The following is a 72,089-nucleotide window of genomic DNA, read 5'->3' as shown; positions in this document are numbered from 1 at the left end:
CAAGCATGTCCTTCATGCTTTGGAGTAGTCAAGAAAATGGAGAGATGGGAAGAATTGAGGTCCCCGTGGAGCATACTGACTTTGTACAAAAATAATGGGCAAAGTCAGAGAGGTGAGATTTGATGAGGACAGAGACGTCAGGTCAGTGAGATGAAGGCTATAATTGAATACGGTGAGGTGGTAGCAGAGGTAATTAGGGCTCAGTAAGCTGCAAAGGGCACAAATTAAATGAGGATAAAACAGAAGTTAAAGCACAAAGACAGTCAGCGTGCTGGGTTTCTTTGCCAACGGCAATCTGGCTGATGAAGATCAATTAATTGAATTCAAAGAGCTGGGATGAGCCAGGCCTCCTGGGAAAACAGAGTTTGGGTTGTAAAGAGGAAGAATAGAGCTAGTGAGAGAACACCGGGTGGTACTAAACAAAAGCAATTTGGGCTCAAAAGAAGATAAGAGGGAGCTGCCATGAAAGGATAAATTAGGAGACAGTACTGGCAGTTCAGGGAGGAAAACACTGAGAGATTTAAAGTTTGAAGAAAGGATCAGAGAGCAGGAAAACCAAAATGAAGAAAGGAGAGGAGAGCACTACCAGAAGTGGGAAGAATGAGGAACATAAATAAATTTGTGGTGTTGTCATGCTGCTAGACTGGAGAGATGGGTAGTCAGAGACCCTTATCAAACCAGCACCTCTCCTCTAGTCAGTGGCCAACACACCCTCCTGCTGAGCAATCGCTGGAGCAGCAAGTACCCCATTCAACACTGTTATTTCACCTGCTTTCTTCCTCCCTTTGTGCTGAAGCCATGATGAAAGATACGGAGTCATCGTTCCTGTTAAACCACAGAAATTATCAACTGAAAAGCATCACTGATGATTTTCAGGATTTCCCTCATCTTTACTTAATCCTACTGGGGGAGGTCTGGCTTTGTGGTCAGAAATTTGGATGCATTGAGGCAGTTCCCAACCCTTCCCAGGCACCGGGTGTTCTCAGAAAACAAGATGCAGGACTCTTACACCGCCTCATGCTGGAGAGGCTCTTAAGTTGATGCTGGGGAGATCAAACCATACTGTACCTGCTGGACAGCATGGTTTGACTCCCAAAGCAAGCCTGACTGGCTCTTTTGCACCTTGAGAAGGCATCAGGCTTTAAGGGGGCTCAACCTCCATCTTCCCCATCAAAAACTCCCAGATGTCTTTGAAGCCCAAGTTCTGCGCTTTGTCAGAGCACACACTGGAAGGAGGTAAACTTCAGGTGGATCTTGGGTGTGATGGACCAGGAGCAGAAACTAAAGAGGTTGTAATCCTGGAGTGGTGGGTCCATTCCTCCCAACTAGATCTCAACCCAGCAACCTTCAGTGACTTCTGGGGCTCAACTGACTCTTGATCCCTCAGGGTCTGTAGGAAATGTCTCTCCTTCCTTCCCCTTGAAGGCTTGGATGTGGGTCTGCTTCCTGACTCGACTCAGATTTTCCTAGTCTCCATCCCTTCTACAACCCCTTTGTGCATTTCCCAGTCTCTACACACTATGTCTTCACGTCAAGGGGGCTTTCCCCAATTAAGTGAGCTCTGCTGCTGGCTGAGAAGGAGCAGCTCCTCCTCCAGTCAAAGCATACTGGCCTGGACAAGGTGATGAGGCTGTCCTTTTCCCTGCTGCTGCACAGATCTGCACACTTTACCTTCTACACCTAACAACAAATAAACGCAGGATTAATCCCCAAACTTCTTGAACTCCTGTTAATTAGATTTGAAACCTGGAGGGACAACACAGTGGTGAGATTTTTCATAATTCTGATTCAAATAAAGACAAAAATAGGTATTTAGAAAGATATGTTTCCATGGATATTTACACGCTTCCCTGCACTGTTCAACCAAGAGGTACAGCAAATGGAATTGATCGTAAATCCGCCAAAGACTAATGGTGGATATAGGCCAAACACAGAAGTGAATTAACCAAGAGTGAAATCTGCCAAAGGCAATGGAGATCATTCCTTTCATTTTAAGGTTCTTGAGAGGACACACAGTAGGTTTGTTTTAAAACCATCTATGTAAGATTACCAGCCACCTCCCCACTGTGGAACTGTAGATAACGCTGATAAAAAAAATAAATTGCCACTTGAACTGTTTATATCCCAGCCAATGCACAATAAGGATGGAGATAAGGACAAATGAACCTGTCTCTGTTATTTTGAGAAAGAGAACGTTGAGTATTACACATTTGCCTTCTGTGCAGACTAGTTACCGCTATACCTGATCACCTCCATAAAGTGCTCTTAGATATGCTGGTTGAGAGCCTTATTATCTGTAACACTACCTGATGTTTGTGTTGTCATTATTATTATTTAAATTTTTAGCCAAATGGGCTGATCTATAACATAAAACAACACATAAATGAACTGTTCATTTATTATACCAATCCTGGTAACATGAAAATAGTCAAGAGAGATGAAGCTCCCACTAGGCCAGAAGATGTATGCATATAGAGCACACAAACCTTGCTCAAAGTTCCCAAAACCAGGAATTATTTTATCTCTTTTTTTTTTTTCTGTTTCTACTTTGCAGGCTGGGAACTCTGGCATAGAAAGGATTAAGCATTAAACTATTATTTTATCAACTTCAAAGCCTCCTCAGCAAAGATCAAATTAGGTAGAAATCCGAGGTTGAATATGGCTAAGATCTGACCTGAGAAACATGCCAAACCAAAACAGACATCGCTGCTGTTCTTTTGGCTGAGAGCGCATCCCCCTGTTATCATTTCTGACTCAGCAATTACAGAATGATAATCAAAACTGGCAGGGCTGGCATTTGCTGCCTCCCCTAGAGAGTAAGAACCAGAGCTTTTCCTTGGACTCCCAGCACAGACTCATCCCCTATAGTCCCAGCTTGACTCAACACCGAAGGCCTTTGCAACTTTGGCTGCTTTCTGTCCACTATATAGTGGAAAAATGCATAGGTTGCATATTTTTCTGTTTTTCCTCCTCAACAACCAGCTTGGTTTTCCAGTATGCTTTGATTAGACTGGTCCAAGTCATGCAATCCGTCCTATTTGTATTCCCAAACCAAAAGACAGAAGTGCTCTGATTGGAGTCCATATTTTCTGTTTGATTGCTTTTCATTTCACACTTCTTTGTTTTAATTACATTTTAAGATTAAATACAGGGATTGTAGTTAGTTGCACTCAATGGATATTGTACAGATTTAAGGGCCATAGGAAATGGAAAGGAAAAAAGACAACTAATATGTCATTGTTTACTGAAGTTCCTATAACATGTGCAGTCAAGTGCTGAGTGAGTTTTAATAGAAATCTGACTTGATTGTGATTAAAGGAAGAACTTGCTGAATGAATTCCTCAGCTCAAAAGTATGGGCTTTAAATTTTTTTACATGTAGTGAGCCTAAAAAAGCTGATTCTGCAAAGCTTTCTTGAGCTCACTGATTGCAACCAATTACAAGATGGATGGCCTGGATTTAAAAGTATCAGAACGTTGCAGCAGCTGGCCAAGTATGTCTTGTACAGCTCAACAAGGAGATGGTAGGAAGGAAAGGGACACATTATGCATTTTATGATTCCTTTCATTAAGGCAGTAAAATTCCTGCTTGGCTAGACTCTAAGCTCATTTTTAAAAATTAATAAATAGCAAAAACAAAGCTAGCACTTAGTTGCTTTAATATCATTTAATTAATATAATAATGAACTATTTAAAAGCTGTTCCTTTTCCTTACTCTCATTCTCAACAGCACTGAGAAGGATTTGCACACAATCAATATGGTACCAACAGTCTTCCAGCTCCCTTTTTGTTTCCCCTCTGGTATGGCTTCAGGAGGGATGCTGCCCAGAACACCCAGTAACATTGCAAATGGTGCTTTCATGGCTGAACTGGTGAGGAGCAGAGGGGCTCACAGTACGTGGAATGGCTGAGGGAATTGCTAATGTTATCCTGCATCTTGCACAGCTCTTACATTAGAGGTCATAGGTAATCTTTGCAATGCTACTAGAAAAGCCCAGTATCTGCACCTAGTTGAACAGATCTCAAGCCTCCAGAGGATGACATGGTGATACTCATGAGGAACACTGCTGACTCCCAGCTCAGAGTGAGTGATGGGAATAAAGAATGCCACTGCTGAAAGTAGCACTCTCCACATCTCAGCCTTAAAAAACAGACACAGAGAAAATGATATATCTGACATTTTTTCATCCCTTACTAGCAATCATAGAGCCAAGGCAATCTGTCTATATACACTTCTACTAAAGAGTTAAGTTTCTTAAAATTACCTTCTACTTGCTTCTTCTTCCACCTGAAAACTGTTTCCCGGCACTAAACCAAGTAGGAAATCACAATTCCACTTTACAAATGGCAAAATAGAAGGACCTTTCAACCTCTCACACAAAGATCTTTCACAGATGAAGTCTTCCACAACACTTAATCAGATCTAATGCACGTTGTGACTCATAGCTAATTAAGTGATATGGGCATTAGTAAATAATGGTAAATCTAACAACAACAAAAAAGAAATGAGAGAGTTGGTAGAACATCCTATTGAAAGAATAGACATCAGTTTTGCAAAGTCTGAAATGTTTCAAGGTCATTGATGGATTATTTTAGCCCTCCACCCTTAGATTTTCAACAGGGCATATGCACAAGGAAACTTCTCCAAACTTACCTCACTGCAGGAAGGTACATAGTACTGAACTCCAGCGAGGAACGTTCTTCTGTAGGTTCTGTGCTATGCATTGAAAACACAAACAGTGCTTAAACAAATGGACTCAAGTTAATTAAATCAATAGCCCAAGCAAATTACTTTTTCAATTGTAAGTTTTATTAAGCATTATTTTCCTTTACTGGGAGTCTATTACCAAGGTAAGGAACTAGATAAAGTAGCGAGCTAAACACAAAGCACAGAGCCTTCTGGGAATTTCTGTTTCTATTTGCCCAATACGCCAGTACTAAGCCTGTTACTTGATTAAGTACTTTATACAATGTCCTCTCCTGGTTTCCTAAACTGATATAAAACAAGATCTCTAATGAGATGCATTACACTTAGACTTTTATTTATACAAGAAGTGGAAAAAGAAAAGAATAGAAAATAAAACAAACAAACGCCACCAGAGTTAGAGCATTAATGGTTGGCTTTATGAAGACCATGTAGCTACATGAGTACAGCATGTTAACTTATCTTGGTGAAGTGATAGAGTTTTCCCCTCTTTCCTGCTGTCTTGAGCAAGAGGTATAAATTAAACTCATATTCCCTATAGGTCCCTCTCAAGATGGTCATAGAGAGCTGCCCCAGGGAGGAAGAGGAGACCACCATTTCAGATGTGACTGACAAACTTAGAAGTGCAGACCCCATACTTTTGGGGAAAAGTGGGCCTACCAGGACTAAGACTTTGGATGTCTATAGTGAAGGTCTTTAAAGCTGAGCTTGTCACTGTGGTGGTTTTGCACACTTAATGGACACATTTCATCTCACCCTTTCTGGATATCTGCTTCACGATGGACACCACTGAGGATGAAGGGCGTGTTAAGTACAAGAAGATCCATCAAGTGTGCAAGTGTTGCAGCCACTCAGAGACCTAGAGGCCAAAGAAGCCCAGGGACAGAACTGAGATGCAGGAATACTGAGGCTGATAGGAGAGGAAACCCCATTTCATTCTTTACAGCAGATCAGTCATAGCATAATGATCACAGGGACTTAAGCAGCATAGTAAGCATCAAGGAGATATACATTAATGAATGAATAACCAGCTTGGTTCAGACATTCATCATGATTCCCATCATGCTTAAATCCATCAACAGGATAGACATTGCTTCTTCTCTTGTAGCATTTGGTACATATGTGGATTGCATGTTCTTGTACTGATGAAATATAGCTCCTCGCCCCAGTTGTGCACCCTTCAGGATATAGCGGAGGTTTACACAAAGAGAGGGATTGAGAATACATAGCTGTGGAGGACGGGAAGGAGAATTAAAACAGTCAGTACTAGCCCTTCTGCAAGGCATTTGGTGGCCAGACAAATTTAAGGAGAAAGGATTTCTTGAGGGTGGTGAATATTTCCTTTGAAATTACCTACTCGTGTTACCTTCTACAAATTTATGAGTCATACATGACTTTTCAGAAGATAAAACAGACAAAGTTGATTACTTTGACAGATGTCTGCTGTCTTGATTTAAAGTAAGGAGTCACACAATTTTTTCTCTCACACTTCTCAGTCCCAAATCCTGCTTAAGAGTTTTAGCTTTGTAATCCACCAGTGTGGGTACAAGGAGTAAGCATTCATTTCAGGAGTTCTTCAGTCTCCAAGCAATCACCTTGCAAGGTACTGCAAAGGTGTCCGCTGCTCAAGGAAAGAGCAGGGGCCAGGGAAGCTGCCCAAATGCAAGGCTGACACTGGATGGGACTGGCTGACAATTCAGTCCCCATTCCCTCTGCCAACCAGCCCCAGCAGTCTTGACCACAAGAATGATGAGCTGAAATGACCATCCTGTCAGCGTCATCTCCTATTGCAATATCACATGCATTTAGGTCACTTGCTAAATGTTGTCAGTGCTATGTTCCTTTATTGTGGATCCTCTGGAATGCAGGAGGTGGGAAAAACTGAACTCCTGTGGAAAAACCTCTTCCTGGCTAAGACATTGGTGGCAGCAGTACCACTGTCTTTGGCAGCACCAGGACCATCCTCTGTCATGAGAGCCACAAGAGTCTACGAAGAGTTCTGGGAAGACTGGATAGCATAAGGGTTTGCTGGAACCCCTGAGTAATGCAAGAAACATGGTTTTCCAGAAGTGGGGAATAGAAGGATGAAAATGAATTTGAAATAGATCTCTGAATTTAATATACCAGGGGTAAGGGCAAAAGTGAAATACAAATGTGCTGAGCTGCAACCCTAAGGAAATTAAGGGATCGGGGTGGGGGGAGATGGATTTGGTAACCAGGAAGGAAGCTCAAGGTCACAAGAGACTTTGTTGAGAGAAGTAATGAATCTAAACTGCCTGTATAACTGCCTGGGCTTGAGCACTAAGGAAAAATATAACAGACACATTAGCATTTAAGAAAGGGACCCAAAAATCATAACATTCCTCTTGTACAAAAATTTCCAGACTCCCTAGTAAAATTCTTTCCTGGAACAGGAGGCAGGTAGCAGTGGAAACAGGGAGTTTTCTTGAATAACTATGACAATGTAAGAGATAATTTCTTCCCCAGCTGCAGAAAAATAACTCCACAATGTGGGAAAGGAAACTGGTCAGCCATCCAGAGATACTCACCCATCCTTATTTCTTCTCTGTGCTCTTCTGTATTTTCTAAGCGGCAGTATATGAAATGGCTCATGTAAATAAAGTGCAAGCACTTAACTGAAATAGTCTCCAAGTCTAGTTAGTGTCATTCGTGATATGCAGCAGTGAGTTTGGCAGAAACTCAGGTCATTAACAAAATTTAACCCCCCTACTACAGAATGCCTTTGGGCATTTGGGCTTTCTGCAGTCATCACCATCCAGTGCTGGCTGTCTGCCTGTCAATAATTAAAATGCAATCTAAGAAATAATGGGAAATTACTACTTCTGGATGCTTTCCTGATAGCTGAGCACCAGTTTCCTTGTTCTAAGCTGTAGGGAGCTTTCATGAAGTTGCTACCCTTGAGAGATCAAATGGCAAAGTCTGGAAGAAGAGCTGCAGACAGAGAGAGGAGCCACAGCTCTGCTCACAAGACAGTCCTATTCTGGTGGACGGTTTTTTCTTCCTACCTGACGGTCTCCAAAGCTTTCCACAAAACTTTGTGACCCATTTCTCTGGCTAATTGGTTGCTCAGGGCCAAGTGTACCCAGATTTGTATGTACTGTTGCTCCAAGGAGCAGTGCTTGATTGGAGTACTCAGGTAACTGAAGGTAACAACCTCAATAGCTACAACTCAAACATAGCCCAAGTTACAGGCTTGTAGCTGGTATTGAGTACAGCATAACATTGACTAAGGGGATTTACACCGAGCCTCTTGAGAAATGGGAAAGGAGTTTTTCTGACTCCCAGGAGAGGGAGGGACTCCCTCTTCATCCCACCTGGATGAAGTGATTTCCCTCCAGGGAAGAGGGAGAGGGCAGAGGCTGAGGAGTTCAGGGGGAATCTCAGCAGCAGCCAAGCATGCAGAAGGGATTGAGTTTAGTCTTCATTAATGTGCAGACTTCCTTCAAGTAAGGACCAGGGAAAGCCCTTGCTCACAGCATCTTTCTATTATGTTAAATGACACCTCTTCCTTTTCATCTGTATTTACACTGCTCTAATGTCAGGCTGTCACAGAGACAAACGGTGCACATTTTGTGCTTAACTTTTCTTCATAAATCCTGCCATACAGCCCTTATTATTGTCTGTGCTTGAATTCTATCGGGTCTATCAGTGTGTCCCCAGTTATGACCTGCCCAGGGGACCAGAAAATTCAAGGTACGCAACACTCTCACTCCCACCCACTTCCTAGTACTCCTTATGCGTTTGGTCCTTCCATTGAATCTGGGATTTGTGGCAGTTTTTTTTCTCTAAATTGCCTCTCATTTCAGTTTTCTCTGTCCCATTTTCCATTCTCTCCAATTTGCTGTCTCAGAAATTTTGTACTGAGTTGCAAACTGTCACTGTTCTCTGGGTCAGGTGCACAACTGTGTGTCCCCTCCGTCCCTGGGAGGACTCAGCACTTACCTGCCTCTCTTGTTAATCTCTGGCACCCAAATTTGGTGCTATCAGGCACCATAAACACTTTGGTAAATTTGTTTACAGGAAGGAGGAACACCAACATGCCTTGTTTGGGCTGTTCCTACTCTAAGACGCCTTGTCCTGCTGCTGCTGCAGTACCACTGTCCTGCATGTAATGATTTCTCAGGTTTCAGTAGGTCTAAGCACTTTAAAATTCTGTATTAAACTCCTAGTACAGACTTACTTAACACATGATTAAGGAACTAAAAGGAAACTGCTGCAACAAGCATTTTTTTCCACTAAAGCCTCTATATAGAAAAAATTGATAAAATGTCAAGTTTTTCCTTTAACCAATTTATCTTCCCCACACAGTTAATAGTAAGATCTTCTTGAATAACTAATCCATAGCCCTAAAGCAGAGCAATCATTTATTTTAGCATTTGCATTTAAACAAAATGATATTAAGATTCAGCAAGACATGATATGTAATCCAATAACCTAAGGTAATGTAATTCTAGTCCATGTAGCAATCATTCCCATAAATAATCTGACCATAAATGACCAGCACAATTTATAGCAAGTTTTATTGTATTTACCGTTATGATATGACTAAAGTCTGTAATGAAAAGTATAAATGCTCTTGGCTTTAAGAACTGATTAGCTGAACCTCGAGCATTCACTGGCGAAAATTTAATTTGCTTTTTCATCAGCTTTGTTATACCATGAAAGCTTCTGTTTTTTTACCAAAATGCCAATGTGTATCTTTGACAGCTATTTGAGGGGATTTGCTACCAAAGTTTATTTAATAGTGAAATGTAATCCCTGGTAAATCAAACGGGACTATCTCTACTTTTACAGGTTGTCAAATCAGTATCCCAATTCCCAGAGAGCCATTCAATCCTATCTAGTCTTTAACTACAACTAAATGTCACCACTGAAGACCTCCAGGTCTGGACTCTTCCTGCAGAAAGGGCTTTTTATCAGTGTGACAGGTCTGCCTAGGCATGACTTGCTTTACTGACCCCAGCCTGATGAGTGCACCAGACTTTTTTATGCAAATCAAGAGTATGGGTACTGATTTCAGCACCATGATCTATGCTTGGTGCTGAAGCACCACTTAGCTTGGTGAAGCTAAGAGAATAAACCACTAAAAAAACTATATAGATATAAGAAAGCCATAGGGTGCTGGCGGTAAAGAGGGTATATGGTCTGCTTTGCTCTTTCGTTACACATTTACCCTATGCAACCTTTATTGGTGTGCCAAACACAAGCTTGGGTGAATTTTTGATCTGTCCTTGTATGGTTACTCTCATGTTCTTATGAATTGTTCATTCAGTAAAATTAATAGTATAAACTATTTCCCCCGCACCCTTCAGACTGATAGAATAGTTTTCCTCATATTATCTGGATGAGTTAACAAAATAAAAAGGTATATATAGGGTATTTTTTCTCTTTCAGAAAGCACTTCTGTACATAAGGCAGCCCTTTCCATATGAAGGGGTGGAATGGTTGGGTAAGCTCTCCATAGACCTTCACCCAGTACAGGACAGCATGAAATCTGCAAGACATTGATAATTTTTAGAAAGTTTTTAAGCATTTTCCAGAAAATTATTTTCATCAGAAGAATGACATTGGCTAAGTAGGTTTCAGATCAAGCATCAATATATGTGACAGGTTTCAATCTTCTGCATTAGTCACCAGGAGGGAAAGACATCAAACTCTTCTTTCCCTGGAAACACAAACCTTGCCTACATAACTCTGTAAGTGTGCGCTGGAACCCTTTGCAATAATTAGGAAAATTAGCATGTCAGTAATATGCTGACTGCTGAAGGCAACTGACCTTGCCTGCCCCAAGGGAACCCAAAACAAGCCTGTTATCATATACCCATGCCTGAGCTGGGCATTGTTGAGAGACAAGGTGAGGAAGACAGAAATCACAGTCCTGTCCTTAAACTGTCTGTCCAAGAAAATTTCTCTCTAATAATTAATATTTGGAAAAGTTATACCAACTTATCGTGATAGTCTTATAGTTGGGCTTGTCAAGCAGCCTCAATGACAGGAATGTTACCTGTGAATACTGCAGGAGCTGCTACCTACATTGAATAGATGATAGCTGCATCACATGCCTAGGGAGCTGAAAAAAAACTGGTACATGCTGCCTACATCAGCTCAATAGGCCAGACAGGCCCAACTCTAATGTCAACCTGTCAACTAAATGTAGCCTTTTTCCTTATGACTATTTTTTTAATGAATTGTTTCAATGTGGTGGGCACCATGACAACCCAGGGTAATACATTTCACAAGTTAAGTATTCATCAAATTCATTCAGCCTTCAGGTTCGCATTTTCTACCTCTGAGTTCCTCGCTGTCCCAGGTTGTTGAATTATGGAGAGGACCCACAATCACTCATGAAAGGGGCAGGCTGCTGCTGGTCTCGTTCTGTAGGATGGAGAAGCCCCAGAGCTGTCTCAAGGCTACCCAGGGGACTAATGGCAGTCAGATCTCTGCTGATATTAGAGGGCTGTCACAGATCTCGCTCCTAAACCTTAACCTCTTCAAATAATAAACTACTTTCTTTCTGCTTCATTGGGTATTTCTTCCAGCCTCAGATTCTGTACCTCAGGGCAATAATTCCTCATAAAACTTCCTGTTGAAATTGCATTTGTTCCTGCACTTTGAATTTTATTCCTTGTCTATCAAGCTATCTTTTGCCTACCCGACTTATTTGAGTTGTGCTTTACATCTGTAACTGCTTTGCAATTAATCTGCACTGCAACAATTTACCATCCCTGTTGCTTTGCTCTTTTTATTGCTTACACCTTTCAATCATCTCCCCACCTGATCTGCTATTATTTGCCTGTAAAAATGCCTGTCCAATTGTTGATGTGACAGTATAACAGCCATAATTTTCCAGGGAGCTGAGAACACAGCTCCCCATTCAGTTCCTGGGAACTGCCGTGATTTAGTGAGTCTGAAAAGAATCTAAGAGTCCGTCTACATCACACCATGACAGACAGAGCAGAAATGACAGAGCAAATGATGACCACTCGGGCTCCAAAACAGCACAGCCCTACCTCTGAGTACATTAGCTTTGCTAAAAGACAGGAATTATCATTTGGAGTTTATCACTGTGCTAAGAGCAAGGAATTGCTTTTAGGATCTAAGCTAGTATCTCTGTGTGACTCAACGGCCAGCATGATGTGTGTCTGCAGCAGATAACTCCACATTAACCTGCTGAGATTTGCACTGAAATCAACTACAAGGTGTAGACTCAACCAAAGGCAGGATAGATCAAGCGATGGTCTTCTAGTGTGGCTTTGCACTAGGAAAGGGTGCAGAGGGTTAAGGAGACGTGGCCATTTTTGACAGCTCAGGCAAAAATGAAGCACAGGAACTCCCAGTCCTAGATACTTGTTTCCCTGGGCCACTAATTGCAATTTGCCAGCGTTAAGTGAAGGGGGCTGCTGCCACACAAACCTGCTCTGTAGAGGTGTCCCCCAATGTGGCATTCAGCTCACAGCCCTGGGGAGGTCAGGCCGTGGGGGCAAGATACCTTCCTTGCATTGGTGAAAATCTCAACAGATGCTTCAGGCAAGCGTAAAATCCTGTACCTGAGGATGAACAACCCCATGCACCCTCCTCGGGGGGCTGACTGCCTGGAAAACAGCTTGGCAGAAAAGGCCCAAGGGGTCCTGGTGGACACCAAGTTGACCGTAAGCTAGTTCAATAGCAACATGTCCTTGTAGCTAAGAAAGTAAATTGTATCCTGAGCTGCATTTTCAGGGGCATTGCCAGCAGATGGTACAGTGCTAAATATGGGTAATATTGATCTGAAATGTTGCTTGAATAGGGTAGAAACGTGCTGGACCACTCAGTGGCCACTCAAATAGCCTTCCTCCACTACAACCTGTATGAACGCTCCCCTGTAAAAGTGCCTGCCCCACTGTCTACCCCCTCTCTAAACCTACCGCAGAGTGAGTCAGGTACTGTCTATAGCAGACCTTTGCAGAAGCAAGGCTTCCCAGGACTGGCAGGAAAAGATGTATTTTTGCAAAGAACAGGTATTTGCCATTCCTGTCACTGTGAACAAGCCAAAGGTCAGTTCTCACCTCTGCCCATCTCCCCAGCATAACAGTCTCTCTCCCTAAGATGTGACCCAGACAGCTTCCTCCACTTCAGAATGCAGTAGCTGCACCACAGCTGCCCTTCGGTCATGCATTTCTCAGGTTCATAGATTTGTAATGCCAGAAGGGAACATTATGATCAGTGAGTATGACAGCACCATAACACAGGGCATAACATTTCACCTGGTAATTCCTGCATAACTTCTGCTTGAACTGAGTAAAGCTTGCCAAGAGAAACCCAGCAGGAATGGAGAATCCACAAAATCATTAGATGTAGTATTACCAGGGCTGTCACCCTGTAAAAAGTTACTTTGCCTTGTTACCCTGAATATGTCCAGCATGAAGTTCCAGGCATGGAATCTTACTATGTCTTTACTTGCTCACTTCACCAACCCTCTGCCTTCAGTAATTTTTTTGCTACATAGGTGCTTACAGTCTGAGAGCGAGACTCATCTTTATTTCTGAGTAGCTTTCCTCTTGTAAGTATGCTTTTTTCCTAAACTCAGATCATTTTCAAAAATTATTTGTAGTTATTGCAGTAATAATTACTGCATCATGCCTTTATTCAGACCCCAGGATCATTTCTGACCAGTGGGGATACTATTGCAGCAAACAGAGGTAATATCACTTTCCTCCTTCTACTCCATTTTCCCCTGGTTATACATCTGAGGCTCCCATTAGCTCTCTCAGCCACAGGATTATATCGGACAACCATCATATGCTGTTTATTGACCATGACCGCCCATCCCCTCTGAAAGTCAATGCCTTCCAGGAGGCAGCCCCACATCCTGTAAGTGCTGTGCACCTCTCCGCTTCCCAGAAGCATATGCTGGCATTTGGTCACATTAAAAGCACTTTTTATTTAAATCATTCCAGTTTACAAAACGATGTATAACTGCCCTTTCCTTACCAGTAGTCATCACTGCCAGCTATTGCTCCAAACTGCAAGCCCTGCTAGTAATGGGCTGATCTTCTTTTCCTAGAGGTCATTAATACACACATAGCACTGAGCTACACCCTATGTATAACTGCTCACTGAGATCTCCTGGTAAATCAGCTTGTTAAGATATTTTGTATGGATTAATATGCCATTTTTTGTGAGGCATAATAAAAAGTTTAATCGTCGCTTAATAACACTGGGCTCATGTCTGAAGACTCACATGGCACCTCTCCCCAAAGACCTTGGTCCAAATTCATGCCATCCTGCAGAGCAGGCACACCAAGGATTATTTTGGTCCACAGACATTTCAAGAGATATATTCCTCTCTTCCAGGAGGCCTGAGCTATGCTATGAACATCAATACAATTTTAATCTTAAGCCAAAGAGAGTAACAGTACACAGCTACGTGTGGGTGCCCGTACGCACCTCCATACACATCGATAAACACACGAGGCATATGCATTTGCCAGATGTGTGGGTATGTAATCCTCACCCGTGTCTCTGTGCAGATGTATTACACCAACACATCATGAGTAGAGCAGCACGCTGATTAGGACTTGCGGTGATAGATAACCAAAACGTGTCACTTGGACTGTGAACAGCACACAGCACTTCAGCAGATGGGTACAAGATATCCTACATTACTAGAGGAATGGTCAGTACCAGGACAGGTGTAACGGAGGAGATTTTAGCAATCTGTACTATAAATATGCACTCAAATCTCCAGCCCTCTCCAGTATGACTATACTGACAACTTGTCAATATTTGCTATAATACCCCATATTTTCAGGGCGCATCAGGGTCGTAATTCATATTAAGGAGATGTTCATATGCAGTTTCACAAAGGTCACTCACATTATAGATGTGGCTGTTCCGAGCTACAGCTTCCAATAACCCCCATTTGGTTTTTGGCTTCTTTCTGAAGTTTGAAAGCCAAAGTCTGCCCTTGGCAAGGTACAACTCTATTGACTGCAATGGGGTGCTATCAAATCAGATCTGTGTCTGAGCCTCAACTTTATATTCTGTGGTATCACCCTTCTTGGCAGGGTCAGGTGAAAATCTCAAAAGCCCATTGATGGCTCGGCTGTATGAGGTCCCATGAGTTACAAGTTGAAATTTTGTGGACTTTAACAGAGGTTAATAATTTTGATGCTTTGGAATATCAGCTCTTTCCAGCTGCCTTTTGTTTTGTTTGAGGTTCTGTTTCAGCTGAAGCTGTTACAGTGCTGGTGAATAGTTGGGGGGGTAGAAAGGGGGGAGAGAGAAAAAATGGCTGATCTATTTATTTTGATGACTCCACTTGATGCATCTGGATAGAAAGATACAGAGAATTATTGTGTGATTATGTATTCTTTGGCATTAATCTCAGTAGCTGAAATGAAATGTTGGGCTATTATGAAGCGTGAATGAGCTTCTAATGTGATAAGGAAGGTTAAGATTTGAGCAGTGGCTTGGTTTTCTTGTTGTTCATCTTCAGTGTGCCAGATGGTGTGTCACTGGGCTTTTATTGGTTCTTTATCAATTTTATTAGCCATATGATTTGATTGATCTTATTTTGCCTGAGAAAAAATCAATTAGAAAAATATAATTTACAAGAGCAGCTCCCTACCTTAAAGAAATAGAAGGGCCTAACAAGTATAGAAAAGTGTCAAAGATCAGAGTGCTTAGAGGGGCTCCAAGACACGTACCTACATGACCAGGTATGCGTCAGGTGATGAGGCCACCGGGAGAGGGAGGAAGAAGGACATACTTCATCAGATTGGAGGAGACTGGTTTCTCCTGGAGATGCAGCTGAGACCAGGCATCAAGGTAGAAGAATCCTGGAGAAATAGCACCACAGCACGTGCACTGCTGTGCACACTCCTTTGCTCAGGCAGGAGGCACTCTGCCACACACACAAAGCTCGTGGCCTTTGGAAGCATCAACAAGGAAGAAAGAAGCATGTCCAGGCTTGGGTTTACCTCAACAGCATTTCTAGAAGGGCTCTCTTTCACATGAGGAAATATGAGGTGTCTGGAGAAGGCCATTTTCAAGGTTGCTGCCATCCCTAGGGCAGTCTGCTGCTGGGACAGTAGCTATAACACCCAGCACCGTCACCTCTTGCCAGTAACTACACAGAGATGTCTACATGTGAGCTCCCATTACATCTCATAGAGTGCCAGCCCACACAGTTAGTGAAATCTAGAAAGTATCCATCTCATCCTACATTTATGCAGCACCAAACAGCTCTCTGCATTCTGCTGGCTCCATCAACTGGACCCTCATGGATTAAAACAGGAGCTCAGGCACCTGACTAGCATACAGCCACCTCGATCTGAGAGTCTAACTACACCTAAAAATTTAGGATTTACTGAATCCCACCAGCGGTTTCTGAAATGAGGACTAGAATATATCTTTTTTTCCAAAGATAAATCCTTTTTCCATTCTGTAACGGAGTATAGTTGAGGTAAATTTTTATAACACCATAGACGTCCCAAATCAGGGGATATAAACACCTCTCAGACTGATGGCCATGGCTTTTCTGCGGTAGAAAATGGGCACAAACAGGTACCAAGACCACTGTGCTGCAACACAACCCTAAAGCCAACATGGGGATTTATAAACTGCTATATAAACCTCACTTGGTGCCAGAAGCAAACAAGTGCTCAGCTCTGTGGTTTTACGCCTCACACCCTGCCAGAGCAGTGCCTCCAAGCTGGAGGTTTAGGGATGGAATAGCTTCTTCCAGATCCTAAGAGGCAGGATTTTTTCAACAGCACTTGTGAGAGCACATATCCTATTCACAGCCACACGCTCCTACAGCATCCAGGCCTTTTTGAAACACCACCTAACAGCTTCCTGATAAGAAAGAGTGTTTCATAGTCAAGGTTAAAGCAGGAAATCAAAACCCAGCACTGCCCCCCTCCCCACAGTCCAAATGGAGCAGGGAGAGAGACAAATAAAACCCTCAGTCAAGAGGAGGGAGGAAATGCTGATGAAAAGAGAGTGTGAGTGAACATTATGAATCCCATTACACTTCTATCTCACGGAGCAGATTGCTGCAGGCAGGAATTTCTGACATACAGTCTAACTTGCTGTAAAGTCTTATCTCATATAAAATTGCAGTAATCATAATGCCAAGGAATGAGACAATGATAAATGAAAAAGCTTTCAGAAGTTAATGTTCACAACACAATGCCAGCAAAACACACAATCTATTTAATTAGTAAAATGCCATGAGATACTGTTCAATTCTCCATTCAGAGGGACTGTGAGTAAATATGCAAGAGTATTATAATACAATGAGATGGCTACATTAAAGATTGAAATATATGTGGCTGGTGAGATGCAGACACTGCACATTAAAATAAACACATTGCATCATAAATTTAACACACTTGACATCATAATGGGCAATGAAAACGATGTCACCTATGAAAACAGCTGCAGCTCCTTTAGAATCAGCAGCACTAACTGCCGCAGACTCGCATTGACTTTCCCAGTCCCTGGTCTTGTTACTTAGGTAGCCCGAGGCCACCAGAAAAGCCAGTAGTCTAAGAACCACCAACGGGTCTTTGTTTGGATGGGGCAATCAATCATTCATCCATGCTGTGGTGTCAATTCTCTAGCCACAGCTCATTTCTACATTTTCTTGGCTCTTTGCTTTGCTCCGCCCCTCACTTTAGACAGCAAATTCCACGTTCTAAACTAGATATAATCTCAGCAGCCTCAGCCTTTCCTAAATACTCTTCCACCTTCTTCGCCTCATGCTTGGGTACTAACATATGCCTTCATCTGCTCCTGGTAGAGGTATAACTCTGGTTGCAATCTCCACCAGATATTCCAAGCTTCTACTTCTTTGGCCACAGACCCTTTCTAGCATCCCCTGGGCCATCTCCATTGCTAAAAATATTCTTAAAATGGGATTCACGCTTCTCAAGAAGCCCTGGAATGTGGTCTTAGCCATAATGAGCTTCTCCAAACTACAAAGATGCCAACAGGCAACATTTATTCTGGGTAAGCTCACCTGTGCCACATGGAAATCCTGGCTGCTTTGTTGTGCTGGGCCCAATTGACTGTGAAGGGTTCATCACAGCGTTGATGAGGTTCCCTGGAAACAGATGCATTAGGATGAGTGGGTGATGAAAAGGTCACGATGACAGACTTCAATGAAGCAGCCATTGTCATCAATTCAGGTCCCTATGCATATTTTAGACCTTTCTGTTGCATTTTTCATACGTGGCATGGAATATTTAATATTCATAGGACCCCATGTGGTCCTGAGAATGTCTACCCAGCAGACCATATATTCTGCTCTATAAGCAGTAACTTTGATTTAACATTGCTAGTGTCTCTTCCTAAATCAGTTTTGATGCCTCCAATTCCATACCATCATACGTCTGTTTCAGCAAGTGATGCTATGATTCAGAGTAAGCAATCTGGCTCATCAGATAATCTATTCCCTCACCTCAGTAATTATTTTTAATGGGTGTTTTATGCTTTTATGAGTAAAGCAGCTTAAAAGCACAGCACAGCATATTTCAGTGTGTGGTACATATCTACTACTTTTAGGATGAGCATTTGAGTTGATATATCTTTCTCACCTCTAGGATTGACTGACACATCCCAAAATGTCACTTCATTAGGAGACAAACAGAAATAATCCAACCAGAACAATTTTTATTGATAAAGTAGAGCAGTGAAATATCAGGGTCACTTATCATTTTGTATGTGGGGAACAGGCAATGAAATCTTTATCGGAAAATTCTCTCTGACAGGAATGCACTTAATCTTGTCAGAGATAACACAGCCACAGTAATATATTACTTGATATTTATAATAGCTACAGTAGATAGCCCTACCCAAACATGCTGCTTCAGCAGTTCACAAGGCTTAAACGACTTCACGTCAAATGCCTTTGAAGATTTCATTTCTCCTTACTTTTTGCCAGGAAAATCCAGTATCTAAGCATTTCTTATGTGCATATTGCAAATTCCCAGCCTTAAGACAGAGCGCAGTGCTCTTGATCACACAGGTTTTGCTAGAACTCTTGCAGCTTCAGCAGCTTCTTCTGCATGACATGATGTGCTACAGTATTAAAATGGTGGATGGGATTCCTTTAGCAGCCAAAATGCTGCCAGAAATGCTCATACCACTTGTCTCTAAAGAAGATTTATACACTATTTTTTAAGTAACTTAAGCCTTTGAAAACCAAACTGCTTTTGAAGGTTGTTTAGAAGAAGTATTTCAAATTGTGATTTTGATTTTCACAACTGAGGTGCAGCATCCCCCCTCCAAGCAGGAGCTCAGCCAGCGTGCAACCACACCATGCAATGCTGGGCTAAGGCCAGGCAAAATTTTCCAGACAACTCCCCTATTCAGGACAGAAATCTCCAGTTTTGGAGGACTAAAAGTTTTCGTGAGTTTATTTGAATCATTTTGAGGAGGAAAAATAAGGCAGTTTGAGGGCTCCAAAGCATTTTATTCCATTATTTTTAAATTGTTCATGTTTTGGTGTGTTTAAATTAAACATTTTTCATTAATATATATATATTTATTTGGAAACGAACACATGGAAATGATGTTTTGTCCTGCCCAGAACAAATGAAAGAAGGCTCATGGCAACAGTGGAGTTACACAGCCAGTTCTTCCTGAGTCTCTGCGAAATCAGGTACTTGACCTAACCCTCTGCCTACAAAAGTCTTCCCAGCATCACTGGCTTCCTGCACAGACAGACCCGGCTGGGACATCATGTGTGGCAGCTGGAGCTGAAAGAGTCATTGATTTCATCTGCACTGAAAAGTACTCCAAGCTCCACTTGGTTTTAGTGCTGCTTTTGTGCAGGAATCTTTTAGACCTGATACCCATTATCTCCACACATAAAAACGAATCCTGCAGCCTTGAATTCCAAATGCCGATATTCCACTTTTAAGACATCACATTTTTGGACCAAGTCACTGGCTTGCTGTAAAAGATGTACAGATACAAATCCATCACTCACAGCTGAGACACCTCATTATTGCTCCAGTTCAACAAACTGGATTTTGAGGTATGGGACACTCAGGCTATTTGTCTTTGGCACATTGAATTTTATGGAACAGCAAAAGTCTTGACCAGAAAGGAAAAGGGTCCCAAGTTGCACTCTTGACACATGTGGAAGCATCTAAAAGCCTGCAAGCCCTGTAATCCAAGCCAGCCAGTTAAGGCAGGGGAAAATGAAGGTTTGGGGGCTTTGCTACAGAAATCCTGAGTCTCGATGTCACGTCTCATGCTGCATCTCAATTCTTCCAGCTGTAAACTAGGAACACCAGCATTGCTGGGCTTGTATGATGTTGTGGGGTTTAGCTCACTAATAGCTGCAAGATGATCTGAACAGGGAAAAATGCTAATTCAAGATTCAGAAAGCACCAAAACTGTTTTACCAAAACCAAATGTGAGAAGATGGAGAGGAGAAGCTGTTATAAGAGAAAACCTACAGAGTCTTCATAAACATTTAAAGAACATAGACACAGAAACTTTTGTGTATGAAGCCACAGCTCCAGCAGGAAATAACTGGGGTCAAACTGTTGAAGTCAGTGAATGTCATCCCATGGACAGCAATAAGCTTTGGGTGAGGCTGTTAAGGAGGAAGCACGGGAGTACATGAGCATGATGTGCTTCTCACTGGAAAACACCACTTACAACTCTAACTTCAGATATTAAAAAGGATTATTTTTTTTTTTAACAGGTATTATTTGCCTTCCCACTGCAGCAGGAATTCATTGCAAGGGAAGCTGGTCACCTAGCAGGGTCACCAAACTTTTTCTGAACATCAGACAGGCAAACAAACTCAGCCAAAAACAGTTTCTTATAAAGAAAACCTATTCCAAATCTTTAAATGTCATGTTAAAATGAGTTTGGAAAACAACAGTCATGACAGGTTGGTGATATTAAAATTACTGTTTAATGATGAGAAAAAGCAGGGCTGAAACAGCATGTACTTTAGACAAAGAGCTCCCTCTAGCTCATCAGATAGCATTCAGTAGCACAAAATGATTTCTTGCACCACAGAGCAGCACTGAGCGTACGCAAGTTGTACGACACAGAAAGTATTGCAGTGTAGTGTATCTGCAGTATGGAAGTCTACTTCTCATCACCCCACGGGTTAGAGGACAGCAATAAATATGAACAAGTCAGTCATTACTTCTAGCTTCCTGAAATGTCACTTCCGAGGTCATCTCCTTAATGTTAAATCCAATTAACATTTAAGAAATTAAAAGAGGTTTTGCCAGTTTCTTTTAACTCTCTCAGCGTCACCTCCCAGCTCTCAGTATTGCCACATCGATCTGTGTCATGCAGCCAGTGTTTTCTCTCCCAGTTCACCAGGAGGAGATGGCTAAGCAGAAATTATTCAGTCACCTCCAAAATGCAGGGAGGCGAAGCAGGACCTCTTCAAATGCATCTGGCAGCACTAGCCAAAGGATGGTTCCCATTTTTAGAAAGCAAACGTGGAGAATCAGCATTCCCCCAGTTACCCATACACTGGACACACATTAACCATGATACTGAGATGCATACTGGCTGGGAGAAAGGGACAAGTGCTCCTCCAGCAAAATAGACCTCTGGGGACCTAACAAGGCTAGTGCCTACACTCAGTGCAGCCATGTTAATTAGCATCATTCTTCATACCCCAAAATGTTGATTCCATCTACTCAAAGTCCCTCTGAATGCTGATAAACTCAGGGTTGACTCCTGGTCTGTGAGCCAGCCTAGAGACCAACCTGCTGCCTTGTCCCCAACAGAGATGGAGCACAGGTCTTCAAGCAGCTTGACTGCCCTACCACCCCTTCCTGATCCTGCACAGACTGAACACAGGTCTGACTTACTGTCTCTGTTTCTTGAACACCCATGTGCCCAGCAGCAACATCCCTGCACCGTGTGTTAGGCAGCAGCAACCATCCCACCCTGCCCCACTTTCCTCTCCCCATCCTCAGGTACCAGGGAGGTACCAAAGAGTGGTCTCAATGGCTGTTGGAGGGGCAGGTGAGGTGGGAGAGGAGATGAAAATGGTCTGATTTCTGGAGGGCAAAGAAGGTTACATACCTGGAGACAGAGATCATGGAGATGGGGTCACATTCCTCAAACCTAGCACTTGCAAAGGTTAGATCACGCTGCTGCAAATAACAAGGACCCATGTCGTGCTTTAATCTTCTGCCAAAGACCTCTGCACAGGTTCTGAGGAAAATAAAGAACAGGTGCCCTGTATTGCTTATTAGGCAGTAGAGAAACTGTTTTCTCAGTCAGCTGTATCTGTCTGGGGTTGATGTCTGAACAGAGAGTGGGTCTGGATCTCTCCCAGAGATGGATAGAGCTGTGATAGACTGGGAAGGATCCTGCATCAGGAGCAGACAGCCACCTTCTGCATCAGGGAGTGCAGACAGCACCATGTGAGGCCATGGGGGGCCTGTAACACTACAAATCTACACCTAAACAGTGCCAGGTACTTCAATCTTTGCCAATTTTCACCCGTTGTTGAGTTTCCTCAAATACAAACACTGTTTCTCAGAAGTCGTCATGGTTGTTCTTCTTGATTTATGAACCATGAAGGAAGAACTGATAAAGAAAGGGAACGGAAGTAGGATTTAGAGTAAAACAACGTCTTGAGACAGATCTGTGTCTTCCTCCCCCCAAGCCCCTCACCAGACTCAATTCAGTACTTCTCTTCATTAGGGCAACAGCTAACTACATAATTAGAATCACCTTAAGACTTTAGCTTATAGCTTTATATAACTTTCTCTGAGAAATAAGTCTACTTACCTTGAAGTGAAGAAAGGCAGGGATGGAAAAATTAAATCTATCAATCATCTCAAGCTGTACCAAGACACTTATATGCAGTTAAAGCTCATCCTCTGGATGAATGTGCACAGTGTTCAGACCCAAGCTTGCGTGTTTCCTTGCCTCAAAACAAAATCCTTGTTAATTACCTATTTCTAGTCACAGAGAGCTCTACGTTCAGAATAGCAGTTGGACTTCAGAGATTAACTGGAAAGAGGTTTCCTTCATCTTAACTTAATTAATGTGCATCCTTATCAGGCTTTAGAAAATTGCTGAGAAATCACAAGCACTGTACAAAAAAGTTTCTCGAAGTATAAAGGTCTAGTATTGCCTTTCTGGTAGGAAAAGAGATTAAATTTGCCTTCCTATATACTCTCTATTAGACTAATAAACTGCAACTATCTGATTTTCTCTTAAAGGCCAAAAGGCAAGAATTCAAATAGAAATGTCTTCTATCGCTATGTTCTGTACATAAAGTAATGTATAGATGCAATAAGAAAGTTAATTGGTTTCATGTTGCTTGGAGTACACACGGAAGAAAATTAAAAGAACCCAATTGCTATCTCTAATTAGAATTTCTGAGGAACAACATTGTAGAGATGGATTGTCAGCTTCCTCAGGCATTTCCTACTCATGCCAGTCAAATTTATGCACCCCCTTTCCAATGAATACCTTAATTGCTTTCCCATAACTAACAAACTAGTGCTGGCTGCTGGTTTATTTTCATTCACAGAGTCACAGGGATGCTAACACCTCCCTACCAATGAGCAGGTGGCCAATTGGGTAAATCACTGTGCTGCAGTGATGTCCAAACAGTGCTACTGTGTAATTCTATTATGAATTTAAACCCGTCACAATCATCACGTATGGGGCCAGGGTACTTCTGGTTAGAGGAGAAAAGAAGTAGGTGAAAAATAACAAAAAACTTTTGCAAACAACACAGCTGTTATAAAACATTCAGCTACACAAAAATATCTCTATTTTACTCTTGGGGTCCTTTGGCAAGTTGGGCTAGGTTTGGTTACCAAATACAGTCTGCTTTTACTGCATTGAATCCAAACAGGAGGCTGCCAAGTCAAGCCCAGCATACACTGGGCAGAAGAGACAGCTGAAGAACAGGGTGGGATGATGTGAAATCTTGCCCCTGCCAGGCTGTAGTTGACATACACCTTCCTGCTCATCTCCAGTCACATAAAAAAAATTAAGTTTCTTCATTATATCATGATAAGAAGCTTCAACTTCAAATTATCATCCAGCATCATTTCCAACCGTGTCCTGGGCTGCATCAAAAGCAGCATGGCCAGCAGGTCGAGGGCGGTGATTCTGCCCCTGCTCTGGTCAGACCCTACCTGCAGTGCTGCATCCCACCAACATAAGAAGGACGAGGTTGGAATGAGTCTAGAGGAGGGTCATGGAAGATGATCAGAGGGCTGGAGCACCCCTGCTATGAAGACAGCCTGAGAGAGTTGGGGTTCTTCAGCCTGGAGAAGAGAAGGCTCCAGGGAGACCTTACAGTGGCATTTCAATACTTAAAGGGGCCCTATGGGAAAGATGGGGACAAACTTTTTAGTAAGGCCTGTTGCAATGGGACAAGGGATAATGGTTTTAAACTAAAAGAGGGTAGATTTTTCAATTTAACTCACAGCTGAACATTATATTCTGTATTTGATCTCCAATGGGACAGTGAGCACTGGACAGTGCTAGGTTGGAATCATTACAGATAGTTGGGGATCCTGCTAAGACTGATGAGAGACAAAATTTGGCTGTATATAGAGCACATAAAAATGGCAAAATCTGTCCATCAGATTCCCAATTATTAACATTGCCTGAAAGCTCTCCTCTGCTGATTCCCACTCCTGAAATGGAGAAAGTAAATCAAGTCCTGGCTCTTGGGCTGCCTCCACATTTCCATCAAGTTAAATTTCAGCAAAGAGCACTATAGGTGAGTGACAGATCTTGTTACCATCTTCAAAATCCTTGAAAAAGCACCCCTATTAATACCTGACCATTTCCCTATTCTGAAAAGTATAACTAAGGTATACTTTCAAAAGAAACTGTCACAGTATACAGGGATTCATAATTCAGCTCAGGGAAAGCTGTAGCAGAATTAAGCGGTAAGATACATTAAATTGAAATGACCTTGAAAAAAACTGGTTGGCAATATACCAGAAATACTTTACCTACAGAAAAATCAGAGTAATGAAGGAATTTGCTGCCCAACAGTAATGACTTTGCACCTTGTAGACTAACCACGGTGGTGCAATTTAACTTTGCTTATACAAATGTTAGCTAAAGAGTAAAAGGTTTGCATCAGTTAAAACTCCATGCAACGAGCTTGCAAGAAGATTGGATTTTCTTAAGTTATTAAGTGTAATAGCAGAATCTTAACACTACAAGAAGGATTTAAAACTGACTAGAAAGAAGGAGTTGACAGGTTAATGGACATTGTTCAAGACAGCCGTAGTGGACAGCAGTTGGGAAATTTTTCACGCAAACTCTTTTTGTGAAAATTAAGAAAACCAAATGTTTCCAAATTCTTACTCAAGTTAAGCACGGCAACAAATAGGCAAAACTGAATCAGCTTTTTAAATGCATTTGAACTTTCAGCATCTTCCCTAGAGAAAATTATAGAGCAATAAAAATGCTTTACCTAGTGATCAGGGATAAATCAGCATATCTTCTCCCACATTATGAACCTGGACAGCAACTCAGGTTCTTATTTAGGACTATCAGAAGTACCATGGTAATCAGCAGGACAAGATGCAATGCTATGACAAACCTATCTCCAAAAGAAGACAGATACAGAACTTCTCCCAGCAGGTACACGTACCTGTGGAGTAGAGGCACGCAGAGAAAACATCAAGTGCTCCTGGGCTTTATGCTAAATGTCAGCACAACCCTCCTCCCTGTCCCTCTGTGCCCCACAATTCTTTGTGTTCAAATGTCAACACAATCCAGAGTAATGCAGCCATTTCAATGAATTAACACTATTTTTGGATCCCTGACGAAGCTCTTACAGTTATGACTAATGTATTAAAACAGCTTGACTAACAGAATTGCACTGCACTCCCAAGTAAGAGGATAAACTGAAGACACCTTCCCCCGTACCAGTGAGTGACAGGAGATCCTGTTTGCAACCATTGCTGCTGCTCTTCTATTTCTAGCCTGGTAAAAACAAGAGTTGCTTGATCATGGCTGCTACCTTCTCCCCAGTGTGTGCTTTCTATGGGTGACTCCTTTCCAAGCGCCCCAGAGCTCCACCTCACTGCCAGAAACATCTATTGTCAAGACCCTTCCCAGCCAAGGAGGTAAGAGACCCTGAAAGCATGCTGGAGCCTCACAAACTTTGCTTTAAAGCTGCCAACAAATAGCCAAATAAATGACCATTATTTCATGGGTGATTGTTCCTGAATATTGGTCTGCTACAACCACTGACATCCCATAGCCATAGTACACATTCAAAAGACACTACTACAGCACAAGAGATATCTACATGGTGGATTTCCAGATGAAAAAAAACTGTAGTGTCATAAAGAGCACCAATATAGACTACAAGGACCAACATTTGAGCTGCTTATGTCACTTTCATCAGTCCTTCAGAAAGGGCAGGCATGGGCTGAGCTGCCACCCTTCCCCTGTTGCATTCACAGGGAAAATATTCCTGCAAAGAACCTAAAAACCCCGCGATGTGCTCAGCACTTCCAACCAATGCAGCCGGAAGATCTCTTTTACTGTAACACCCAACACCCTCAGGAAAGGCAGTTTTATTAAGACACTGTGTGGGTAGTCCAGCAAATCATCCATCTGTAAACAATTTAATTAGAAGTCTATCCTCAGAGTAACGTGCTAGTACAATTGCAGCCCACAGCAAGAGAATATTAATAGTCCTGTGTGTAAGCAGGGAAAATGCTCTGGTCTGGGCTCAGAGAGGAACTTTTGATAATTCAGTTCTGTTTTTACCACCACCACCAGTCCTTTGTACACTCTACAGCAAGTCCTTTACTGTTCCTCCATTTGTGAATTTAAAAATATTTAGTCACCTTGTACAATTCTTGACTTGCAAAAAGGAACCCCAGATGTTGTCCCTGTAACAAGGAATACGTTGTTCTCTGTTACGAGCACACCCTTTCCAACCATACAATTCACGATGTGAGGAGCAGGTATAATGGTAAAAATAGGTGTAGGTCACAACACAAGCCTTTTGCGTCTTCAGAGTCATTCTCAATGGGTTAACTTACCTTCACCATTTTAATTGTGTGACGAGGAACTTGGAATCCACCTCAAAATGCAGAGATGGTTGACTTAAAGCAGTCTAACGTCGATGTCAATTGCTGTTGCTCACTACAGAAGGTAAGAGGATCAGACAGGTAACGACCTTACAAGAAGCAAACACGGCTGAAACAACAGGACATTTTCAGTGCAAGACAAATATCTGGATATTGTGCAGCTGAATACCTTGAATGATAGACGGCCACTGTGTAATAACAAACATCATACAGCAGCTGAGAGTTGGGAACGGAAACACTGTGTTCAGTTTTACAGCAAGAATAAAAACATGACTGAGCTGGAGTTGCCCAAATGTCCTAAAAGGCCAGTGCTAAACAAACTACAGATCATGCTTCAGACTGGCGAAAAGTGATTTTTGAACTCTTGGCCAATTAACTTGGCACTAGTCATCTATTTGTTTAAAAATTATGTGAAGAGCTTGGGACTTCCAAGTTCTTCTTTCCTTCTGTTTGTGCTAGACCAACAGCTATGAGATCGCACCGGGACTTAGCCGACACCACAGGAACCAGAGCACAGCTTTTTTTACCAAGACCTTCAGCACCACATCACCTGCTTTGTGGGAGAACACAAGAAGGACTAATGAGCTGGGTATTAACATTCAAAGCCTTGTCAATACCGGTCATATTCCTCATCAATACCACAGGCAATCAGAGATGTCAAAAAGAGCAGGCCAGCTGTGGAAAAGGCCACATGTAGCAAAGCCATGGCATGGCTGTCTCAGGTCTAATAATTCCCATTAAGATTAAAATAAAACTAAGAGAACAGGCTCAAGATAACAATGCCCCTTCAACCCTACAGCACCTTCCATCTTAGCATCCATTCAGCAAAAAAAGCACTGATAAAACAGGCCCCGCTGGGGAGCTGGGTGCCCTCCTTCCTTCCTCCACAGGGCTGCTCAGGCCTTTAGTCCCCACCATTTTTCAGTGTGCAGGTATTTAAACTCTAACACATTGACTCTGCTCCTCCTCCTCTTCTGTCTACTTCGGAAAAGGTTAAAGCAACCTCAAAAAATGCAAAATGAATTCATAAAGCTATTTAGGAATTTGGTCTTTGCCTTCAATGGCAGCAGATACAGACCCAGGAATGGGAATTACAGTCACTAATGAACTAACAGCTGCCTCAGGATAGTAAGACAGAGTCCTGGAATCTGAGCTCTGTGTTATTGAACCACAGAGCTATAATAAATGCCTTAGTTGATGTCCCTAGCACTTGATAAATCACAATAGAGCAAGTCATTGTAGCATTGCTTGTTAGAAGGAAGGGATGTTGGCAGCTCAGTGAAGACAAGAAGAAAAATAACTTTAAAAGCAGCATCATGGAACACAAACAAGGAAGGACCCAAGAACAGCTACAGTCCAGGAATAAGATGATTTCAAAGATGTCAAAAGAAGATCTTTAAACATAAGCAGTACTGTCATAATCAGCAGGAATGTGAAATGAACCTTTGCAGCTGACACCACACATCAACCCAGCACCTTTGAAAATATGTAATATTCAGACTCACACAAATTACACCAGGCAGCTAAAACACAGCATTACAAAGTACAACTGAATAATGCAGAAAGGATGCATGGGAAGAAGAAACACTCACAGTTTACCTGATCGTGACCGTTACACTCAATTTAGTGCTACTATCAGCTGATAATTGGTAAACGGATGTCTGAATCGACTCAAATTCAGCACAACATGGAAACATTACCAGAAATTTCATTAAGAAATGGAAGATCTTTCCCTGCTTCTAGGAGTAAACAGATTTTCTCAGCCTTTCAGAGGTTTTAGTCCTAACCTGATATTTTCAAACCCAGAAAAAATCCAATGTTTCTGAAGAAGGGTTGGCAAATATCTGTTCTTGTCAGAGCCTAGATATACCACCAGAAAATCTGAGTCCAAGTTTCTGACACAGATTTGAGTTTCCAGGAAGAAAACTCTTCTCACCTAATTTCAGCTGCGTATCTTGATCTAACTTCATGAAAAGAAACCGGCAGTGCCACAGAGTCATTCCTCTGACCTATTTTAGACCTGTGATAATTGCATGCATGGGCACACACTTCTCTCCTTGGATTATAAATTGAGCCCAAACCGATGAGCTCAGATTTAGGTATCTTTGAGAATCATAAAGTAGAGCAGATGAATTCTGCCCTAAAAAATAGCACCTCGCCTCAGGATTATAACCCCGATTTCTCAATGCACAGCAGCGAGTTACTTGAATATCCACCAAGGAATCAAGAACATCAAATGTGAGGAATATTTTCCTCGCATGAAAATTGGCACCTTCAGGAGAAGGGTTGGTTGTAAAGTAACTAGTTTTTCATAGTACCTCCCCTTCCAGGTGGATTTGCTCACATCTTGTTCCACTCTGCTGCCCAGAGAGCTGAAAACCCGTGACAGCATGGTTGGCAAGCCAAAAATAAAAAGATAGATCTAGACCAAGGGATGGTAGTGTTGACCAGGCCTGCCAGGCTGCCATATGTTTGCCTTCCTAGTCAGTGCTCACCATTCCCATGAAAATATCAGAGATCGTCTGGACTGAAGAAAATTAGTATCTGCTATTAATTATTGCTGTGAAGGTCTGGTAACACGCTGAATGCATCTCTGACAGTATGGAAAATTGGTGAAAATATTAGGTTTATTGAAGCTTTGCCTACAAAACCAAGAGAGTGCTCTGACCAAACTCTTTTGAGAAGATCTCTCAAATGAAATGAAAACTTATTCTCCAAAAAAACCAAACTAAACCAACAAAACAGCAAGGAATCCTGGAAGCCTTTGCCAGCAGTCCCAAAGGAAAGGTAAACCCCAACCAGAGCCAATCCATAGGGAATGTGCAGCTTAACAGTAGTACCTGACATAATAATTATACTAGCATCATTTGGAAAAGAATAATTTCAGTTTGGGGATTAAAATGCTTGATTTTCCAGATACAAAAGGTTCCTTTCATGAAAAAGTGCTTAATCAAAAATGGTTTTTGGACTAACCTAACGTGGGTGAGAAAATATCAAGCAGCCCATCACGAACCCTCCTTGAGTCTTGTTCACCGAGCTGGTACCACTTTGGGACAGCCAAAGCTACTGGGGTTCTGCTCCAGGACCCTGCCTTTCCCATGATCTGTCTGATCCCAGCTCAGCTCCCAGTTGTGCTGGCCCAGCAATCATCCTCAGAGCTGACGCTGCTTGATACGTTACTGGAAATCTCAGCAGAGCCCTGAATAGGGTGGATGAGGAAAATGGATTGTTCTAATGTATTTTAAACCTGCCTTATTTAAAGAAAGGTGGCTTTTACTGTGATGTCCACACTCCACGTGTGCTCTTGCCTGCCATGGCCATTCCCCAGCTCATGAGTGCTGTGGTTTATCACACTTCTGCCTGATCATAAAATACAATAAACAAGGCGTTTTCAATGTTGGGGGTTTTTTTCCCCCCACTTCAGCCAGTCCTTTTCTTTTCTTACATGCATTTTAAAAAAGAATCATCAATACTTGATTCAGGACATCTCACTTCAACTGGCAGCCTCTTTGAGAAGCTACAGAACTATCCCCCTGAAGACAGAGGAAGCCGAAGCACAATCCTAACAAAGGCAACCTGTGAGCATCGACCCAGAGGACGTGGCCAGAAGCTCCCCGAAGAATGTCTGTGGGCTGCTGGTCTGCCTGGTGATGTCTGGTGATGGCTGAAGCAGATAAAAAGTATCTGCAAAGAGGCAAATCTGCTTCCACATAATTTATTATTCAAGTGTAAAAGTTTAATGTACCTATTTGAACAATTAAAGTGTGCTCTCTGGAGCGTAATTGTCTTTTTGCTTCTGAAGACACAATGGCTCATGGATCAGTAAGTGCTATGGCCAGGACCCCGATATGCATTTAATCATGAGTTGCTTGTTTCTCTGTACACACCCAGGAGGAAGAAATAGCTTTAATAATAGACACCATTAAAGGAAGATTTTAAGAAAATTAGGAACCTCACACAAAACCCACTGGGCTTCTGGGACAGATTTGCTCACAGCTGGAAGCCTAATATGTTTAAGGGTGGCTGATCCTACTCTAATACAATTTTTATAAGATTTTTGCAGTCCTGCTATAAAAGCCTGTGGCGCAAATCATGATTGGAACAAGCAGACCTTCCCTTGGGAAAGAACTGAGTTGGCTTTGCTCCGATTTACTTAGTGTAATTTTTTGGATATTTATATCCGTGCAGTCTAACTGATGATAGTACTGATCTGTTGCCTGATTACATTTAACCCCAGAAGGGGAAAGGGGAATTAATTTCAGTGTTACCTTCAGTTATTAAGACTTTGGCGTATGCTTGACCCAGTGTCTCTAACTCACAAGATAGATTTAAATTACTATTCCGTGAAAGATTTGCTTCCTTTGTTTTTTATTATGAGCATTCAACCTAGACTATGAAAAAGAAAGCAATCCTTGGCTTTGAAAAACATGACACCACTAAACTTGTCATCTGCTGATATTAACAATTTATTTTTCAGTGCTATTCTGCTGCTATGCAAACCACGGTGGCAACTGCATCCAGCAGCACATTTAATTCTACTTTACAATTTCATTAACTTAGACCCATTGGGAACACACAGGTTCAAAAGACTGCATCTTGCCAAATACTGGGAATTTTATTCCTTGTTCTGAAAAATGACTATGCAAAGAAACTATTTCTAGCAGAGCTGCCCAAGAAGTCTTTCCCTTTCCACTGAAAAGCACCATTTTGTCACAGCCAGTCTTTTTTGTTGATTTTATCATTTCATCAAAACATCTGCACAAGTTTCTTAGGTCCAAAACGGAAGAAAACTGAGGCAGGGGGAACAGTGAAAACACCATACGGACAGGAAAGGAGAAAGAATTTTGACTACAATTTCAAAGCAGCTTCTGCTTGAAGAGAAGCACATAAGAGCTCTAATGTTCATGCAATGCACATAGCAGGCTAGTTCCAGCTGCCAGGCCTTATTTGTGGCAATACTCCAGAACAAATTGTTCAATTTATAGTTCCGTAAAGCCATCCGGAGCAATGTAAAAGTCAAGCTGGGTTCTTTTTCCTTCTGACAGGCTCCCATCAGGAGGAAAGATTCTCAAAGACAAATTAGATGCCAGATACATCTCTGTAATGAGGCCCTTACTGAGGTTAAATGATGGTAACTCATGCAAAATAGTGAAAAGACTTAAGGCAAAACCCCTGTTAACCACGAAAAACTGGAAAACCCACCACCCCACCCCACAGGAAGTTAAGATATAAGCTGACCTGCATTCTTACCTATTTACAACTTATACATTGAAATATTATTCTGACATTACAAATCGTAACACTGGCTTAAAAATTATGGTATTTTTTCTAAACAATCTGGAGAGTCTTTTGTTTGCCGTTGTTACCTGACAGCCCAAAGTTCACGTTTCTTCAGCAACCATAGTAGAAGCATTCTCCTAAAACATAAATCAGATTCATGTAAAAACCAGCCTGACAAAGATCTGGAGCCTTAAGAAAATAAAATAGCCTGTTATTTGAAATATTTGACATCACTCTGCCACTGAAAATACACAGGTTCAATTTATGCTGGTAAATTACAGAGTGCCAAGGAACATTCCCAGCACTGGAGTGCCATCAACTACACTGTTAAACTGTAAGCGTGATCCATAGCATCGTTTTTGGCCATGGCCAATTGTCACTGAGCCAACTAATGGCAGAGCACAACTCGGGAATTAAGAGAGCACGGAGGCCAGCCCAAAAAGCAGTCCACATGTGGTCACTTCATTGGCAAAGTCAGGAGAGTTGAGTAAGAACAGGCTGCTTCAAGCAAGCGGGTCTCAGAGCCAGAGAAGGGGTTTGAACACGTTTAGTTTACAGGCATTGCTACAGCCCAGAACTGCCACAAGAAGCAAGACGTTGCCTTTCAAAGTTAATATAAGGTTTGATACTACCCTTACAGAGAGTCATCCAAGTTCAGAGAAAATTAAATGGCATTTAGTTCACTTGTTGCAATTTGACAAAAAGAAGCCTAAGTTTCCCATTTGGGGATTCAACTAACAGTTCAGTGCTATTTTGCTGCTTCAAAGATGATCCTTAGTTACATTCTCATCCATTTTAAATAGCATCAACATTGGTTTCTCTTCATTACAACTGAAGAACTGCAGTTGTTCAGAGAAATGCTGACTGCAGAAGTTCTTAGAGTAAATAATTTTCAGATACACAGAAATAAAATGTTTAAGTCCTACTACTTGTGTTATACGTAACAATATAACATGAAGGCTGCTGTCTCCATTCCACAGGGACAGAGAACCCAGAGCATCTAGCTGAGATGTTTCACACCAAAAAGGAGCAAGTTTAAAAGGCCAAGGCTGTCTACTGAAGCTTGTCTGTTTTCGCTTCCATAATACTCCAATTTAAGGGTTGTCTATTCAAGATCTGAGCTACCCCGACTAGTCACCGCATGATAAACTCAGGGTGAGGGTAGGAAACAAGCACAATATAACACAAAAACATTCCACTGGACAGTATCCCTTAATAACATTTCCCATGAGAGGTCACTAGCTCCTTAAAGCCAGTGAATTGTAAACTGCATATCCGTGAACTGCATGTTACAGGAAAACAGTTTGTAATCCCCCTATTAATCCTTGGCATCGGGGCACACGCAGTATAATTATAGACTGCGTCAGAATAATTTGAAAACTTTATTCCACAGGGCCTTAATTATATCCTAGCTGTAATCCTTTAATTGCCAATATCATCTAATGCGTTATAGACATACCATATGACTAGCTGAACAAACATACTGAAACATTCCACAAGCAAGCCACAGTAAACACGATAGCGTAGCCAGTGATGCAGGCTATTAAAAAGAAGCACAGTTAATAACCATCAGAATAAACCACCTAGGAAACATCAGGATTTTACCCTCACTTTGCATTTTTGTTGCACCAACAGTTGGTTTTCTAGAGCTCCATACTGGATGCACAAATTTGAACTACTGAAAGAGATCTGTCATAAATTGCCACTTCCGTCAATCAACCACCAAGCAAAGGGCAGAAATAGATTTCTAGCAATTCTCTGGAAAGAAGTTATGAGGCTTTAAACAGCAGGAGATGCTGACCCAGTCCAAAATGGAATGAAACCACAACAGACCATACATCCAAGGGCTACTGAGGACTATTATTCTGTCCATCTCTTTATATTCTCCACACTAACATTGTCAACATTTTGATTTTGCCTTAGAAAATAAGAGCCAAGGAAGATGAAAGAGTTTGCTTAAACCTTTTGCTTATCTACAGCCTAAGAGCATATACAGCATGTGGGACTAGAAAGAAAAAGCTTAAAAGGAAATACAATTTGGAACCTGGCCATTATTCTAAGGTAGGAAACACAGTGTTCAGGAATCTCTTTACTTGTATTTTTAACCAATAGGAAACACAGTGTTCAGGAATCTCTTTACTGATCCAAGAGTTACTTGTATTTTTAACCATTAATTACTACTACAAATGCCTAACCAGTTCAAGTGTAGAAACTAGAACTTACCCACTCCTCTCCCAGATGCTAGATCCAGCCTCTCGCATCCTCTCCTGGTGCATGAGGCTTCAAAAGTAGGAAAGACCACTTCAACCTCAGCAGCTGTTCCCACCAGAAGGTTGGTACCTTAGAGGCAGGCACCACCTGCCACGTTAAAAAGGCTGAGCCCTGCCAAGCTGATGAACTCTGACAGAGGGTAATGTAATCTGTTCTCCAAAATGCATCCTGCTTCTGGATCCCAAGTGTCCCTGAAGCACTTTGATGCTCCAGAGAAAGGACAAGAATTAGGACACAGTCATGCTTAGCATTTCCTAAGGGTTGGCTGGGTTTCTGCTCGTAAACAAACTCCAGGCACCCTTAGTGACTAGTCCAGATCAGGGGACCCTTGTCACCCAGCTGCCAATTCTGGAGCTACTCTGTGGGCCAGGTAGGTGCCTGACACTTCAGCAACACACATTCTATTTTGTTCTGACTACATCCTTATTGGAACTAACCCAAAGCACCTGTCTCCTGTACCAAACTGCAAATTACCAGCAGAAATAGAATTAGGAGCAATTCAGGTTTGCACTGAAAGTCTCTCTCTTTCATACACTGTATCTACCACCTGTCAAAGGCAGTGAACAATTTTCCTTTTGTAAAAGTGGCTGCAACTCTTGTCATTACCCCACAGGGTGCTAGAAAAACAATAGCACAAGCAATTTTTCAGCAGTTTGCCGAGATGAATACAGCCTCCTTTATTTACTGATGTACAACAGACATAATAGGGCAGCACTTCTTAAAGTGCAGATCCACATGATTGCACAGACATCACAAACACAAGATGGTTAACTCAAGATGCATGGTGGCTATCATCCTTATAAATACCCTCTGTTTTCTGACTTTTCAAATCCACATCGGCTCTTTGTTTCCCAGGCAATCAAAGGGTTAAATTCCTCCCATTACTGGCAGCTCTGTCGCTTTCTTGCCCTAGTTACTGAGGAAGATACATTGAAAACGAGGAAACAATTCCTTCATAATTTTCCATACACTCATTTATAACACCAGATGCCGTGTTTGTTGGAAAATATAAAATCTTTAATTTTAGAACAGCTGAATATAACTGGGAAGACGCAACAGGCTCCTGGGACAAGCAAAGCAGCACCAAACTTCAAACTAGACATAGATAAGAAGCAATGACTAATAATATAACCTAGTTATGTTCATCAGCTGAACTCAAGAGAACTTAAAGGGAAATAGCACAAGAGAAGCAGGAGAGGCAACAGGGAGTCTGTTTAATTACTTACTTACAGGTACTAATGAACCCCATGCCTCTCCCCGGTATGTCTAGATTTTATTGTAATGTATTGCTAAAAAAAAAAGTCTGATTTAAAACCGTAAGGAAATACTAAGTGCTCCCTCTTCTTCCCAGTTCCACCAGAGGAAAAAGTATTTGTATTACTGAAAAGTAATACAAATGTCCTGATTTAGCTTGACCTCTACTTGGACAATAGCTGAAGGCAGCAGACATTCTTGGGCTGGCTCCGGAGCCTTTCATCTGCCTGGCAGGAGAGTGCTACAAGACACAAATACCACCAAAACAGCATGGCACATGCAGCAGACAACATTTCCTTCCTGAACAACATGACAAGAACTGGTACACGTGGGAAAACCAGCACCTCAAGGGAGCTCTGCTCAACGCTGTGAAAAAGCACAGCCCGGCTGCTGTTAGACCCCTGGCTGTACCAGCACACCCTTACCTGGCTGCAGTTTACAGGAGTTACTCTGAAACCATTCATCAAAACAGGCAGAAAGGGTAACGAGCACACAACATGTTGGCACAGTTAGAGTAAAGCTGTGAACATACAAGCAGAACCACAGAGATTGCTCATTTAAATAAGGTTAAGGTAAAAAAAAGGTCAAGTCATTTGGAAGCTAAAGGAACAGAGCACTCATCCTTCTGCGGCAGCGTCATCCTCCTTGAGCCTGCTCCCTCACCACACTGCCTTGGTGTGTCCCCTCTGTACTGCTCAGAAACCAAAATCAGGATGGGAATTATTTTTTTTTTGTGTAACTTGGAGCCTTTAAGAATTAGATGCAATACATGTGCTACACGTCCTAGACTTTTATAGTCAACTGAATGGAGAAAGCGCTGCCAAAGGATGAGTCAACCAACCTAGTTTTGATGCATATCCTACGATGAGATGACTCCCCCTCAGGATATAATTATGCTACTCTCTTTGAAGCCAAAGTGACTATGTCAAACATCTGCACCTAAGGATTTGACAGTTAAGTCAGAGCAGCCTGACTTAACACCTTAGACTAAGGTATTGTCCCAGAAGCAGTCAGTAGGAAAAGATCAGGAAAAACCATACAGAAATGAAATGACCTGCCCAAAATGATGCAGCACAGTCAAGACTGACATAGTAGGTGGCAGTAAGAAATGAAATCTAGAACATTACAGGATCAATAATGCCAAAGAGAAATCTTTTCCACTGACTTTGGGCCAGGCCCAGAGTGTTAACAGGAGAATCATCAGCCCTGAAAGAGTCAGAACAAAAGTGGGCACAGAAGCAAGCTGTGAATACACACCATTCTGTCTCATCCTTTTATCATGTACGTTCAGCTTACAGAAAAGAAACCTAAGTTGAAAAATTATACAGACACTCCTCTTCACTACTTTCTTTCCTTGTTTTTTTTTCCTTTACCTTTCGTAGCAATGCTCTTGGCAAAGACCAGCCTATGAAAATGAGATAACTGGCTATTCCTTTGCTGTAGTTTTACCCGAGCTTTCATTCACTGTTAACGATCTGACAGCCATCACGCAGCACTTTTTAATATTATGCAATGCACTTTTCAATTAAGCAGGAGGCTGCGTATCTCTGCTCTGTATCCCCAGTGGTTTCAAATAAGCTTTGCACTCGTTCTGTCTCCAACACTTGTTTGGCACAACAGTAATTTTTCCAGATGAGAAAGAACCCAGTGATCATAAAGAATGAATTATTTACAGAAAGATCAGTACATTCCACGTCAAGACTTCACTAATTGCATTTAATTGGAAGTATCACACTGAACATACACACAATGCTCTTCAGGTTCATAAAAGCCTTAAGTGCTTTTAAATGCTACTGAAAAAAGGAAAACGCCCAGAGCTCAGTAGCAGAAAACAATACCTGGCACTTCTAGAGCATTGACTCAAACCAAGTCAAAGTTAAACAAGGCTAAAACACATCACTTGCTAATTGGTTGATGCCCTTTTCTAATGGGTATGTGGTACCATAAAAAGCTTAAAAAATGGATGTGTCTTGCAAAATTCTTACTGGGCTACACAAACACCGTTACAAAACCTCTGTTTCCAGAGATCAGATGAATATCAGTACAGAGAGAATAAGTAGGATTTCCTATACTATTTAGATTTAAAACATAGAATAACAAACACTGTCTGCAACAAGAACATGTACCCATAATAGGGTAGCTAAATTCTGGAACAGGTTGCCCAAGAGATGTTAAGGAACCTGCATTCACAGAGATCCTTGAAACCTGACTGGCCCCAAGCAGCCAGACCTGACTTTGAAGCGAGTCCTGCTCCAAGCGGGAGTCTGGACCAGAAATCTCCAGAGGTCCCTTCAGTGTTACTGTGATTCCACGTACATCAACAGATAAATGGAAAGCTAACCTTGTGAGATAAAGTGGAGGAGTATACGTAAATAAGGACTACCACAAACATTCATAAAGATGTTAACAGCTTTTATTTCACTGGTGCAAGGCCCATGTGTCACCCACCACTCACCAACATCAAAACAAAACATCATCTTCTATAAAACAGTTTCAGAAAATTCAAAACAAAGTAACAGTGGCTATAATAAACTTCATACAATACTGCAAATCACTTTGTGTCATCCAAACAAGGACAAATCAGTTTCTAGCATACATGGCTTTTTTTCCCACCCCAAAAAAAAATACCAGCACAACTCCAATACATGCCTCACACCCGGTAACACGTAGCATCACTCCATGACATTGATAGCTGTTCGTGCTTAGAACTAGTCATCAATTCACCCTACCAATATCATAAAATACAAAATGATATGAAAAACCTACATTTACAAAGTACAGTCCCAATCCTGCAATCTAATCCATTTGGGCAGGTACCTGTATCCATTCCAACTCCCCTGAAGGCAATGTGGTATTTAGTGCTCCATTGCTAAAGATTTGATTGCAGAATCAGGGCACAAGCAGTAAAACACTGCCTTGTTCTTCTAGATTCAGTTTCAGTAGTATTTGCACAACCTCCTAAACCAAGACTTACCTATTTTCAATTACCTCACATTTAGGAAGAAAGAAGGATAGGCTTTAAAGTCAGCAGAGAAATGGCTTTTACTGAAATGACTTGGGGCTGTGAAGTTGTGCCTTAGTGCACGGTGGTGATCCAAATGCTTCCAAGAGATAACCACGTTTGGCTTCAGTATTTACAGTATCTGTTGCCTTCCTCTGCTTTACATTAATTTCTCCACCAGCAAGGTATCAGAGATCTTGTTTCCATTAGACGAGCATTATGACATGACTCCAAAAACAGGATTATGACGACAAATACTAGGACCATATTCTTCATAGTCTTTCTTGGTGTGACATACTTGGAAAAACTCTGGCTGTGAAAATATAAAACACCCCCCCCCCCAAAAGCATAAGAATATATCAAGCCGAAAAAACAACAAACAAATTAATACTTTAACATTTTTGTAGATTGTAGATGGTGTATTACATTTTTGAAATAGAATAAAAATAGAAATATTAGGATATGAATACAGTCAATCAAGAAAAGTTTGTCTGGACAGAAGATTGCTTTTAAACACAGCAATAAGAAATCCCACTTCAGAGATAGGAATTGCTTCCACTTTCCTGCATTTGCTTCTCCCTTAGGTTTAAGGCCATTGATTTGGATCTCATGTTCCTGAAGCCCTAATTGATCTCTAGTGTTGACTGCAAGAATGAAGGGACTATATTGCAGCTATCACATAAAACCTACCTAAGAATCATGTCAAATCATCATAGCCTTATTCAAATAAATCTCCCACTTGCCCTGTACAAATTTTACTGAGATAAAATTTGAGTAAGGATTCCAGAACATGACACGGTTTAGGCTGGCACAATGCAAAGGTTTAAAACTTAGTACTCCAATCAAATATACCCAGAAGACAATATGCAATTAAAAAGAATTCAGAACAATTTTAATAAAGACTTACTGTTGAAGCCAGCATGGAACCACCAAACCAAACTGCATAACGCTGCATGTGATGTGTTATCACTTGAACTTCAACTGGTTTGGGCTAAGAAAAAACAGTTTGTATTTAGTTGGTTTACATTTTCTGGCAAAATCATTACTAGCTGAAAATGCTCAGACCCAGACATCTTCACCCCTCCATTCACATCACTGTCTCCCACTTATTACTCAGTCAGCCATGCTCCCTCGGAGACCAAGTCATAAATTCTTAGTCATTAGTATACTGAAGGACACAACAGTTAAATCCCTCTTGTCTACTACTAATATCACGTATCTCCTAGAAGGGAAACCAGAGATGTCCTTAGAGGCTGCTCACAGTAACTTTAAGATTCCTGTGAAGATGTGTCATACATTGGGAGGGTACCAACACGTTTAACAATGCATACATATATACTACTCATTTTACAACACTGCATTTTCACTATTGAGGTGAAAATTCTGAACTTTATTTCTTTCACTACTCATGGAATTAACACACTTGAAGTTCTTACTTACTTTTATCCGACCACCACTGAGTTCTTCACTAAGTCGCAATCTCGCATCCACTACTCTCTTCAAATCCCTTTGCAGTCGTCGTCCAAAGTCCCTGAACATCGTGGATCCTCCTGAGAGGACCACATTCTGTGCAGAGAATAGACACACTCTTTAAATCCACTTTCAAGCGGGTTTCCCAGAAGCCAGCTTTGCAGAGGTGATCATTTGGACCTTAACATCATTAGGAAGCTGACAAGCTACACAGAATACGTTAAGCATTGCTCAATTTCCATAGGAGGTCCATGGTCCCCTATTTTCTTTTTTCCTCCTTTAAAGAAGAGTTTTATGTAGAATACATTATTACAAAAGAGAATGGTTCCACTGAAATGTTGAGCTAGTACCCTACATGTGCACGGCAGCAGAAATAAAACACTACAACAAAAAGTTTCCCAGGGATGCTCAGAGTAAGCAGTTTTAGCCCTGATGCCAAATAAGTCTCCAGCCATGTTACACTGCTGTCAGTGTATTTCCAGAAGCTGTAACGTTATCTAGAACTCAGTTATACTTTTTAAGAGTGAAACTCCTAAACATAGCAACAAGCAAGTCCAATAATTCTTTAAAAAGAGGTACCACACTTCCAAAGAGGACAGCAAAAGGTACAATGGCTTTCACTTCTCTTGTCCACACCTGCTTGTCTGGTATTAGTTTTCAGAGCAGAAAATAGATAGAGATCAGAAAAATTTTTTGCTATGATTGAGGTGAGGCACTGGAAGAGGTTGCCCAGGAAAGTTGTGGATGCCCCATCCCTGGAGGTGTTCAAGGCCAGGCTGGATGGGGCTCTGAGCAACCTGGTCTGGTGGGAGGTGTCCCTGCCCAGGGCAGGGAGGTTGGAACTCAATGATCTTTAAGGTCCCTTCCATCCCAAACCATTCTATGATTCATTATACACAGGTCAAAGGATTATCCCTCAGTAATAGTTTTTGACACTGCAGACCAAGACTAAGCACATAATGAAAGAATCCCTAAAACACTGTTTTCAGCCAGGAAGCCTGCACACAGATATGAAAAGTCAAAGACATGCATAATAAGCACTCACACTTGCAGGGTGCAGAAGCAACTGCTTAGATTTTAAGCAATAGATAACAAGGAAAATCTAGTTTGTAATTTGTAAAGTGAGAAGAAAGCTGTTTGTTTATTCATGAAAAAAAAATCTCTGCACATCATAAGAACTATTACAGTAGGAAAAACTCATTTCTTCACAGCTTCAGATTACCTACAGTATAAAACAGTGCAAAACAAGGCAGGTGTACTAAAAAAAAAAGCACACATGCCTGTAACATTACTGAAACATTTCCCAAAAGAAAGAGAAGGACAAAGAAAAGGAAAGGAGCCATATGTATAGGCAGGAGCAAGAAATCACAGTTGGTCCTAAAATTAAAGCAGCAGGGACATTTCCCCTACTCCTCCCCAAACATAAGAACATCTCTTCCCCTGCCTCAGCTCCACATGGCAAAAGAAAATTGCTAATGGGGAAAAAAGACAACATCCAACCTGAGTGATGAAATAGCAATTAAAAAGATGCCATCAGAAAATATTACCTGGAGATAATGAAGCTGGCAAAGACGGTGAAAGCAATAATTTTATTCAAAGCAAATTAAACTTCAAGTATACTCCATAAAGTGGACAATGCTACCACCAAAAATAGATTTCAGAATACACCTGAAAATAATTGTTTGACTACATCTAGACACCAACTCATGCAACTATAGATAGCAGTAACATTGGGAGGATCTTTTATCATTCCAGGGTTAGAAGTTATCAGGTTAGACCTTCCTCAGATTATGATTATTCAAGTATCTTCTACACACTGAATGAAGTTTAACAATAATAGTGGTCAAGGACAACAGGAACACTAGAATATACTTGTTGAGAAGGTGAGTCACCTCATTATCACATATCTGGACAAGCCTGACCAAACAGAATTTTGGATAGAAGTACCTAGGTGACACCAACTGCCATTATAAGATGGCTATTTGTACAGTTACAGTTTCCCTGCTCATAGCACTTCTTGTCAGCACTGGGCCAAATCTGTGCTAACTCTTTAATAGAAGACTGCTCACATATGGGCTTTAGTAAGTTATCACAAATCAGCAGGTCCGTCTCCTGCAAGGTCAGAAGCCAGGTAGTCTTCAGTCACAATGAAAGCAGAATCCTCACACGTTCCCCACCCCTCAAACACACCCACTACTTACAGAGGACTCAATGAAGGTGGGAAAAGACCATCAGATTAAAAAAAAAAAAAAAAAAAGAAGAAAAAAAAACCCACAAAACAACCAAGAAGCCACTCCCCACAGCAAATACCTTCTGTACAATAATTGAGTGCAATACACCACAGTAACTCCAGTAACCACACAACAAAAAAACCTAACAATGAAGCACTCTAAATACATCTGTGGAGAAAGCTTACTAGTGATGTTTGGGTTTTCAGCCTGCCTGAGAATTCTCTGGCCTCCCAGAAAAAGACATCAAGGAAGTTAGGATTTAAGTATCTGTTTCCAGCTGATTCCTTTAAACAAGATTTCTTCTGATCTTACTCTGCTCAAAGACACTTCGGCTCATTTAACAGCTCTAGGCAGACCACAGGTTTCACAGCTAACACTGATTATCATACCATCTAGCAGAAAGAAGTTCCAGCTGATTTTTACTCTTATAGCTAGCTGGTTGAAAATTTAAGTTGTTTCAAAAGAATGCATTCTCTTAGAAGAGAGGCTTGAAGACCTTCCACACACCTGACACAGCTAACCACAAGTAAATAATGGAAGTAGACGGTTTCTGGAAGGAAACTAGAGGGTCAATACCAATCATCTCAGAGGGCTGGCAAGAAATTTTTCACTTCTTATCCATACCTTTGCTTTTCTTATGAACTCCAGGGTATTGAGTTTTTCTCCATACCGTTTCTGGTATTATACCTGTACAGTGCAATGCTGCAGAGATATGAAGCTACCTAACAAAACAATCCAGTTAATTTAACCTTCTGGAATTTTTATGTAAAGCATCTTCTGCAGAACTCAGCACTACCAAAACACAAGGTCCTGAACGGGTTTGTGCATCTTCCTACTGTACCTCGTAACACAGTATAAGTGCACTCTCAGCTGGACACTTCAGATTTTGCAGCACCAAACTGAGAACCATCCACTACTTCTCTAGTAAATATGAACTTCAACAACACATCCCAGTATTCCCTCCGTCCAAATAATAGCCTCGATTTAAGTTGGTAAATATGACAAAACTACACCAGCAGAGACATGTAATGAGAGCAATATATGATGTTACTAAAAATTATTATGGGTAAAACCTGGAAGGTTCATAAGATGAAGCCAAGCACTTCAGGAGCAAGAGAATCAATTAAGCTATATGCCTCTGATAATTTAATTAAAACAGGGCAATTCTTGCCAACGTTGTAGGGAAAGTAAAAGGAGAAATATTATCTATATCAAACAACATACATCTAACAAAGGAGTAAATGTATTTTGAGAAACACTTATATTAAAAAGTTTGACTTTTAATGAATAAAGAACAATTTATGTTTCCTTAAAATCATGGTTTTGAAAGTTAATTTAGCAGTGTGAGTACTAGCAGAAGATTTCAGCATGACTTATGGTCATGCTGTTTGGAGAAATATATCTGCACTCAGACACAAAAGTAACCACAAAACACTGCAGATGTATTGAGCTACTGTTAAACCAGCTAGCATGGGTAATGGTATACATTTAATTACAGGTGTGATAGGAAAATATAGGGCTTCTCCTCAGTACTCCTGTGCTGTTAATCACTTGGGGCTTCCACGTGAGGTAGCAGGAATACCTTTCCTTTCCCTTGTCTTATCATCAGTGCCAACATGATGCAGCTCTAACAGCCTGACAGCCTCTCCACAGAGCCTCCCCGCTCTGTCCTTAGTAATTAATAACTAACATTGTCATTTTGCTGAAGCACAGATAAGCCAAAAGTCAGTTGAACACTATCCAGTCTTCGGCTTGAGGATACCTACAATTTTCAGAGAGGAAAGGCAGGAAGAGGGTTGATGCAGCAAATAAGCTGTATTTCTCCCTGCAGCTGGCAGGTGCCGGCCGGCACACAGCAGTCTGGCAGCGCCATCTACACACCACACAAAGGATTTACCAGCAATTCCAGACAGAAGTGATGTTCGGGGGATGTTTACCACCCCCTTTAGCCTCCCGCACCCCACATCTCTCCAGGCTTTGAGGATAGTTTGTTATGAGCTGGGCAGTCAACAGTTTAACCTCCTGAGAGAACGCTGATACAAGCGTATTCCAAATCTTAACTGTATCAGCAAGGTCAAGCTCGCTATTGTCCACAATAACTGCACATCCAGCTAAGAAGTCATCTTCTTTAAGGAAAAGAGACAGTATCATTAAAATCCTGTCTCCATTCAACCACTTTTCCATGAAAACCTGGATGGTTTATCTACAATAAAACACCACACTTGCCAATACGCTGCAGTCCCCACCTCATGCAATGTTTTCAGCTTGAGACACTGGCTCAAAAGTTTCAGATCACGGACATTACAACTTGATCTGTCATTATTTGACTCATGAATATTTAAACATGCTTGGCTAGGATCTTTCAGAGATGTTTCTGACAGAATTTACCTCGTTTCAGATGTCGCTTATCTTAAATTCTTTCATTCATCTATTTGTGCCAAAAACACAGCAGAGAGAAGTTGAAAGAAATCAATTATGAGGACAGTCAATGACCCTACACTTACATCCTTTCAACTGGGAGAAGGCACAGGCCTCAGAACTGCCAATACTGTTCTCATCTCCTGTTTCCATCTAAACTCTGGAAGTATCTGGGGAGAGACTCTGGATGGGGAAAAAGGAAGATGAAGTAGAGTGTGGAGTAAGACTGACAGTTTCTGAACCTGTTATCAACAAAAAATACCATTTATTAGAATATCAAGCAGTTTTTACAACTTCTGAAAGTCCTTTTTCTATTTTTAAAGTTATTATAACTGTATTCACCAGACAACTGTTAAATTCAGCTACTCTTTTTTGACACTAAGAGCCAAAACTTGTGCTCTAACTGATAAACATTAGGAAAAGTTTCAGAGCCTTTTTCAACCTGGAAAGAGGTTTTTAAATAGCAAGTAGTATTGAAAACATTCTAACATCTAAGCCTAAAAAGCTAATATCTATTATGGCTATACCACAGAGCAGATGTTTCCCATTGATGCAAGATGGGTGTGCATTAGTTGCACTGTACTTAGTGGTACGCTCATAGGAACCTGAGAGCTGGGGGAAAAACCCTGTTTTTCTGGAGACCATGGCCCCCATCATACTACTGGTTTCTCCCTTTAATTTTTTTGCATTTAGCTATACACATTTCTTCCTAAAGAATCCTAAGAGTGATGCAATGCCTCGCCAATTCCCATAAGAGCTTTATGGCATTTCTAGCTGCATGCAGGACGGGTCATTTTTCAATGGGATTCAACACACAGGAAAGATCAACATAGCAAGGATGCCAGATTATTTCAGCCACGTGGTGAGATCCAAAATTACTCCTCCATCATTTCACCTGAGCACTCACTTTAAATTTCATCCTGCTTTCTGAAGATTAGCATTTGTTTAAAAAAACAAAACAAAAAACCCCAACCACACCCTAATTTCTTCAAACTTCAATGCAAGTCCCCTGGTTTCAAACCCAGCAGCCTACCTATCTTCTTCATTTTATCAAAAAGCAGCTCATCCCAAGGAATCCAGAAGTCTCAACACTGTGTTAGAGACACAGAGGCAAAATTAGACTATAAATCATTTCTTCCAAGCAATCACATTAATATGGTGTTATCATGGGAATTAAAAGAATGCATTGCTGCCAACCATTACACAATTTAAAAAAGCTTCATCACATGTGAAAGAATGTTTTTGCTGTTGGTATTGAACAGCTACAAGATACAGGATCCAGCTGAAGAAGTCAGTCTTACGAAGGTCCTGCTGGTGCAAGCATCAACCTAAGGTAAGATAACCAAGACCCTACAAGAGCTGTTGATCAGATTGGGAAACAGATACACTGGCAATAAAACTAAACAAGAGAAATACTATCGTACTTCAAAAGATGGGTTGTGAAACAATGCTTCAAAGTGTACATACCACATATAATCTGGAAGAAGGGTATTTGCAGGTGTTCTCTGCAGGAACACTAAGGCAGAATCCAGACAGATTTGATGGAAACCCAGCTCCCAAGCACAGGGCTTTGGGCTGGCCACCACACAGCAGCGTGGGCAAGCAAAACGGATAAACCACAGAAACTAAAAGAAATTATGAGGGCATTTCTGCACCTATACACTGCTTTAAACAAGAACAGAGATGCTCCTCCCTTTGCAGTGACCTTGCTGAAAGAAATAACAACTATTAACATTAGTAACTATTGACCTCTCTCATTACATTCAAGAAGTAATTGTGTAACATTGGCTTAATTAAGTGTAATGACAAACAGAATGGAAAAACAAAGTCTCAACCAGTGGCAAGCCAAGGGAAAGTTATTTGTCTGCTGTTTACAGTGAGGAAAGAGTAGCAACCTCAATAACCTCAAGTGTTTCTAAATAACACTTTGCAGAAGGCAGTACTAATCCCTACCAAGCAAGGAAGCTATTGCTCTACAGCAACTTTGGCCTTTCAGGGCAAAAAGCACAGACCCTAAGCAAAACCAGAATGAAGAGTTTCCTAAAACCTTCTGCAACATACCTAAGCCTGAAGTTACTGAAGACATCTACTGCAAAATTCACTCCACGTATGAGCTTCTTAAGTAGTTTAACTTCCCGTTTTACCCCGCTCCACAACTTTGCTCTGAAGCGCTGTGTCTCATTCTGGATCACAGAGTATGTTTACTTCACATACAAGTGAAATAGACTGCCAATTTTTCTGAGTTCTGAATCACCCTGAGATATGACTTAGTTGAAACATAACGTTCATTCAACGTTCAATGAAACTCAACGTTCATAGTGAGGAAAATTACCACCTTTTCTTGAGCAAACGAACTTCTTCATGCTATTACTTTATGCTGTTATTTCCAAAAGGGCACTGGCAGATACAAGTCAAGACTATGAAACAAATATAAGTATTTAAAACCACTGTTTAATAAAGCAGTGGGCAGAGGAGAGTGCAAAGGGTGAGACCGTAACATTACACTTCCAATGGGCAAAAGCCAACGACCTTCATGCACAAGAATTCACATTTCCAATGTCAGACACAAGTCACTTCCCTCTGCCTCAGTTCCTCGGGGACAACACGTACCGATACACAGAGTCACTGTTACAGACAACTCTTCTCTGAACAAAACAAAGAGCAGCATATATCAGGTACTCTTCATTCAGGAGTGACACTTGGCCTAAACTGAACTTTATTTCTATTCAAAGTACACATTTCTCAAAGTCGGGGAAGTGGTAGCTACATATATGCTTTATGATGATGTTGATATTTATCTTCAAATAAATGAAGTTAATCTTGCAACAATAAGACCATACCTTATATAATGGACGCCGGACATCAATGGGACAGTTCTGTATAACTTCATCAACTACATCCGAAATGGATTCCATAAAATCCGGATTAGCAAACTAAAATGAAATAGAACAGGCATTAGATTTTTCATCCCAAGAATGAAGAAACATAAAGGCAGAAGTGTGACTGTAGAGAGATTTTGTAACTGCACTTTTAAAGGGGGCAGCTGGAAATCGAAGTCAGTATTACTCCTGCTCACCACTTATTCTACATTATAACAAATCCACTTCAGTACAAGGGAAATGAGAATTCCTTTTTCTGCTGAAAAATACAGATTCTCTTCCTTTATTTATGCACTATGCACTTATTTATTGCACTTTATGCACTTATTTATTTATGTACTATGAACTTTACGTGACATAAGCTTGAGTTCTGCAATATTAAACATACTGTTACCGTGCAATGTGGTCCTGTCTTTCCTTTTAAGTGAAATCAAAAATATTAGTGTGCAAATTGAAATGTTCCTCTGTAAAAATTTTTCAACTCTACCAAAATACCTATGTTAAATTGCCACCAAAGAGTCAGATCTTGTTCCAAGCACACAAAATCTCTAATATTCAAAAAGGTGTAAATGTAAGATCTTGAGTGGAAGTCCCCATCCATGCAAGTAGCAATACAGCACTAATGTAAATTTCTGCATTTATAAATATTAGAGAGTCAAAAGTTGCTAAAGACAGTATTAAACATTCTTGGACTAGTGGCAAATTTCCATCAGCTTTCAAATAGTTCATAGCCTAGGTTTTGCCCTTTCAGAGATTAAACTTGGAAAAAATGAAATGAATTATCAATACATATAACAATATATATAAAAAATAATATATTAATACAACTTTAAAACTCTGCTAAAAGTGTAGAAACAATTTGGGATTTACATCCTAAACAAAATAAAGTATTTAACAGGATCAATAACAAAGGCCAAAACACAACAAGCCATAAGAATGATGTGAAAAATGCCCAAGAATTCAACCTAATTTCCACAGTAAGAATTAATCATGCAATAAGGTAAAACTTGAAGCCACGTAAAATAAAAGAGAAGAAAGAAGCCGTGTTGCTTCATAAGGAGAGTTCTCATCTGAATGAGCTACAGCCTGATAACTTCTCCTGAGCTCTCTACAAAGATATTGATAAAACAGCAGGGTAAAAGGAATAAGTAGAAATGAGTGTTAAGGCATCCAAAGCAGAGTATGACACGCACCCAGAATGGGGACAAGAGAACTGACGTGAAATTGCAGCCTGCTAGCAAATACCATGTGGTTGGAGGATAGCAAGTAAAATACCTAATTTAAAAAGCAGAGAAATAATCTGGGTAACTACAGACCATGAAGCCTAACTTTAAGAGTATGAAAGACTTCAGAACAAATTTTGTAAACTGAAAGGCGGCTTTTACCTAGCTAACTTGACACCCTTTGAAGTGAAGAGTTAATGAAGTCCAGTGATAAATTCTCTTTGGATGCAGTACGTATCATCTAGTGTGCTTTTCTTGTCTAGAAAGTCAGTTCAGGGTTTTTTTTTTTTCAATATAGAGCCAAGAAACCATCAAGAAATGAAGAAAATGGAAATTAGTCCTTTATCCTGTTCCTAACAGTCTTTGAAGGGACTATGGAAAGAGGGGCTATTAAAACGATGTCTGACATGGGATTCAATGCCTCCCTGTAAGATCACATGGGCAAACAGTAAGGAGGACAAAGTATTTAGCCCAGAGGTTTAATGTTGGCAAAAGATCAGATAGCTATAAACTGACCACAAAGAGATCAAGGCTGGAATTTAGACAAAAGGTGAGACAATGGAGGTTTTTAATATTCTTCCGATAGGAGGAGAGGAGACAAAGGGAAACTTCACTGTGCCAATGTGTATCTTTATTAACCTGGAATACTGTTAGAAAATTTATGTGTGTCTGCAATAAACTCAATGGAGTGCATAGGAATTGAGAGAACCTCCCCTGCTATGCTGTAACATATTAAAACTTGACTCTTTCCTGAAGATCACTCAAACTGAACTACCAAAAACCATACAGACTAGGTATTGTAATGTTTCCCAGAACTTTACGTGTTGCTTATGACCACACCAACAGAGGTTTTCATGGACTTCCCTCAAGGAAAAAGTTATCACCATGCTTCATAAATTGACTCCATATCAAAAGTCAGCATCCAAGACTTAGACTATTACCAGTGCAATGCTACCATGCAGGGTAGTGCCCAAAGGGATTGGCAACATCATCAAATACACAGTATAAAGACATACTGGTTTAAAACAATGCCGAAAGAAAGAAGAAAAATTCTATATAAAATCTCTCCGTTTGAAAAATTTCTTCTCCATTTTAGGTAGCCTTTAAAGAAACAGAGTCAAATGTTTTAAATGTTATGCCGGACATTAGAAAAATAATTATCTGCTGTGCTCATGTTTTTCTGTGCTTAAGTCCTCTGAGGCTGAACACGGCTCACAGTCAGGAGACTCACTGATATCTCACTTCCACGTGATGGCGCACTGGCTCCAAAAATGACACTACCTCCCTCCCCCCCATCTTCACTCACACAGTAAAGATTCTATAACTTAGTATTTCTAGTTCCTATTCTTACCTCAGGATGAAAGAAAATCTCAGGTCCGAGGAACCTTTCATAACCGACATCTATAACAAACTTGGTTTTGTTGATTGCGTTGATGCCTGTATACTGTTTGATCCATTTTCGAGGATCTGCGTCGTACTTGGCAAATTCTTTCACTATGTCAGGGCAAATGTAACAGTATTTCTCCTGTTAGGAAATTCCACGCATTAAAAGTTGCTAAAATATTAATTCCATTATTGAATTAAAGTACAACACCATCAGAAAATAAAAATATGTGAACATTCTTACAGATGTGGTTGTTCAACAGATGTTCTTACTCAAATGGCTACTGACAACTCAACCCTACAAGACAACACATGCAGCCTATTTGTTTTGATGAAATTGCATACTGTTTCGTCTAGCTTGGTCTTTCTCAAAAGGAGAACATGACAACCATTAGGTCTGTGACAAAAAAGTTCAATGGCAAGCTCTCATTGCAAGAACCAGACCCACACAATCACCCTACTGACATCATGTATATTTATTTTTCATTACATTAAAAAGCAAATTTTAAACAAATCTAAAGCTTAAAATCCTGACTTAATCTGCAGAACATACTCATTCCAAACAGTCTAGCATGAAGATTTGCTTCCTCTTTCTCCTTCCCCCGCACTTGATTTGATAAACCACCAGAAGCTTGTGTAATTACAATACACTGCCTACATTTGCGTTTTTAAGAGAGCCACTGGCAACTTGTTAAAGCCAAAAAATTAGCTCAAAGAATTTTATTTATAAAGAGATAAAGAAGGGTGTACCTTTATGGCTTTTGCTGTCTCCAGAGATTGTTCAGGAGGAATTCCTACCTCCCTTTCCCTTAGGAGCTGTTGAATAAAGTAAGTAATATCTCTACCCGCAATAGGAATATGTTTGATGCAACTTCCAATTACATAGCCTTCTGCCTATGGAGGAGGAGAGGAAGAAAAAGTACTTAGGGAAAAACTTGTGCGTATCCATAATTAACATAAAAACTAACATTCATTTTTATAACACTTTGTTTTGATTTTCAATTAAAAGTAAAATGTTGAAACTGTAAAATTACTATTAAAAGGTGCAACCCACTGCAAAGTGGATATTATTTTTATTTAAAAGACCTTGATTACACATGAAAACAGATACTGATTATCTGATAGATACACAAGTGATAGACAAAAAAAATCTTGCACACATTAGAAGACAAAGTCTCGTCAGATGGTCCCTTTGAAGCATGATCTGAAAAGCAAATGTCATAGAAATACACCACTTGTATCCTGTTTAAGAGTGAAAAACTAATAGGAAAAAGTATAAAATTTATTACATTTCTCAGACAAGAAAAATCAAATTAAGTACTATCTATTCATAGCACAATAAAAACAAGAAATCAATTTGCTGATTTTTTTTCAGGATGCATTTACTGAAAACACTGGTATTGCTGAACTAGTATTATTTCTTCCCTTGCTTTTTTTACACTTTTCCGAGTTTCCTATGGTAAATGCTATTTTTTCTCAGCATTTCCCTTATGAAGAAAATACTGTGAAAACCAGGTTAATACCAAAATGCGAGACAAAGTTAAAGAGAACCAAATTTTCATTCTAAAATAACTGATCATTCAAGCATACTATATGCACCAGAAATACACAAGATGACATCAGTAGAACAGATGCCAGGATGCACAGATGATTCTATATTTTTAACATCCTAACATAATTAAGCTGTTTGAGATCGACCATGTATATGAACATGCATTTATACATGCTTGTAGTTGTTCCCACACAAGCAGAGCTCACTAGCTTCTGAAATACAATAAAATCATATAGAAAGCACACATTTTCAGTTGTATTAATAATCAAAATGCAGGACATCAAAAAGGGCGTTTCTTGTCAGACATTGGTGGCATGCAGGACATCCTAAACCGTGATAAGATTTAATATTAAACAGAGCTAAGGCATCACACTAACAGAAAACAAAGCCTTTAAAAGCAGCCTTTAAAAGATGGCCTGATGATTCCTTATTGTGACCTCCCTCTACTCTGCAAATTAAATTAAATGTGTAAATAAGTTCACATAATAAAATACATACTTTTCAAAACAATCATAAGGAAGGAAAAAATCCCAAATAAAACTAAAGATTTTAAGTTCCATTTGACACTTCTTATTTAAATCTATATTAAACAAACTCTGTACTTGTCCAAACCACTGATAATTTCAAAGTACATCCTGCCACATACGTACCACAGGAATTACATGGGTCACTCCATCACCGCTGTCGATGACAATTCCAGTCAAAGTACGTTCTCCAACCTGCCGTGATGTCCAAGAGGCAGCTAAGGCCAACACTGCCTACATGGGAAAGTGTTTATATTTAGAAGCAGGCAGAATGTGCTAATTAACTGTCTCAGAAAATAACTGTTTCAAACACTTTAGATACGTGCATTCAGAAGACTATACATACTGCAGCTATACTGTACTTTGGAAGTATATATTCACTTTGTTCACCTGAACAGCAATGTAAAGTCCCGGTATGTTAAATGATTCAAACATGATTTCTGCAAGATACTCTCTGTTTTCTGGTGTGTTCAGTGGAGGCTCCGTCTGCAAAAAAAAAAATTAAAAAAAATAGAGTTTTGAAAAAGCACTTCAACAGAGTCCTGATGGTTCATGCATTGATGAGCTTGGTATGGTAATCAAACTTCTAAAATTCTCAATGCACTCAAAATAGAAAGTTTCAAATATTATTTAGTTTAAACAAAGCGTCTGAAGCTTTTCGAAAATATAATCCAACCTGCACTAGCTTGCATCACAAAATGAACAGAATTTAGTTATAATGCAGCTTTACAGATTACTTTCCTCTCCCCTTTCCTCTCTCAACCCCCACACCCCAACCCTGCAGTTGCTGAAGAAATAAGAGACATATACAGAGAAAAATCCTCCAGAGCTACTTGTGCTTGGAACATTATTTAGTTTTCCTCTTAAAAAAAATATTTTCTTACCCAGTCTCTTTAACTTACCATTAAAAAATAGTGATCCTCAGGTTCAGCTCGTAGGTATTTAAAAATGACCTGCTCCATGAATCTCTCCATGAGGTCCCAGTCTTCAACAATACCATGTCGTATAGGCCACTGAAGCAAGAAAACTTGTCAACACTCCTGACCATACAAGAATAAACAAAACCAGAAATAGGAACAGCCTAAGTCCCCAAACCCTTACATCTTCTGCAAGAATGAAAACATCTCATCTCATGGTTACCTTATCAAACCCTTTGTTCTAATTTTAATTTACAGGCATTATTTGAAGTTCTCTCCTGCTCCCAGGTACTTCAAATTGCGACTCTATCTTGCAGTACTAGAAGCCAGAATCCAGACTCTATTCCTAATACTGCTATTGCTCTATTGCAGCGCTCTGTTTTAATCTCTTCTTGTATAAATTTCATCATTTATAAAGTTGGGAATTATACTTGGCTTCAACATGCCTTCCAATCTATAAAAAGAAATAAAGACCATATAGGCTATATATTTTTCAACAAAAATTCTGGCAGGGATGATGTTTACATTTTGTTCAATGTTAAGAACACAGTTGACATTTAAGTAATACAGTAGATTGTATAAAATATTATTTTTTCCACATAATTCATAAACTGGCAACATATTGTAAGTACAAGAAGTTCTTTACTAGAGTATGGAAAATATGATTCACAGAAAAGCTGCACTGAAGACAGTCCTCCACAACACAATTGTGATATTGCCTGAAGCAAAAGTATCCAACACATTCCCCAGCTCATATGCCATATTAAGAGGATACACTTTTAGCAAGAATTTAAATATTCAGTGTTTATGACTATTTTAATAGCTAATAATTTTGAAAACTGAACAGCTGCACTGCATCAATGGATATTTACACAAGGGTTCAAGCACCAATCACATAGGACAGCACTAGTAAAACAGACATTTAGAAAAGGTAAAGCCATGAACCAAATCATGCAGCTTTTAAAAAGCAACAAAAATACTTGGCAAAAAAAGAAAATGTGTGCTTTAAATGGCTATCAAAAAGTTTTAGAACATTGCATAATAAAAATGTAAAACTTAGGAAAGACTTCTTACAAATACTGAATGCTTACCTTTGTAGCATAGGTAGGTTTATCTATGGCTTCATCTCCTATGAAAAAGTCCAGATCATCAACACCTTTCATCACCCTCCTCTGAGCCTGGTCACCTACTTTGGCTGATTCTCGGATTGCAATACCTTAAAGCAAATTCCAAACAAACCAAAATAAAATTAAAACCAGCTAAATATCAAGTAATGAATATTTATTTGCTTAAAGATTCTTTCCTAGAAACAAAAATCAGGATATAGAAAGCATAGTTTCCAGAAAGTTGGTAAGCCATCTATGGGCAAGCTAATATAGCAGAGTTCATTCTCAGGGCATCACATGGCATCGTGGTCACCCATCCCTCATTAATGTAAATAACAACTCAGAGAAAATCTTTAAAATTCTGTTACAGACTATAGCAGTCACTAAACCTGTGCAAGTGCAGCATTCCACTAGAGTTACTCTTTAAGCCCATAATCAACATGATTTTCTGAGTTTCAACTCCAGAATTAAGAGAAAGAGCACAGGAGGAGAAAATAAACTATGTACTTCAGAAATAAGTATTGGAGTCATTAACCCAGTCGGCGAGGAGGAGGAAGGGAGGAGGAGAGAAATCAATTTGCAGTGCTACAGAGAAATCTTTGGAGACACTTCTGCTTCCCATTAGCAGGCTGCAACTACCACTAAAATTATTAGATGATGGCTCCTATAGGCAAGAAGATGAGACAGCAAAACACAAATCTGGGGCAGGCTATAAATAGAAATGGAATAAAGTATTCTTAAAACATAACCTTACAGTTGCAGTTTTGTTTTAATAGGTTATAATCAGGATCTAAATAACATACAGTAGAAAATGCAGAGTAGACAGGCATCATCCACAAAAGCACCAAATACTATCAGCACCAAAAATTACTGACAGGCAAACAATTATTTTGGAAATATACCTAAGCCCCAACAAGTTCATAGTTTTCTAAAATGGGATTTCTAACAAATTCACAGGAAACTTCTCCTGTCCCACTTCTTTAATGCAAAATGTTTAAATCTTTACCAAAGGTTTAGGTTTGAATTTTTTACAATATTTAAAATAATAAGACTATAATCAGCTACATCTGGTAAAGAGCATGTCCCCTACGACCTCTTTGGCTCTTGATACCCTTTATTATTTCCTTATCTTTATGCCTTCTACTGTGAGTAGCTACAAGGCAGTCTAGATGCATTAATAAATAGTTAATTGAGTTCACAAGTAAAAGGCAGTGTTTAACATAATTGGAGATAACCATGAGATAATAGATGTCATTAAAGACATAAATACTTAGACAGTATTACTATTTATAGCATTTAAGAGACAATTAAAATCAAGAACACCAAAAAGGCATAACATTTTAAACAAGGTTAACAGACAAAAATTGTCTGCTCAACAAAAGCATGTTAAATGGGTAAAACCATTTAATTGGTAAACACACACCCAAAAAGAACATTTTCTAATAGGAAAACTTTTTTGAATATTAAACTGTCTACAGTCCCAGACAATGTAAATAAGGCAGACACCACCTGCACTTTGGTACTTAATTTGATTGGAAGCCTTCCCCAGATTATCCGGGCAGTAACCATGGTGTCAGGTAGACAGGAGGTAAATTGCTTTCTGTCTACTCAAGAGTCTTGGCAGAAAAATAATGGAGATAAAAAGGAAATTGGACTGGAGTTCTCTTCATCTTTGTCATAGCAACCAAGAGCTGATTTAATGAGCAACAGTCCTAGCTAACTGCAAACAAGGAGTTCTGTTTAGCTACACTCCAGCCAAAGATGCTAACACAACGAATACCACTTCCCAGATGGACAAGAGACTATGAAGGTTGAGTTGGGAGCTGGAAAGCATGTCAGTTCCTCATAGAACTCCCAGTGATAGCAGTGTATAATAGAATTCAGAGCGAAAAAAATTACTCACATGATGGGATAATGAACTGAGGTTCTGTATTTCCTGCATAGCCAAGTTTTGTATACCTAGAAAAAGAATGATCACAAGGTTGTCAGATGCACTTAGATGTAAAAAAAGGAAAAAAATTACTTTTAATTCACTACGCTTCTTAAGGTGAAGGCCAAACAATTGTGTACCACATCTACATTTTCTGGGTTATGCTTTCACATGTCATCCTGCAGAGAAGAAAACTCAGAAGTGGTAAATATTTCAGATGTCATTTATTTTTCAGACACCTTCAGCTTACAAATCTTGGTAGCGTTTTTTTCTGAACTATGAAATCTGAAAACTCAGCTCTTATTTTCTCCATCCTATTGACCAGCTAGGACAAAAGACAGGCAGGCCTCATTCCACCCTTTGGCAAAAGAAGGACTATGCAGATCTTACCTTTCAGACAGCCACCATGACCTAAGATGTCATTAGACTTTGCACATTTGTTTAGTATTGTCAAATATAGGGGGAAAAAAATAAGATATCTTAAGTACAAATGACATCTCGGAACTCTAGTTGCAGTCCTGTTACAATCTCCTTTTGTGTCTTGCACAAATCACTCCCATCGACACAGGTACAGTATCCATGCGTGGCAATATATACATACCACACCAAAGTAAGCATGCACTGATAAAATGCTCTAGAAATGGGCAGCAGATGGTATGAAGCACTGCCTGTCTCTTTCAACATACACATAATAGCTATTTTAACAAGTAAGGGGGCAAGAGAAAAAAAAAAAACAAGTAACTTGGGGAAGGGAAAAAAAAAAAGAAAAGGAATTTTCACATAAACCCCAAAATCTCTGCATGGTGTTACTGGTTGAGAGCTCCTTCAGGTCTTTAGCAGCCAGAAATAATTAATATCCTAGACTATGAAAATCAGTTCTAACTCCTACTGGGAAAAAAAAAAATCAGGAGCAGTTTCCAAAAAAGGAAAAAAACCCAACAAAACTAATTGAATGGTTGCAGAGATTTAAGTCTTTCTCTGATATTGTCATTAGATTAGAATAGAAGTACAATGATACCACTATTTGAAGGAAATTAGCGTTATTCACATCCATTTTTACCATGAAAACCTAAAGCCATGAAAGTCTTATTTAAGAGCAATCACAAGCTAGGTCCTAAGGTGAACTTAGGGTCTTTGTCCTACTCTCAATATTTGCAAACAGTATCATGCCATCACTAAAGCAGAGGGTTGCTTCTTCATTTGGTATAAAAACACTCATTAGGAGTCAGTTTGCTTAGATAAAGGAATCAAATCAAAACTGAATTAGCGCTGACCTTGGATTTACATATGATATCTTCGACATCTCTTCAAAGCTATAGCTTCAATAGATTTCAAATAATCTTTAAAAAAGTCGTTTTGCCTAAGGCTAAAAGACAAGGATTGTGCTTTGGGGGGCGAGGGGCAAGGGTTTGTTGTATTTTTAATCATCATTATGTGGGCATATGCTTTCAGTCTAACCAATATGTTTATGCATACTTTCTGTGACTCAAAAAATATAATCAGGACATTAAACTAGACTGATTTGTAAAGAAGGCTATTACTAGTAAATTCTTTTTTATGATTATTATCGCATAGTTTCTTCACATTTTAGAATGAGGCCTCCCTAGGGAATATTGTTAAAATTTAACAAGTAACAGCAGGAGTTACGCAGGGATTTAAGACACATTACAGAATACTTCCTCTTTGTTTCTCTCTGACATGGGTTCTGCTCAAACGCATACAGTGAAGAGCTATGAAACCATTTTTGGATTCAAGAGACCTGTTGCTAAGACTTTGGAAGAGCAATCAGGCAGTAACCTCAGAAAACAGCCTTTCAAGCCCCATTGACAAAAAACAAAGTCAATACATACACGCGTATACCTAAGCATGTAAATATGGATATATGCTTTTTATAAAAATGTTATATATGTGTGCATCTATATACACACACATAAAGTTAAAAGGTTCCTGCAATATAACCAGAACTCATTTCTTAACCTAAACTCTGGCAAAGAGGTGAGCTCAGTTCGTCGTCTTTTCCCCCTCTACACACACGCTAAACTCACACACACTCAGAGCATTAAAGAGAAAATACCCCCTAAAAGTCAACTTGGGCTGTCGGTCTGCAATAGCTTTACCTTCCCTCTCAAGTAGGGATCAGATCCCCCCGCTTTTAAAGTTACCAAAAGCCTATGGATCAATATTTTACAGATTTCAATTTTCACAAGGTGAATTAACCCCAGTTAAAACCACAGGGGTAGTTAAACCATCTATTTAGGATCAACCAAGAGACAGAGACTTGAACAAATGGCCAGGTTTCAGATGCTTTGATGAAACCAAATGGAAGGGAAACTCAAACCACTCTCACAAACACTGAGGAAGAGAAAGAAGAGAGACAATGCAGTTGGGCTGCCCTTTCTTATCCAGGAGACGCAGGACATGGTAGACTTGATCCCAGATTTTTCTTCTGCCTGGCAAGACCCGAACACATTGCACCTTCCAGAACCATACCCAAGCTTACATTAAAGTCTTTGGGTGACCCACTTCCAGGACCTCCTACAGAGATTGTTCTCTTTTATACAAGATATTTAAATATTCATTGACCTGAAAGGCTCTGGACTTAAACAGTTAGAGAGGTTACCTGGTCTCCAGTCCCTTCCCCAATGAATATTTAAGCATCTAAAACGTGGTTTTCTTTCTCCTGGGTTACAGCCTAGCAGACTAATGGTAATGCAACGTCTTGTGATCTGTAAATTACAGAGAAAGCTGTAGGGAATGCATAGATAACCAGTATTCCAACTTCATTTCATTAAAAGTAGCAGATTTATTGCCAGTGAGATAGGAACCTACTGGAAACTCTCCAGAATATAGGATACTGGAGACTGCATTACAGATTAGCAGAAAAATGATCCAAGAGACCAAGGCTATTTTTTGCAAGGGGATTTGAAGTGACTATTCATTTAAAATAAAAAAAAAAAAATCTAAAAATTGTATAATGTTCAAACAAGTAGTTTCTGAAAATAAATATCATTCTCTACCATATCCTGGTTTTCCCAGGTGATTAGTTAGTACACAAATCATTTCACCAGCTTTTGCTTGAGGAATAATTAAATCCTAACCCCCTTCTTTTCAGAGATCCCACCATGAAAAAAATGGAAAAACTTAGGGAGAAAAATGACTGCAAAGATGTACAAATGGACCAAACTTGGAAGCAGATATTGCACCCTCAAACATTTTAAAGAGCGGGGATATATTTGGGAAAATTCTTACTAAAGCATGAGAACAACATAGTTTAGGCATATAGAATCACAGACTCAGGCAGTTGCTTTGTCCATCTCAAAATACGAAACATCTAATTTTTTTTCTCTGGACAAATATGCAAAAGACCAAAGCCCAGCTGTGAACATTTCAGTATTTTGTCAATTTCTATTGCTTTTTGGTCCAGATCTTTAAAACAATGTGTTATGTCCACAAAAAAAAAAAAAAAAGGCTTAGAAGAAATAGACATTAAGTGATTGAAATCAGCAAAATGCTTTAAGAAAGTCCTGTAAACAAACAAAAAAAACTTCTGTATAGAGAACACTTTCTCTGACAGCTAAGATGCTAAATAACTAACAGTTATTACTGCCAGGACACCTGTGATGTGACACTGCCATAAACAGACTGTATTATCATTATCACAAATACGCCTGAGAAACCCACAACACAAGGTCTTCATAAAAACGTGGAAAGGCACATTTGAAATGAAGGAGGACAAGATGAAGGAATGGGAATGAAGAAAAAACGGATGCAGGAAGAAAGATCAACCCCCCTCAAAAAAAAAAAAAAATCTATTATGTCAGCTCCATTTATCCAATAGCACCAGGAGTCCCTGTAAGAATAAAGTGTACGTTAGAGCCACTGCTTTTTCTGAGTCCAGCACTTTACAGGACTGAAGCCTGTGATTATAAAGAACAGTTAATTAACCGAGGCTCCTTAGACCCAGAACAGCAATTTGCTTGTTCAAAAGTCACACATGAAAAGAGCAGAGGTAATAATTGGCTAAAGAAACTCATCTAACATCAGAAATATAGTAAAGAGGGGGAAACTGTAACACGTTCAGAGGTTCCAGCTATTTTAATAGCCCAGCAACAATAACAACCACCACCTGAAACTTCATGTTTTAAGATGCGTCCTGCTCACTTCTCCCAAAAATCAAGTATTTACTTCTAAGCTCATCAGTAAGACTTTGCCAAAGTAATTTTTCCTTACTAAAAGAAGAGTGACTACAATAAAATACACCCAAAATAGAAATATTCCTTAGTGTCTGCAAATACACACACTGAAGAGGAGAGAGGTATTTTAAGACATCTTTGTTTCGCACACCCACCTACTAGCATTCTGATGTCCCACAGCTAAATGCCAGTTAATAAAACTAGTTATGAAGTTTAAAGCTACTTAAAACAGCAACACCAAAAAGGCCTGGTAGTCCTAAGAAACTAAAAATAGCATGCCCTTCTCCACAAAAAGACCGATAGCAATGTGTAAACTGATCACGAGGAAAACCTCATGTGAAGAAAATGAAGATGTAAGTGCATCACAATCAAAGTAGGACAGGTCATCTGCAAATACTAATGGAAAAGATGACACCAAATTATTGCTTTCTGCAAATTCGTGAATAAAGAGTGAACAGTTTATTACAAAGAAAGTTCAAGTCATCTGTCCAATCCTGTCCTGCTATGACAATACGTTTCTCACTAAAGAGACCTATTGTCTGTACCTATTGTCTGTATACCTGTCATTGCTTTTTTTTTTTTAAAATTCTGGCATTTTACGTGACTGAGGCCCATGGCTGCAGACAACAGTAAATTAAACCAGGCTCCTTACGCACAAAACAACAACAACAACAAAGAGAGTCTTTTCACAAACTTCTTAAATCCCCTTACACAAAAGGAAGAGAGATTAGTTCCTGGACAAAGCACTTCATTCACTACCAGAGATCCAAGTAGAAAAGTGTATTTTATATACGTAATGTTCCAGAGTACATGTCTGCATATACCTTTTCCTTTCCGCTATGCTCTTCCAAGTTTTTCATCTGAAAGCCCTTTCATGAATAATTTGAATGAATTGTTTGAAGCTTGTAACCCAAAGTAGATTCATTCTAACAATAAGAAGGTTTTCAGCCCACACAGAGGAAAATTCCAGATTGCGTATCAATGAGTCAAGCTACTTCTGGCTGCCTTGTTTCAGACTCTTATTTTTTCTTGAGTTCTGTAAGATAACTTATTTCAAATTCAATCTCATTGCTGAAAAGTCTTCCACATTTGAGTGCCCTGCAATGAAGTCAAACAGAAGTCCCACCAGCAGAGACACCACATTCTCTCATAAGAATTAAGACCATTTGGAGTCATGGAAATGCAAAGTTGCATCATCTGGGGACTATCCAAACCCTTCCTGAAGCAAACTGACACACACACACAAACCCCACCAGTCTTTTTAAAGGGATCCACTAGAGCTCCCATTTCTCTCCTTGAAAAACTCTTCAAAACTTGGAGTAATATTCCTGTAACACCAATAGTTCTGTGCAAAACAGATATTTAAAATATCTTCAGCAAATAAATAAAAAGGAACCCAGGAAACTACCAAAGAGTATCTAATGCACATACAGAATTACCTGCAAGATGGAATGTGGTCTCTATTCTGCTCCTAGAGTTTCCAGCTACGGACTCCAGTATTCCCCATTGAGGGAACAAAGCTGAGACTCCTAAAAGTTTTGTGACAGCTTAATATAGATGTATTTCAAAATATGAAACACTTTTTCAGGAAAAGACCATCCCATCATTGAGAAGTGTTTCCTCTGGTTACCTAGGGGGTTGGGTTTTTTTATTTAGTTTGGGTTTGTTTTTCTCAAGATGACTCCGTTTTGGAAATTTTAAAGGTAACTTTCCAAGCATTAAAGAAATTGAAGCAGTGCTGCAAATTCCCCACAGAGGAAAGATCTATTATTTCAATAAATTAATGCAATCAGTGACACTGATGCAGAGCCTGACAAATAAAGTTACTGGCTGAATTCTCTCCTCCTCAGAGCCGTCTGTAACTGTTGGGCCAAAAGAAAGCTCTTAGGAAAAGCACACCACATATTCAGTATCACCTTCATTACAGCTCCCTCTGACACCTCCCACTCCTGAGGCACAGCAGAACTGGTCTATCCGATGGTGAATGGGTCTTCTCCAGCCACAGACAGGTAGGAAAGACCTGTTCCTGAAACCCCTCCCGAGCACAGACTCTGCAATTCAGATTCATTTTAGTCCTCAAAGACTTCAGTTACAACTCGTTGTGGTTGGGCTAAACGCAGAATAACCCTCACACCGATTTGACAGTGGTGAAGAAGGGATGACCTAATGAGCAAGAAACATCACTAGGGTCAGACAGCCAGCTCTCATCTCATTGCCGGCTGGAGGTGACACCTGGAAAGGTTCGGGAAGACACACGCACAGCCTCGAGGCACAGGCAGATGCCATCCATCGCCGGTCCCGGAGCTGTGTGTGCAAGGAGGAGATGCTGCAACCCGGCAAGTGCATCTCACCAGCCTCCGGACCATGCTCCGTGCCGGTCCGCAGCCTCCAGGCAAAGCCAACGACTGTCCCCTCTCTCCAGGCAGTCCCTTGAAACGAGCCAGCCCCAACTTGAGCATTATAAGCACGCAGTAGTTTGAAGTCAGCGCACACGAGCAAAAATTGGACCCATGAGGAGAGAAGGGCACAACAGAAACACAGGGCGCCCGGGGGCACACGGCCTGCCCGGGGCACGGCCGGACCGCCCTGCTGCCAGCTCCCAGCAGGGAGGCAGGGCAGGAGGAGGAGGCTCCTCGGACGAGGGCGGGGGGCAACAACGGCTGCCCCAGCGGTGCAGGGGCCCGGAGGACGGAGAGACCCCCTGTCCCAAGGGCGACAGGCCGAGAGGGGACCGGGACACACGGCAGGAGCCCGGGCCGGTGTGAGGAGACGGGACTCCCCAGTGCGGACCCTCGGCGGCAGCGGGAAGCGGCTGAGGGCCGCGGGCACGGCGGAGACACCCCCCGTTCCCTCAGAAAGGGGACTGGCAACGCCGCCCCCCTCCTCCTCCTCCTCCTCCCCGCACTCACCCGGTGCCTCCGTCTATCACGCAGGGGGGCAGGTAACTCGCCATGCTGGGGAGCCGGCAATGCGGGCCCTACGCCACCATCCAGGCGGCCGCCACAGCCGGCTCCCCCGGCCCGGCGCGGCGCAGCGCGGCCTCAGCGCATCGGCGGCGGAGCGGCCGGCGGCACCATGCAGCCGCCTGTCAGCGCCGCCCCCAGGGCGCATGCGCCGCCCGCCGCCACCACCTGACGCCGCCGCCGGCCGCCCCCGCCGCTCGGCCGCCGCCATCTTGGGTGAGGGCGGCCCCGGCGCCCGTTCACGGGCTTTGAGGGGCGGTGGGGGAAGCGTGTCACAGAATCACAGAATTATCTAGGCTGGAAGAGACCCTCGGGATCATCGAGTCTCCAGCCATCCACCCTACTCTAAAGTACTCCCCTACACCGTATCCCCCAACACCACATCTAAACGGTTCTTAAACGGTTGGTGACTCAACCACCTCCCTGGGCAGCCTATTCCAACGCCCTACCACTCTCTCTGTGAAGAATTGTTTCCTAATGTCCAGTCTAAACCTACCCTGGCACAACTTGAACCCATTACCCCTTGTCCTATCATCTGTAACTTGGGAGAAGAGACCGACCCCCGCCTCTCTACACCCTCCTTTCAGGTAGTTGTAGAGAGCGGTAAGGTCTCCCCTCATTCTCCTCTTCCCCAGACTGAACAGCCCCAGCTCCCTCAGCCTTTCCTCATAAGATTTACTCTCCAGACCCCTCACAAGCTTCGTGAGGACTTGAGAGTCAACAGGGTGGTAGCCTTGTTCTGGGCTCGATGCTCTACTCGCCTCCTTCCTTTCTAAGGGGTGCTCCTTCATCCCAGCCAGAGCCGCGGGCCTCAGTGCAGGCCGCAGCGAGGACATCCAGGCCAAGATGGATTTCATCAGCTTAAAAGCTCCTCTCAAGCCGTGTATGACCACGAAGGATACAGTGGTGTGGGGGGAGGAGAAAGGGTTCACCACCCTCCAGCAGATGCGGCTGCCCTTCAGAGCAAGACTTACCTCACAGTTCACGTTTCAGTGAAGGTGGGGTTTGCCCCAGGAAAAAACACCCAACATTGAGTCAGTCAGTTGTAACAGAACACAAAGCTGTGTTTCTCTGGGCGCAGGTGGCCACACTACAGCCCGCAAGCCCACTGGGTTGGCCGTAAACTGCCCAGAACACAACATATTAGTACACTTAAAAAAAAAAAAATAGGCTGCAACAAACATCACCTGCAAAGCTGTGGATCCCTAATTTGCGTACAGGATAATGATGTCTCATATGTGACTCAGCCCTGGTCATACAGCAAGTGTGTGGTGATGCCAGAAATAGACCCTCCGGATGCCTGGGCCAGAGCAGGAACCACCAGAAGAAGCTTGTTGGCCCTCGAGGTGGAGTTCTCTGTCACCATCTCCGAGCTCCGCATCGCTACACCAGAAGCTCCCGCTGACCGAGAGCTCGTGTAAGAAAATTAATGAGATGTATCCTCTGGTCCTCGTATCCAACACTGGTGCGATGGCTATAGACCGTGCATATGCCCTGTGGGGAGGGGGGGTTGTTTAGTCGTTTACCGCAAACTGAGCACACTTGCTCAACATATTTGTTCACTCTCTTCCCCTCAGAGATTTTGGAAGATAGAGAGCGTGGTGGAAGGCAGCCCAATTTGTTTGTTGGAAGGGCTCCCTTATCGGTGGGTTGGAACAGCTAACACTCAGACCCTAATAAGTAGGCTCCAGGACTGGGGATTGAAGCTCGATAGAAATTGTCTGTCCTCCTCTTCAGGCCAGCCAAATCAAAACGGCACGTGGAAGGCACTGCGTTAGCATCCAACAGATAAAAGAAAGAATATGCTTTGACTTTCCTGGCCAAAATTTCCCCTCTCCCATGCTGTTGCACAATATGCTGTGCTGGGCTTAGAGAATATCTGCTCATATGCTACATGGGCACATCACTGTAAACTTTCTTATGATTCTCAACTTTCCTCTTTTTTTATTTATTTAAAAGTCACTAGCTGTTACAGCTGAGGAAAACACCACAGCTGGAAACGGAGGTATTGCTGTAGCTCACATGCAGCCTGCAGGCTCCATGTAGACATTCAATTTGCAAACAGCTGCAAAGGCTTGAAACATTTGTGCCCTGCCCTTCTCTTCTCAAGCTGTTTATCAGGGTCCCTGGGGCATTGATAACTATCCCCATAGCTCTCCCAGCTGTTTGTGTGAGTGCTCCCTAACCCACTTCAAGCAGAATCAGCTGAGATAGTTCAAACAGTTTAAATAGGAGCTATGCGCTAACTCAGTTGATTGTGCCTGAAGTGGGTTAGGGAGCACTCAAACAAGTTGCTTTGTTAGCAGAAGCGAGGGGAGGGGTAAAGCACAGTAACATCTTAAGCTGTTCCAGCTGGATCCAGAAGAGGACATCTGTCTGTTATCTAAGTAACATAGAGACAAGTCCATGGAGAACCTGGAACAAAAACTGTGCTATGAAACTATGACAGCATGTATCAGCTGATGGTCTTACAGCTATGAGAAATGTGAAAACATTCATTCATCCTGGTGATATATTAGAAATCAAGTTTTTAATGATTATTTACATGACAATAATGATAACTAGTGCCTCAAGTAGAAGAGAGGGATCCTGATCTATACATCTTAGTGAATGACAGATTCTTCCAATACCATCATCATGCAGCATCTGGAGGACATCAAGGCCTCTCTCTCAGAACACAGCCATTGCTACTGTCATTTTATGCTTTAAGGTCACAGTGATCATTATGTCCTTCCGCTCTCAGCGCCACATAGGCCATGACAGCTAGCTGAGTTTAAGCTATAGTGAAAGGGAAATAGACATCCAAGAAGTGTACACGGTCCCAGTTTGACTATTTGTAGAGCCTGCCATGAGTTACATGACTGCAACTATGCTGTTTTGCATTGGTTTGTCTACACCCCTTTTCACCACAGCATCCAAATGCCTTCTAGGAATATGTTAAGTGATGTGGCTAATATCTGCCATTCTTTCCTTTCAGTCTCAAAAGACAGAAATGTGTAGGCAGGAAAGACCTGGGGTTTTTTACTTTTTATTTTAGGGATTTTAATCTTAAAGTGTTGATGCTACTGTATGTTTATAATAAAGAAGGTAACCTAAAGAAGCAGAAGGTGTTGAAGTTTTGATAACCCTTTACTCCCATGAGAATTTATTCAACAGTAACAGAGCAGCTCCCAAGAAACTCTTAGATAACTTTGAAAAAGCGAGCCTGCACTTAGCTATGAGCTGCCAGTCAGTATGCAAGAAGAGGGTGCTTTTGATGCACTTAGGCTAGCTTTGTGTTATTAAGATGAACTGCACGTTGTGTTCTAGATCATGCATCTTAAAAGCTGATAGTGTCATACCCAGATATATCACGTTGCTATTTCAAAGTAGGGGTAATGGAAACCCAGCTTTGGTTACATATGTAATCTGCCAGGAGGAGACAGGGGTTCCTAAACACAATGCATGCAAAAGCTTAGTGACAGCTCAGAGTCCAGGGACATCACCAAATTAATTAGCAAGTTAACCAATTGTGTTTGCAGACACTCAATGAAAAGAGACAACAAAAAAGGTTTTCTTTGTTTGTGTAACCTCTCCCCTGCTTGAAATCAGCCTCAGTCAGCTCTTCCTCATTGCTGAGCTCATCTGTAAAAGCTCTATAGGCTTTCTTAGTGGTACCGATAAGACCTAAGATCTGTTGAAGGACTGTACTGCTGGCACTTCAGTTCACGTTGCCCAAACAACTTACCTGCAGGCCACATGTTCATGGTGAATTCTAGTTAAAGGGAGAGTTGTAAGGCTATATTCTCCCATCACTCCTTATTTAGTGGACACATTTATAGAAGCCCTGAGAACATTCTGCACCTCTGCCTCCTCGCAGAGTGGCCCAGTAGCTTGAATTGAGTAACATGAGGGTGAGGGAGCACTACCACACATCCCCTTAAGTTTCTGTTGTGTCTAGCTATCATTCTCCATCCAAAATAATTTCAGCTATGTATTTATTTAAAAATTACTTTCAAATCTAAAATTTCGATCTCTGGACTAGTGGCTGGTCAGCACTCTCCCTTTAAACCTTGATTTTTGGCCAGTAGTGGAGAAGTGCTATCAGTGAATTACTTTTGCTTTAGATAAACTACACCATCTGATTTTGTTCATCTGACAAGCCAAAAAAACACACCTACATCTTGGTCAGAAATACGTGATTGTAGTCTCAACTTGTTTTCTAAGTAGCACAACTGATGACAACGTAAAAAAGACTCAATTCAGAAGCTCAAAAAGTAGCAGCATGAAAGACAGGTCTTTAATCCCTTGATCATCTCAAACATGAGGGTAGGTTAAGGGCAGCTGTTATGCAGTTGTCATCATACAATCACTAGGAAAGGTCACCCAGTCACGGTGTTCACACTCTGGCAATCACAGACGATTACTCAATCACTGGAAAGTAAATTGCTGGAGAAGCTAAGCTTTCCCCTTGGCTGCAGACGAAACAAACCCCCAAAAAAGCAGCAACACAGTGCAAACTACTCATACAAAGACATACCTGTAGAGGACACTAACTATTCTAAATTCTTTATATCTATGTGGACATGTACATGGCTATTTCTAAGACCATTCTTCAGCAGGGTACTTCACTCCACCTGTAATTTAAAGCAAATTTGAATAGTCCCACTGAAAACAACAGAATTATCCATGTCCCTAAAGTTTTATGTCCTTTAAATAAGTCTGCAAATTGGGGCCAAAACAAGCATTAATTCCTACTGGACAGTTGACCTTAATCTATCATGGCAGAAAACTACAAGCTCCTTAAGCAAACAGACTAAAAGGTACTTGATGTCTTTAAATTATATTGGGGTCTTCTGTTACACAACAAGTTAAATAGACAAGTTAAAGGGGGTTTGGTTGTGGGGGGACAGAGATTTACATCTTTTGCAGAACAGGTGACTTAATTTCTGAGTGTGTTTCCTAGTTGTGTATCCCACTGCTGTGGCATCATTATTTGCTCAGTAGATACTCAGGGGAACATTGCCATTTCTAGCACCTGTCTGTGTTTTTGTTTCCCAGGTAAAAATCTTTCTGTTGCTTCTCAAGTTTCTAAAACATCTCCTGTGTCTGCTTTTTCTGTGTTAGGGTTGAACAGAATCAGAATACAATACTCCTGTTGGTGTTGTATTACCAGCCACGATATTATCAAGTGCTTCCTACCTTCCCCTTTCTATAAACCACTCAGGATTTACTATTGGTGTGTATTTTCTTAAATTTTGCAGGGTGACTTCCTACCTCTCTTTCCTGAAGAGCCACTGTTAATTTAGATCTACTCAGAAACATTGTGGATTCTATCTAATCCATTTTCTATTTATACCACATTCATCACCATGGTAGCTGAATGCCTTAGAAAGTATCTTTGAGGTAGAGGCTATGCAAAGTTTATTTTAAACCACTCTGAATCTTTGCCTTTAAAATTGAATTCTAACAACTTCGTCGTGAGCCAGCTGAGAAATTACCCTTTTGCACTTTGCAAATAACAGTGAAATTTGAAGCCAGTCCAGCATGAGCCGGGACCCAGTTTTAGCTGAGAAGATCAGCTGCAGTAACCCTGACACCTATGTAAATAATACACTTCTATTTTGATAGTTCTCTTAAGAGAAATGTTATGATATAGAACATTCATAATTAATGAAAGCACTAGTTTCTCAGACTCAAGTAAAGCCAGCAGATTCGAAGTAAACTCTCATGCTCTCTTTCACCTATGTTAACACCCCTGTCTGCCTTGAAATCTGGTTATTATTAACTGCACAGTAAAACTCTGCATATATATGGGTATATGTATTTATGCAATGACATGACTGCATTACATGGTTTTAAAACAGAACACAAAGTGTTGTTCCCTGTACTCAGTTCTCTGTACTTTGTGATGCTGCAGCATGGAATTTGCCAAACATTACACCTCCAATTTTAGAAATAATACAGCAGAACCTATGTTTTTACATCAGGGGATTTTACCCCTGCACTTCTGAAGAAATATGAAAAACAACAGAAGGTCTCGCTAGTACCTAGGGAAGGTCTGAACTACTTCATTCATCCCTATCCTCCTAAACAATACCACTTAGGAATTGTAAATTTAAGGAAAAAGAAACAAGACTGCCCATATTGAACATGAGAATAGCATAAAGTCAGCTGTATTTGTCAAGTTTTTATATTAATTGTAGTATTCACTTTCAAATTCAGTCTTTGGGTTTTCAGATTGGTATTCGTAGGGAAAAAACTTGTATTATCTGACAGTTTCTTCCCTCCTTCCAACTTGAACTCACTGAGCAACTTCAACCAAGCTTGAGTAAAGGGTTAGAGGCCTTAAAGATGTAAACATTCCCAGTAATTGTGTAAAGAAAATAGCCAAGAAGCTTACAGAGGAAGGCAAATCTCGCCCTCACAGAGAGATTGCAGTATCAGCACAGCTATATTATTAGACAACAACAAGTTAACATGGCAGAGGCAACTTCCCAGGTGCCACTATCTAAAGGACTTTTTGCTTCATTTTCCCAAAACAGCTGCAGAAAGACAGCAGAACAGCACAGAACGCAGCAATACAGTGATGAATTTCTCCTTGTTGGAGTACGAATGGCCACCCAAATCTGCTTGGAAACAGATGCATTACAGCCAGTTCCAAAAATGGCAATTCAGGCTGCTTAGGCGCACCAAAAAAGAGAGAGATTTAAGTTCTTCCAGGGCTCCTCCAGGATGGAAGCAATAACCCAACCACACACTACATAGAACCACCCCCAGTATGAGAAGTGCATCATTCAAAAGCAACTGCACACGTATGTACGCGCAGAATTGCCTGCCCAATGGCTTCCATCCTTACGTAGAATTGCCTGCAGATTGATTTTCAGTCAACCCTCCAATATTCCAGCTGGGAAACTGTGCATCTTTTCTCCTGTGCACTGAATGGAATATTTGCTTCTGTTACTGTCCGAGTCATTAAAATACCATTCAAACAACTTTTATACAATGTAGTTTTTATCAATATCAAACATGCTCAAGTTTCATGGTTTGGTAAGTTTCCCATAACATGTTGTTCATAAAGCATAGATGTGTTTGTCACAATGATGCCGTATGAAACCTCACCTGAGGCCCAGAAGACTTGATGGTTAACACAGAACTGATTTCTTCATACAGACCATGAAGCAAACAAGAGATCACAATAATCTGATGAGAGACAATCTTGACATCCTCCAGCCCAGCCTACCTCTGCAGATATGTCAGCTAGACTCGTTTGGACAAGCAAATCAGTTTGTTGTTTGTTTTCTTTTAAAATACATCAAATGAGTCAACACATCAATAAAGCAGCAGCATATTTTTCCAGTTACTAAATACATTTGCTAATCAGCCAAACCAGAGATATCAAAAAGCCTCTTTGTGGAGGTACAGTCTTTGGTTTTCCCAGTCACCACAAGCACTGTCACACACAACACAAACATCATTTTGTTCTAATCAGGCTTTAAGAAAACATTTATTGTAGCTGAAAACAACTGTCCAAACATCATGGACATCCAAACTGCATGTGACAGGGTCAACCCCAGAGGCAGAAAAAGGGGTCTGACCGAGCCTTGCCACAGGAGTAGGACAATAGCTGCTCTGGAGCACCATTAAAAGCAACATGCAATTCCTCATCTCCTAAACCCCTGCTATTTATACGAAATATCTTTCTAAGTCTGTGTTTAACTTTTTCAAGCAGCAGAACTGTTTGTTTTTTTTTAAAAAAAAAGGCTTTTGAGGAAAATCTTGTGAATTTTTCAGGTTGCAACAAGTCACACACCAGAAGGGCTCTGAGGCTGGTACTGGCACACAGTACTTGGAGGTGGAAACCCAGCTTTCTACAGGGGCCAGAGGCTAATTCTCTTCAGTAACACAAAAATCCTGGCATATTCTTTCTGCCAGCAGGGGAATGGGCTGTTTCCTTCTCCAAGACCTTCCCACAAAAAGATTTACATAAACTGGAACTGGACCTTATTTCTAACTCAAGCAAATATACCTTTATTGGGCATTTTCATATTAAAACTGATGGAGAATCCCCAAAATCTGTAGTTGGACTTAACTCAGTGCAAGTACTCTTCCATTTAGCAGTAAAAATGCTAAGTAAGGGGTGTTTTTTGACTCTAAGTTTATAGGTCCAGCATCAAACAGCTGTCACCTACTGCAGAGAGCTCAGAACTATGGTAGTTGACCCACTATCCATTGAATTATACTTTTTTTGCTTCTCTACCTGAACCACCATAAAGATTTATGCCAGCCTCAATGTTTCTAAGTTACACAAGCTCAGTCACCATCAAAACTCAGTATTTCTCTATACGAGATAGCAAAGGAGACTCATACTCCCAAACTAGTATTTTCATCTTCTGCTATATGGAAAAGGGTCATTTTCTCAAATACTCTTGGCTGTTTCTTCCCCCTCAGCTCCTGTGTCTCCACTAATACCTCCCTGAATCCAGCTCCGCTTGTTTTGGGGGGGCTGAAATATATATCAACTAACAGACAAACCAGGACTTTTTCATGAAGTATAGAATTTTGCTAATGAATTACAAAAAGTTTTGATGCTACTACTGTGTAAAGGCAAAACCCAATGGTTCAAGTCTCCTGTATCACAGCTTCAGCATTTGCGAAAACAAAATCTTTCAAGTCTGTGGACACCTGGTTTCACACAATACCTTCACGTA

At 40.8% G+C, this 72,089-nt stretch overlaps 1 protein-coding gene across 1 annotated transcript; it reads right to left on the bottom strand.

Moving 5' to 3' along the window:
* Positions 1 to 38,004: 38,004 nt before the first annotated feature.
* Positions 38,005 to 63,533, bottom strand: ACTR3B (ARP3 actin-related protein 3 homolog B (yeast)). The gene is made up of 12 exons (XM_014945142.1): positions 63,346 to 63,533; positions 56,217 to 56,272; positions 54,299 to 54,423; positions 53,193 to 53,303; positions 52,681 to 52,776; positions 52,417 to 52,524; positions 50,965 to 51,108; positions 50,183 to 50,356; positions 47,570 to 47,662; positions 40,051 to 40,176; positions 39,518 to 39,601; positions 38,005 to 38,923 (listed from the first exon to the last, which is right to left on the bottom strand). Exons 1-12 carry the CDS (start codon positions 63,387 to 63,389, stop codon positions 38,828 to 38,830), a joined length of 1,257 nt encoding a protein of 418 aa, XP_014800628.1. The 5' UTR covers positions 63,390 to 63,533; the 3' UTR covers positions 38,005 to 38,827.
* Positions 63,534 to 72,089: the final 8,556 nt, after the last annotated feature.

Source organism: Calidris pugnax, unplaced genomic scaffold (genome assembly GCF_001431845.1).
Source record: "Calidris pugnax isolate Ruff unplaced genomic scaffold, ASM143184v1 scaffold54, whole genome shotgun sequence".
Classification (NCBI taxonomy): domain Eukaryota; kingdom Metazoa; phylum Chordata; class Aves; order Charadriiformes; family Scolopacidae; genus Calidris; species Calidris pugnax.
Note: the sequence above shows the minus strand (reverse complement) of the source record. Positions and strands in the feature narration are given on the sequence as shown.

Coding starts and splice junctions, on each gene's coding strand:
- ACTR3B (XM_014945142.1), bottom strand. CDS start 63,389: ATGGCGAGTTACCTGCCCCCCTGCGTGATAGACGGAGGCACCGG. Junction 54,424..56,216: donor TCAGTTCATTATCCCATCAT/GTGAGTAATTTT, acceptor ATTTGCTTTAAG/GTATTGCAATCCGAGAATCA. Junction 39,602..40,050: donor TCAGTGGTGGTCGGATAAAA/GTAAGTAAGAAC, acceptor GTTTTTTCTTAG/CCCAAACCAGTTGAAGTTCA.